General features: G+C 44.4%; 1 protein-coding gene across 1 annotated transcript; it reads right to left on the bottom strand.

Annotated features, from left to right (window-relative positions):
* Positions 1–36,432: 36,432 nt before the first annotated feature.
* On the bottom strand, positions 36,433–71,838 carry LOC139381451 (galactosylgalactosylxylosylprotein 3-beta-glucuronosyltransferase 2-like). Its single transcript, XM_071124990.1, has 4 exons — positions 70,725–71,838; positions 53,894–54,038; positions 42,450–42,598; positions 36,433–37,405 (listed from the first exon to the last, which is right to left on the bottom strand). Exons 1-4 carry the CDS (start codon positions 71,247–71,249, stop codon positions 37,319–37,321), a joined length of 906 nt encoding a protein of 301 aa, XP_070981091.1. The 5' UTR covers positions 71,250–71,838; the 3' UTR covers positions 36,433–37,318.
* Between the last annotated feature and the right edge of the window lie 251 nt (positions 71,839–72,089).

Here is a 72,089-nt window from a genome sequence, read left to right as displayed (position 1 = left end):
TTCTCTATCAGTTTTGCACATCGAGAGACTGAATTTTTTTCCCATTCCTCCTTGCAAAACAGCTCGAGCTCAGTGAGGTTGGATGGAGAGCATTTGTGAACAGCAGTTTTCAGTTCTTTCCACAGATTCTCGATTGGATTCAGGTCTGGACTTTGACTTGGCCATTCTAACACCTGGATATGTTTATTTTTGAACCATTCCATTGTAGATTTTGCTTTATGTTTTGGATCATTGTCTTGTTGGAAGACAAATCTCCGTCCCAGTCTCAGGTCTTTTGCAGACTCCATCAGGTTTTCTTCCAGAATGGTCCTGTATTTGGCTCCATCCATCTTCCCATCAATTTTAACCATCTTCCCTGTCCCTGCTGAAGAAAAGCAGGCCCAAACCATGATGCTGCCACCACCATGTTTGACAGTGGGGATGGTGTGTTCAGCTGTGTTGCTTTTACGCCAAACATAACGTTTTGCATTGTTGCCAAAAAGTTCAATTTTGGTTTCATCTGACCAGAGCACCTTCTTCCACATGTTTGGTGTGTCTCCCATGTGGCTTGTGGCAAACTTTAAACGACACTTTTTATGGATATCTTTAAGAAATGGCTTTCTTCTTGCCACTCTTCCATAAAGGCCAGATTTGTGCAATATACGACTGATTGTTGTCCTATGGACAGAGTCTCCCACCTCAGCTGTAGATCTCTGCAGTTCATCCAGAGTGATCATGGGCCTCTTGGCTGCATCTCTGATCAGTCTTCTCCTTGTATGAGCTGAAAGTTTAGAGGGACGGCCAGGTCTTGGTAGATTTGTAGTGGTCTGATACTCCTTCCATTTCAATATTAGCGCTTGCACAGTGCTCCTTGGGATGTTTAAAGCTTGGGAAATCTTTTTGTATCCAAATCCGGCTTTAAACTTCTTCACAACAGTATCTCGGACCTGCCTGGTGTGTTCCTTGTTCTTCATGATGCTCTCTGCGCTTTTGACGGACCTCTGAGACTATCACAGTGCAGGTGCATTTATACGGAGACTTGATTACACATAGGTGGATTGTATTTATCATCATTAGTCATTTAGGTCAACATTAGATCAGAGATCCTCACTGAACTTCTGGAGAGAGTTTGCTGCACTGAAAGTAAAGGGGCTGAATAATTTTGCACGCCCAATTTTTCAGTTTTTGATTTGTTAAAAAAGGTTTGAAATATCCAATAAATGTCGTTCCACTTCATGATTGTGTCCCACTTGTTGTTGATTCTTCACAAAAAAATACAGTTTTATATCTTTATGTTTGAAGCCTGAAATGTGGCAAAAGGTCGCAAAGTTCAAGGGGGCCGAATACTTTCGCAAGGCACTGTAACTTATTTGCCTCAGAGTGATCCTCCCTCAGCATCTGATTAGTTGGATAGCGTACTGACTGGGTTTAACTAGGATTATTAAGATTCTCTTCGCTATTGAAGGCTATATAGTTCTACATTTTGGAGAACAAATTCAACATGCACAGATAATTTCTCACCTGTTCTTTTCCATCTATCCATCACACCCCTCTCTCTCATTCATCCCTTTGCCCTTCCTTTTCTCTCTCCATCTGTACTCTCTTTTCCACTCTCTTTTCTCTATTACCCCCCTCCCCCCCACCTCCCCTGTATGTCCACTGCCTTTGGGCTGTAGGCCTAATTAGGCTCTAGCCATGATTCTGGCCATCTGCTGGCCTCTCTCTGTGTCAATTCTCATTGGCTGAACTCTGGCTGAGTGCAAAGTCAGTGTGACACCTGCAGTGAGTGTGTGCGTGTGATAGTGTGAGGGAAGAGGGGTGGTGAGGTAGTGTATTTTATTGGGAGGGGGAAGGGTACAGAGATGGAGAGGGGAAAACATGTACACACACTGCAGTACGTTTTGAGGTAATGGCAACAACAACAGTGGTGTGATTTCGGGTGACACACAGGTGTGTTGCCTTGTGCATTGACAGCCATGCACAAGGCAGTCCCTCTGTCTATCCTTTCCACTCACTTTTCTGCAGCTCTCTCATCGTGCCAAACAACAAGGCGTCTCCCTCCCATCGGAGCGGAAGCGTATGTTTTATTTTTTTCCAATCCATAAATAAATATCAAAGGAGAACTAGTGATGTTCCCTGCATCGAACGTGTGTGTGACAGCTACTGTAACAGTCTGGGGATTTTGGGGGTACTGTATCAGGGAGCGTGGGGCACAGCACATCTGGGCGGGGATGGGCTCTGAGAGGGAGATAGGATACAACACACACACAGAGACGTCACATACACATACTACACCATGTGCTATCTCTGGTTGATAGGATTTAGTTTGCGCAAATGGTTTGAATGGGGCTCAAAGCAGCAGTATCCTGAGACTAACAGCCTACCCCTCTTGCAGGCTCACTTACACACACACATGTACTGGCAGCCCAAACGAGCAGCATCCAGGTGACTAATAACTGCCTCATCCTCTTTACACACTCACACACAGAGACCGCGCTCTTCTCTCAGTGGGGGGACAGCGGGCCATGGATCGATAGCATAGCCACAGGGAGGCTAATCAATAGCCTGGATATACACTGCTGGAGAAGGAAGATCAGCTGAGACCGTTACCAGGGCAATTTTTAGCCTGAGCCCTAACAGGCCTACAACGTTCAGGCCCTACCCTACCCAGGCCCGGTTGCTTCTGCCAAATTCAAGGCCCGGCCCGAAATCAGAAATAACTTCCTCCATTAGAAAATCCATTAGATTCTCTCTGTCTGTCACTCGCTCCCTACGCGCTGCTCGCTCTGCATGCGCTCTGCTCATTGGGGCTCTGAGTTGGTGAGTATCCATAGCAACCAGTGGAGACTGCTGAGGGGAGGACGGCACATAATAACGGCTAGAATGGAGCGTAATGGCTGGAATGGAATTGTTTCAAACACATGAAAAACATTTTTGATACCATTCCATTTACTCCATTCCGGCTTTTATTATGAGCCGTCCTCTCCTCCGCAGCCTCCACTGATAGCAACAGCTACGCCTGGGCTGCTTTGCTCAATGAAGAGACATGAGACAACAGTTAGCTGTAAGCTACTTTTCGTCACTCTAAACCCCAACAAAACTCACAAAACATTATTGTTTTCGGTGTAATAATCTGTCCTGTCTTATATTTGATGAGGTTGGAGCACTTCTGACAATGTTATGATCTTAGTCAGTTAAGACTAATTGAGCAGCAGAGCACGAGCAAATGGCACAGCTTCAAAATGTTAGTGATCCCCGAGCTCTGCCCGTACCCTAGTTATTGATTTTATTTTATTTTTTAAAGCCCCTACCTGGCCCTAACCTGATGTTCCCTTTTTTGCGAGGCATTGATAAGCCTCCCTGGACTTTGTGGTTGAATCTGTTCAACTGAGGGACCTTACAGCTAACTGTATGCGAGTGGTGCAGAGATGAGGTAGTCGTTTCAAAATAATGTTAAACACTGTTATTGCACACAGAGTGTGTCCATGCAATTTATTATGTGACTTGTTAATTGTTACACCTGAGGTTATTTAGGCTTTCTATAACAAAAGGACTCGAGACATTTCAGCTTTTCCTTTTTTATTCATTTGTAAACACTTATCCACTTTGACATTATGTTTGTCTGCCAGTTACACAACATCTCAATGTAATTCATTTTGGAGTTTAGGCTGTAAAAACAACAAAATGTGGAAGAAGTCAAGGGGTGTGTAGACTTTCTGAAGGCACTGTACACACACACACACACACACACACACACACACACACACACACACACACACACACACACTGAGAGACGTCCCATACACATGCTACACCACATCTCTGGTCGATGGGAGTTGGTTTGAGAAAATGGTGTGAAAGCAGAAGTATCCTGTGAGGAACAGCTTAGCTCCTTGCTTGCCCTCTCACACAAACAGTGCTGGCCTAGCTTTTTGGGGGGCCCTAGGCACGATTTGTGGAGGCTATATCTCAAACGCTCTCAACCAGAGCACACTTTGGGAAAATACATTTCTACCTTCTGTCCTTTCTAAGTGTGTGTGAGCTTGAATGTGTGAGTTGTCCAACCACAGTCAGCTCAGCATTGAGCTCGTTTGGTCTTTCACCGTGACTGACTCAAACTGTGTTCCCTCTGTTCCTGCGATGCCAAGAGATAAGCATTTATAAAGCCTTTTGTGTAAAAACCCGAAATTAAAACTGTATCTCTCACAGACATGGAGCGAATGACCACGTATCGGCCCTTTGTGCGATTGCACACACAGCAACGCAATACACACAGACACACTCGAATTACACACAAACACAGCAGAGCCTCTAATTCAGGCTTATATGAAAGTATTCTGTGACCCCCCCTGTGCAGATGAGCTGGGATGGGGTGTAAAAAAAAAAACATAAATCGAATTACTTTATGCGAAGTGGCTGAGTGATGTTGTCTAATAAGAGCAAAATTGGTAAACAGGGCTGCGTTCGCTTGCGTTGAACAGTGCCCTGTGTGCCTATCACGGAGGTCTTTAATGTGGGAATCTGCAAAGAGATGGAGAGAGAGGTAGCTTTAGTGTGAGATCAGTCTAAACAACTCACCTCCAAGCCAAGCAGCTACACTTACAAGACACACACACACACAGTTATCTAAAGCCCAGCTTTATAGCCACTGTCTTGCAGTTTCCACATTTGCAAGCTTTCTGCATTGTTGGTGTGGAACTGTACAGATATCAGTGGCAGGCTGTCACACAACACACACACACACACACACACACACACACACACACACACACACACACACACACACACACACACACACACACACACACGTGTTGACTCATGTTTCTGAATGGTCCCCTCATCAGCTCTGTGCGTCTGTGTGTACAAAGAGTGTGTGTGTGTGTGTGTGTGTGCGTGTGTGTGTGTGTGTGTTTGTGCATGTGTGCGTGTGTGTGACTGTCAGATTAATTTAGCTCTGGAAGAGACACTTCTGTGTGGCAGCTTAGGATCTTCCCTCTGTGACAAAACCTCTTAGAGAGTGCTGTGTGTGTGTGTGTGTGTGTGTGTGTGTGTGTGTTGAGCCTGTCAGAGACTGTTAAAGTCTGTCAGGCTGCAGCAGTTCTGAACCATTCACCACAGTAATGCTCCGTCACCCCCAAACACCACCACACACATACATCAAACAACCAACACTCCCAGCCCAGAGAAACATTGCAGATGCCCTGGGCTTGATGAATAATGCTTGTGTTGTGGTTCAGGTGTGTTCCAGAACAGGTTTCTAGTCAGTCCATGATTTGGAGAGCTGTTTTGTGTTTCGACTTAAGCTTCAATGTTATGTACAGTGTTGCTATGGAGCTGTGTGTACTACTTTTGATGGAGTCTTATTTTTCCTTACATTGATGCTTCAGTGTCGGTCCTCTCCTATTTCATAATGCCCTTCGTTGTCTTTTAGTTTTACTAAAGAGCATTTTAAAGTCGTAAAGTCTTTCACTCTCTCTTTCTCTCCGTCTCTCCTTCATTCCGGGGCTGACACACCACTCCAGACAGTGGCAGCTTTATCAATCTCTTTTGTAGTGTTAATAAGGCAGCTGTCGGGCTGGCTGGTGACATCTCTGTGTGACAGACAGCTAGTGGGGCCAGACTCACAGAACTGTTTGTTTTTCTCCAGCTTTAAGCTTTTTTTCCCAAGATGAGTTGCACAGTATCAGGGAACTGTGTATATGACTTCTTCCTCCCTGTTGATCTCTGTGATGTTAGTGTGTAGGGGGGTTTGGTAGACTTGGTTGGTTTGTTTAATCCCTATAGTGCATGAAGGTTTGCTGGTCTTTGCGGGCTGTAGTAGGCCATATTGATTTGTGATGGTATTTTTCTGGGTTGGGTTTAGAGGTCAACCGATTATGATTTTTCAATGCTGATACTGACACCGATTATTGGAAGACCAAAAAAAGCCGATACCGATTAATTGGCAGATTTATATATATATATATATATATATATATTTGTAATAATGACAATTACAACAATACTGAATGAACAATGAACACTTTTATTTTAACTTAATATTATACATCAATGAAATTAATTTAGTCTGAAATAAATAATGAAACATGTTCAATATGGTTTAAATAATGCAAAAACAAAGTGTTGGAGAAGTAAGTAAAAGTGCAATATGTAAAAAAGCTAACGTTTAAGTTCCTTGCTCAGAACATGAGAGCATATGAAAGCTGGTGGTTTCTATAAACATGAGTCTTCAATACTCCCAGGTAAGACGTTTTAGATTGTAGTTATTATTGGCCTATTTCTCTCTATACCATTTGTATTTCATATACCTTTGACTATTGGGTGTTCTAACAGGTACTTTAGTATTGCCAGCCTATTCTCGGGAGTTGATAGGCTTGAAGTCATAAACAGCGCAATGCTTGAAGCATTGCGAAGAGCTGCTGGCAAACACAGTAAAGTGATGTTTGAATGAATGCTTACTCGCCTGCTGCTGCCTACCACCGCTCAGTCAGACTGCTCTATCATAGACTAAATTATAATATAATAACACACAGAAATACGAGCCTTAGGTCATTAATATGGTCAAATCCGGAAACTATCATTTCGAAAACAAAACGTTTATTCTTTCAGTGAAATACGGAACCGTTCCGTATCTAACGGGTGGCATCCCTATGTCTAAATATTGCTGTTACATTGCTGTTACATTGCTGTTACATTGCTGTTACATTGCTGTTACATTGTACAACCTTTAATGTTATGTCATAATTATGGAAAATTCTGGCAAATTAAATCGTAACGAGCCAGGCGGCCCAAAGTGTTGTATATACCCTGACTCTGTGTGCAATGAACGCAAGAGAAGTGACACAATTTCCCTAGTTTAATATTGCCTGCTAACATGAATTTCTTCTAACTACATATGCAGGTTTTAATATATATACTTCTGTGTATTGATTTTAAGAAAGGCATTGATGTTTATGGTTAGGTACATTCGTGCAACAATTGTGCTTTTTCGCAAATGCGCTTGTTAAATCACCTGTTTGGCGAAGTAGGCTGTGATTTAATGATAAATTAACCGCATCGATTATATGCAACGCAGGACAAGCTAGATTAACTAGTAGTATCATCAACCATGTGTAGTTAACTAGTGATTATGTTAATATTGATTGTTTTTCATAAGATAAGTTTAATGCTAGCTAGCACCTTACCTTGGCTCGTTGCTGCACTTGCATAACAGGTAGTCAGCCTGCCTCGCAGTCTTCTCATGGAGTGCAATGTAATCGGCCATGATCGGTGTCCAAAAATGCCGATTACCAATGTTTCTGAAAACTTGAAATCGTCCCTAATTAATCGGCCATTCCGATTAATCGGTCGACCTCTAGTTGGGTTAGTTTGTGCTGATCTTTGCAGCATTTCAGCCTCGTCTGATTTTTACCTTTGTGTGGGCTGTTTAGGCTACTTTGTGTGGGCCGTTTAGGCTACTTTGTGTTGGCGTTTAGGCTACTTTGTGTGGGCCGTTTAGGCTACTTTGTGTTGGTGTTTAGGCTACTTTGTGTGGGCCGTTTAGGCTACTTTGTGTTGGTGTTTAGGCTACTTTGTGTGGGCCGTTTAGGCTACTTTGTGTTGGTGTTTAGGCTACTTTGTGTGGGCGTTTACAGCTTTCAACTGTCCTCTACTTGGTATGCAGTTCTGTGCTGCTCTGCTGTAGATGTAAAGGTGATGGTAATGGACATGGAAGGCAGTGTGCAGCTGGTGTTCCTTCCCAGCAGGATGGTGACAGATTAGAATGCTCACTTTGTTTGCCCGGTGTTGCTGAAGTTGTATTGATCTCTGGGCTCACATCAAATTAGGTTTCCACTGTCAACAACAAATAGGCCTCGCCTGACAGCCAAATTGCCAATCACAACCTAGAGCCAGTTCTTACATCCGTTCACAATTTAGAGTCTGCCCTGATAACCAGTCAATAAAGCTAGAGCCAGTCCTTACATCCAATCACAATCTAGAGCCAGCCATGAGATCCGGTCACCAACTAGTCAACGATGATGCCAATTACAATCAGTTAGTCCCGATTCCTAGAGATGTAAACTGTTATGTAAGAGGGCATGTGCCAATGTGTGTCTGTTTTTTCAGAATGACTACTCTAGGCCTTTGTGTAGCGCAACTGTGTAACCATAACTGTGTGCCTGATGAACACGGAATGATAATGGTGCACAGTAATTCTGCTCAACCCTTTACAACAATATATAACTGTCCAACCATATGGAATCCTGTAAATGTGTTTCTTAGTGCTGTGTTCTACATATCTTTGATTGTGTGCTGACTCTGCTCTCTCTTTGATCTTTGAGTCTTCACAGAAGAAGGTGGAGCTTCAGACAGAATCCAAAGTCAGTCCCAAGAGGAGCCCCGAGTCAGCCCTCGACCTTCTCGGCCTGGGTAAGGCATGACCAACATATCCCAGAACCTAGAAATGGATACTCCAAATGCCCGACTTGCTCTCTCGCTCTGTCTGTCTGTCTCTGTCTTTCTCTCTCTCTCTCTCTGGAACTTGAGGTTATAGTAATTTGGCGCATATCAGACTCAAAAGAAACACGTGGCTTTTCTGCTACTTTACTATTACCACAACACTTCATTATTATCAGTAGCATACACTTTTCTTTTACATAGATATGCTTCTTAATGAAACAAGCCATTAAACTTCACTTCTTTCATGACATTTCATATTACTCATAACTATTCATCCACAAATGAAGAAATGCCAGGTTGGAGAGGATCTATCGCAGGATCTTTTTTCGGATTGACACAACATTATCGCTTGACGAGGTCAAAATGAAGATATATGCCTACCTTGTCCTTGTCTGTTGGTTTTTCTGCAAATAAAAATTAGCATAGAATCCTATTTCGACGCACAAGTCAATTCACATGAAGTCTGTTTTTTTTAGAAGTATTAGCATAACGTCACAAACGCTGCTGCGTTCATCGATGGCAATAGTATTGAATAGTATTGGTATGGTGTCAAATCCGATAAAAAAGTCAAATGGGCGCAAGATGGCGCAAGCGAGCAAGATGAAACATCATTGAGTGAGAGAGAGCAGGTCCCGTGGCGCAGGCTTGCGTGGTGCGCACAAATTAAACGTGAGAGCTTGCGAGCGTGGCTTTGATCGAGCAGAACTGCATTTCCGCATGCAGTAAATGACTTACGACATCTCAAAAATTACTGCACTCTCACAAATACACCACGGCCTGACTCCCTCTCACACCAATTCCCCAGTTCGCTCTACAAAATCCATTTTGCTCTCACAAATGCTTACTATAATTTTATAACAAGGGGAGATTCTAGCCAAGGAACATGGTTGCAGTCTTCTGAAATGCAATTGGTCAGGCCTTTGGACAAATCACAGCTTGACTGCTCCATAACCAGATTTTTGACCATAGATATATGAAAGGTAAACGATGGCTGACAATAATAAACAGGTAAGTTCTATAGTTTATTAGTAGATAAACTAGCTAACTAATTAGCCAGCTAGTCAACTATGACTTCAATTTCAGTACTGAAATAAGTAGTTATTTGTTCTTCTGTTATTAAAGCAGGCTATTCGTGAGACAAGCTAGGTTAATGTCAGCTAGCTACAGTTGAAGTCGGAAGCTTACATACAACTTAGCCAAATACATTTAAACTCAGTTTTTCACAATTCCTGACATTAAATCCTAATAAAAGTTGTCTTAGGTCAGTTAGTGTCACAACTTCTACCGAAGTCGATGTCTCTCCTTGTTCGGGCGGTGCTCGGTGATCAACGTTACCGGTCTTCTAGCCATCATTGATCTATGTTTCATTTTCCATTGGTTTTGTCTGGTCTTCTTACACACCTGGTTCCAATCCCATTCATTATATGTTCATCATGTCCTTGTCAGAGATTGTTTATTGTTATATTCATGTTTTATGGATTGGTGTGCGACGTGGTTCTTGTACCCACATTTATTTTATTATGGACTTTGGTTTTGGAGTTTGTGTTTTAAGTTATTGAAATACTCCATTTATACCAAGTTTGATTCTCCTGCGCTTGACTTCCCTGCCACCTACATACACAACGTGACAGTTAGGATCAACACTTTATTTTAAGAATGTGAAATGTCAGAATAATAGTAGAGAGAATGATTTATTTAAGCTTTTATGTCTTTCATCACATTCCCAGTGGGTCAAAAGTTTACATATACTCAATTAGTATTTGGTAGAATTGCCTTTAAATTGTTTTACTTGGGTCAATCTTTTCGGGTAGCCTTCCACAAGCTTCCCACAATACTTTTGGTGAATTTTGGCCCATTCCTCCTAACAGAGCTTGTGTAACTGAGGCAGGTTTGTAGGCCTCCTTGCTTGCACACACTTTTTTAGTTCTGCCCATACATTTTCTATAGGATTGAGGTCAGGGCTTTGTGATGGCCAGTCCAATACCTTGACTAAGCTATTTTGCCACAACTTTGGAAGTATGCTTGGGGTCATTGTCCATTTGGAAGACCCATTTGCGACCAAGCTTTCACTTTCTGACTGATGCCTTGAGATGTTGCTTCAATATATCCACATAATTTTCCTCCCTCATCATGCCATCTATTTTGAGAAGTGCACCAGTCCCTCCTGCAGCAAAGCACCCCCACAACATGATGCTGCCACCCCCGTGCTTCACTGTTGGGATGGTGTTCTCTGGCTTGCAAGCCTCCCCCTTTTCCCTCCAAACATAACGATGGTCATTATCGCCAAACAGTTATATTTTTGTTTCATCAGACCAGAGGAGATTTCTACAAAAAGTACGATCTTTGTCCACATGTGCAGTTGCAAACCACAGTCTGGCTTGTTTATGTCGGTTTTGGAGCAGTGGCTTCTTCCTTGCTGAGCTGCCTTTCAGGTTATGTCGATATAGAGTTGAATTCAGAAGTTTACATACACTTAGGTTGGAGTCATTAAAACTCATTTTTCAACCACTCCACAAATTTATTGTTAACAAACTTTTGGCAAGTTGGTTAGAATATCTACTGTGTGCATGACACAAGTAATTTTTCCAACAATTGTTTACAGACAGATCATTTAACTTATAAGTCACTGCATCACAATTCCAGTGGGTCAGAAGTTTACATACACTAAGTTGACTGTGCCTTTAAACAGCTTGGAAAATTCAAGAAAATTATGCCATGGCTTTAGAAGCTTCTGATAGGCTAATTGAAGTAATTTGAGTCAATTGGAAGTATACCTGTAGATGTATTTCAAGGCCTACCTTCAGACTCAGTGCCTCTTTGCTTGACATCATGGGAAAATCAAAAGAAATCAGCCAAGACCTCAGAAACAAAATTCTAGACCTCCACAAGTCTGATCCATGCAGTCCACTGTTACTAATATGTGGTGGTGAAGTTGTTCTCTGCTCAGCTGACAGAGACGGGTGATACAGAATTCCTTAATGTCTCCTCTATGCACAACACTCTTGGGACTTCCGGTAGGTAACCATGACATCCACCAATTACCCCTGTAATGTAATCATTAGTGGTACTGAGAGTTCCTCTCATTCCTCTCATTTCTCACTGAGAGTTCCTCTAATTTGTCACATAGAGAGGATGATGACCAGCTGCTAACTGCTAACTTTATTGGTGAGAAAGATGGTTCTATACTGAATTTTTATGATAGTTATTAACCACGTTTCCATCTACAGTTTTTACGCGAGTAAAGTCATACCGTATAAAAAAATTACGACAGCTTTGATGGAAACAGGAAGTTTTGTTGCAATTTTATAAATGCAGACAGATCATTTCTTTGTTCTACATGGTGGGATCTTTTTGAGTCTGTAAAATGAGTTATGCGAGAAATGGCAGCGGAAATACCTTTATACTCAAATGTTGATATAATAACTAGTGATGCACCGATTCCTTGCCAAAAAAAAACGATACTGATTACCGATATCAGTCACTGGCTTAATCAATAAGTGCATCGATGACGTCGTCCCCACAGGGACTATACGTACATACCCCAACCAGATGCCATGGATTACAGGCAACATTCGCACTGAGCTAAGGGTAGAGCTGCTGCTTTCAAGGAGCGGGACTCTAACCCGGAAGCTTATAGGAAATCCTGCGATGCCCTCCGATGAACCATCAAACAGGCAAAGCGTCAATACAGGACTAAGATCGAATCGTACTACACCGGCTCCGATGCTCATCGGATGTGCCAGGGCTTGCAAACTATTACAGACTACAAAGGGAAGCACAGCCGAGAGCTACCCAGTGACACTAGCCTACTAGACGAGCTAAATAACTTCTATGCTCGGGTCGAGGCAAGTAACACTGAAACATGCATGAGCGCATCAACTGTTCCGGATGACTGTGTGATCACGCTCTCCGCAGCCAATGTGAGTAAGACCTTTAAACAGGTAAACATTCACAAGGCCGCTGAGCCAGACAGATTACCAGGACTTGTACTCCGACCATGCACTGACCAACTGGCAAGTGTCTTCACTGACATTTTGAACCTCTCCTTGTCTGAGTCTGTAATGCCAACATGTTTCAAGCAGACCACCATAGTCCCTGTGCCCAAGAACACTAAGGTAACCTGCCTAAATGACTACCGAGCTGTAGCACTCACGTCTGTAGCCATGAAATTATTTGACAGGCTGGTCATGGCTCACATCAACACCATTTTCCCAAAAACACTAGACCCACTCCAATTTGCATACCTCACCAACAGATCCACAGATAATGCAATCCCTATTGCGCTCCACACTGCCCTTTCCCACCTGGACAAAAGGAACACCTATGTGAGAATGCTATTCTTTGACTACAGCTCAGCGTTCAACATCATGGTGCCCTCAAACTCATCACTAAGCTAAGGACCCTGGGACTAAACACCTCCCTCTGCAACTGGAACCTAGACTTCCTGACGGGCCGCCCCCAGGTGGTAAGAGTAGGTAACAACACATCCACCACGCTGAATCTCAACACGTGACCCTCTGGGGTGTGTGCTCAGTCCCCTCCTGTACTCCCTGTTCACTCATGACTGCACGACCAGCCATAACTCCAACACCATCATTAAGTTTGCTGATGACACAACATGGGTCGGTCAGAGGTCAACAAGCGCAACATAGCTTCAGCATATAAATCAGCTAGAAAGATGTGTCGCATCGAGTAATTGTCTCTGGCCCCCTCCCAGTTAGGGGGAGTGATGAGCTCTACAGCAGAGTCTCACTACTCAATCGCTGGTTGAAAACTGTTTTCTGCCCCTCCCAAAATACTGTATATCATTTGTAGATAATTGGCCCTCTTTCTGGGACTCACCCACAAACAAGACCAAGCCTGGCCTGCTGAGGAGTGACGGACTCCATCCTAGCTGGAGGGGTGCTTATCTTATCTACTAACATAAAGGGCTCTAACTCCTCTAGCTCTACAATGAAATAGGGTGCAGGCCAGGCAGCAGGCTGTTAGCCAGCCTGCCAGCTTAGTGGAGTCTGCCACTAGCACAGTCAGTGTAGTCAGTTCAGCTATCCCCATTGAGACCGTGTCTGTGCCTCGACCTAGGTTGGGCAAAACTAAACATGGCGGTGTTCGCCTTAGCAATCTCACTAGGAGAAAGACCACCTCCATTCCTGTCATTATTGAAAGAGATCGTGACACCTCACATCTCAAAATAGGGCTACTTAATGTTAGATCCCTTACTTCAAAGGCAGTTATAGTCAATGAACTAATCACTGATCATAATCTTGATGTGATTGGCCTGACTGAAACATGGCTTAAGCCTGTGTTAAATGAGGCCTCCCCTACTGGTTACACTAGTGACCATATCCCCCGTGCATCCCGCAAAGGCGGAGTTGTTGCTAACATTTACGATAGCAAATTTAAATAAAAAAAAAAAGAATACTTTTTCGTCTTTTGAGCTTCTAGTACTGAAATCTATGCAGCCTACTCAATCACTTTTTATAGCTACTGTTTACAGGCCTCCTGGGCCACATAGAGCATTCCTCATTGAGTTCCCTGAATTCCTATCGGACCTTGTAGTCATAGCAGATAATATTCACATTTTTAGTGACTTTAATATTCACATGGAAAAGTCCACAGACCCACTCCAAAAGACTTTCGGAGCCATCATCGACTCAGTGGGTTTTGTCCAACATGTCTCTGGACCTACTCACTGTCACAGTCATACTCTGGACCTAGTTTTGTCCTATGGAATACATATTGTGGATCTTAATGTTTTTCCTCATAATCCTGGACTATCGGACCACCATTTTATTACGTTTGCAATTGCAACCAATAATCTGCTCAGACCCCAACCAAGGAGCATCAAAAGTCATGCTATAAATTCACAGACAACACAAAGATTCCTTGATGCCCTTCCAGATTCCCTCTGCCTACCCAATGACGTCAGAGGACAAAAATCAGTTAACCACCTAACTGAAAAACTCTATTTAACCTTGCGCAATACCCTAGATGCAGTTGCAACCCTAAAAACTAAAAACATTTCTCAAAAGAATCTAGCTCCCTGGTATACAGCAAATACCCGAGCTCTGAAGCAAGCTTCCAGAGAATTGGAACGGAAATGGCGCCACACCAAACTGGAAGTCTTCCGACTAGCTTGGATCGTAGAGCCCTCACTGCTGCTCGATCATCCTATTTTACCAACTTAATTGAGGAAAATAAGAACAATCCTACATTTATTTTTGATACTGTCGCAAAGCAGCATTCTCCAAGTGAGGATGGCTTTCACTTCAGCAGTAATAAATGAATGTACTTCTTTGAGGAAAATATCATGATTATTAGAAAGCAAATTACGGACTCCTCTTTAAATCTATGTATTCCTTCAAAGCTCAGTTGTCATGAGTCTGCACAATTCTGCCAGGACCTAGGATCAAGAGAGACACTCAAGTGTTTTAGTACTATATCAGCCTATAGGGAGGAGGTCAGAGACCTGGTCATGTGGTGCAAGGACAACAACCTCTCCCTCAACGTGATCAAGACAAAGGAGATGATTGAGGACTACAGGAAAAAGAGGACCGAGCACGCCCCCAGTCTCATCGACGGGGCTTTAGTGGAGCAGGTTGAGAGCTTGGCATCCACATCAACAACAAACTAACATGGTCCATGCATGATTCCTAAATCATTGCTAACAATAATGAAAATGACTGCAGTTTCTACTGGTCATTGTTTTCAGGCTGGTTGTATTGGTGCTAGCTAGCTACCCCAGAAGATGCGTTTGAACAAATTATGCTTTATTACCAATGAGGTATTGTAAACACATGGTTTGTGGCCTGATGTTTGCTTGTATGCAGTCTTTTTTGTACAGCTTTGACAGTGCTACTGTATATTTTTTGACGAGCAAAGACCCAACTGGCATTTCGTAGTATGTATGTCGTGAAGCTAATAGCAGTAACGCTATTACTGTGTAACTCCGGTAGGGCCACATCCGAAAAATAGCGTACTTGGTAGTGTGTACCGGTGCTTGACCAGTCAGCAAAAGCCAACATCACACACGACAGAGAACGGTTCATTGCCAAGGGCAATGAATTCCATTATCTTGGCTTTAATGGATTTTGCCTTTGAGTTGTCTCGCTGAAAATTACTGTTCGATCCACACAGCTGACATTGTGTGCTAGGTTAGGATAGCTGTGTTGCACGTGTTGTGCAAAATTTGATGTGGTATCATTACGTCATGTAGCTATGTTATATAGGTATGCACGATAGCTTTGACATCGGTTTTTAACATCGCCGTTAAACTAGACATCGGGCTGATACCGATGTTGCCATATTTAGCTATTATCTGCCGATTCCGATATGTTCACCGATATATCATGCATCCCTATTAATAGCTACCATATCGAAGTAAACTTGGAGTCACGGAACTAAATGGTGTGTGGTCCTCCCACTATGACTCTGGAGCCCATGCAGTTTATTAAACTACAGATGAAATATGAAATAAGTTATGATGAACTTCACAGGGTGGTGAAAGTGCAAGGTATGAGCTTGATGCTCCTTTCCAATAAATGTCCAATAAATTATTCTGGTGGCGTGATGATCGATGCTTGACTGCCATTTGACAATAAAAATATTCTCGCTCTTACCCATTATAATCTCATCATGTAGACTAACCTACCTGCAGAGCGCACATGCCAAGTCCAGAGAAGGCACATTTTCTATTTAAAGCAACAGTTTATAACAAAACTATTGGTAGTATTGAAAATACAATGGAAACACATTGAACATTATATTTTTATTCCACGGTAACAGAGTAGTGCTGAGACTGTCACCACTTCTTACAAGGTCGATGCCTCTCCTTGTTCAGGCGGCGTTCGGCGGTCGACGTCGCCGGTCTTCTAGCCATCGTCGATCCATTTTTAATTTTCCATTTGTTTTGTCTCGTTTTCCCACACACCTGGTTCTCATTTCCCTCATTATGTGTTGGGTATTTAACCCTCTGTTTCCCCCATGTCTTTGTGTGTTATTGTTTATCTGTTTTCATGTATGTGCACGTTAGGCTGGTTGCGCTAGGTTATGTTCAACCCGTATTTGTATTTCGTGTTCGTTTGTGCCGTGTGCTTTTGGTTCGCCAAATAAAAGGCTCCGTTTTGCTACCAAATATCTGCTCTCCTGTGCCTGACTTCCCACAGCCCTTCACGCATACCTTGACAGAGACTCAAAATGTTCAATTTAAAAGATATGTCAAAGAAACCAATGATTGCAAATTGTTAAAAGTAGTCATTGTGCATAGATAATATGTTTTGTTTCACTTTGACATCATTGGTTTTAGTTTGACATACATTTTAAAGTGAAACATCTGGCTCAGTGGAATTGCCCTAAAGCTCAGCTCAGTCCACTCCCACATTGTGTGTTATCACTCATTTGGCTAAATTATTGTCCATAGTTGCCTCTTTTGACACAGCCACAGCAGTCTTAAAATGGACTGTTACCTTGAATGTAATATTAAGATACTGAAACATTTAAACTCAAATTGACTCTGTCTGTGACATTTCCAGACATCTTATGTCCTCTCTCAGGAAAAAGGTCAGTGTGTGTAGAGAGAACACGTTTGACCAGGTGGAGTCAGGCTTCTACTTCATCGCCCTGGACCACTACACCAACGAGGCCGAGGATGCCAAGTTTGGACCAGTTAGTCACCAACTCATCTTATGCCTTACACAACTCGTCTTTAGTGTGTCCGCTCTGCTGCACCTGGGAGCTAAAAGTATGGCACCTCACTCCCAACAGTCATGTATGCTTGAACATACTTATATGCTCGTTTAAGTGTATCTTAAAGTGGAAATCAGTAGTTGAACAATAACGAAGCCTCCTCCCCGCCCCTGTTTAGGTAAAAAGCTGAGGGACACTCCAATTCATAGACAGTGCTATAGATGCAACGACTGACCATCACACTTCCTTCTAAAATCCCATTGGATGGTGGGGAGTTAAGCAGAGATGAATTGGGACAGAGCTCATGTCATTGTTTTAGGTGGGAACTTATGTTGAATGGTACATTTATTCTGTTTGCACTTTATCTTTGTTCTACTTGTACTCTTTCCACAGATGGCTCTGGCTTTCTGATAACATCTGATCTGCTGAGACTCCTTATGGTGTCTGCTATGACTGTCTGCTTTTGTTTTACAGACAAACTTTGCTGGCTAACAAGTAATAAGCTAGCTAACTTCAGCGGGTAGATTCCACTCAACTCACAGTATAAATAGTATACCCATTAGAACTTATTTCCGAAATAATTAGACTAAACTGCTTGGCTTCCCCGAGTAGCTAGTTAAACAGATGGCTCTGCAGTGCAAACAGAAGGCTAGTAATAGCCAATCACAAAACTAGACTGGCCAATGTCAGGAATTTGTTAGTTCGTTCACTCCAGTGTAAGTGGTCAATCTAAGGTTTCTAGACACGCACCCATCTTTAAGACCGCCCCCCCATCAGCCTGAAATCCAAACCCAAAGGTGCCACATGAGAGAGAGAACAATTTGAGAAATTGAGAATGAAAACTTAACAATGACAAGTGACTATTGCTGGTGGACAATTGAATGCATTAAAATATTTGTTTTACATGTTTGAATCACGTTTCGTTGCTTACAGTTATATATGTACTGTTTAAGAAATGTTTATTTTTGATCTGTGACAATGATGTTCTACTCACTCAGTCACACTTGCAAGCTCAAGTTTAATTTGTGCTCTCGACTGGCCTGGGGATTCGCGAGACCCATCCTCTGCTCGCATGACCATATGTCTTCTCTCTTGACTCTGTTTGCTCCCGTAATGATGTTTCATCTTTCGTGCGCGCTCCATCTAGTGCTCGTTCGACTTTTGAATCAGATTTGACACCATCATTGGCATATATTCTTCAAAGAGAGGACGCTGTAATGAGAGAAGTGATTTAGCCTAAGCTACTGAAAATAAGCCTTTTACAAGATGAAATCAGCGTTTGATTCTTATTAAAGAGAAGGAGTCCAGAACGGCTACTTTAGGAAACTGAATGAACATTTACACTGAGTGTACAAAACATTAAGGACACCTGCTCTTTCCATGATATCGACTGTCCAGCTGAATCCAGGTGAAAGCTATGATGCTTTATTGATGTTACCTGTTAAATCCACTTCAATCAGTGTAGATGAAATGTATGTATTTACTTAACCTTTATTTAACTAGGCAAGTCAGTTAGGGACAAATTCTTATGTTCAATGACGGCCTACCCCAGCCGAACCCCGGCCGAACCCGTTGATTGGTCGAAAATTAAGAGAAGACTCCCTGTCAAATTAGGCCGTGCTCGATTGGTCAACTGCTGTTAAATAATGAATGTATAGTCAGACACATCCAACCTTTTTTTTTAAAGAAAACTGTTATTTATTTACTAGCAAGCTATGAAAACACACATTGTATAAAAGAAAGTACGCGCATCAAGTGCCATAGCCTATAAGCTAGAGTTCTACACACCCATGCATCTAGTAGTTTTGCTGCTGGAGCATCAAATCACAGTTGGAAAGAGGAGATGTAGAAAGTTAAATAGACAAACTAAGTTAGCAAAACAATTGCTTATAATCATTAGTAAATATGCACGCAATTAGGTAAAGCTTATCTACATGTAAATAAAAACATTTACACATTTATTTATTTTTTTCTGTATGCCTTAATAAATGGTTTTGACAGTTATTATATTTTCATGACGGTCTTCATCCATAACGGTCAGTTATTCAATTACACAGCCCGAGTCTCGCTGTCTCTCTCTTTCTCCGTGTCTCGCTGTGTGTGTGTCGGGGGGGGGGGGGGGGGGGAGTATGACAGAGTGTAAGAGGCGTGTAGAGGCGCGAGAGGTGTCAGGTTGTTTAAACTGATGTGGCCAAGGGAGTGGGGTGGAGGATTGGGTCTGTCTGAAAGGACCCTCAAATGAAACCATGTGTCTTCCTAATGGAGCCCTGTACGTTTCCATGGCTCCCCCAGCCTTCGCTCCTAGAGTGGCCATCCCATAATAGATGGTCAGATGAAGCCGGCTGACTGAGATGATGGCCAACCTTTCACCATAATAACGAAGGGAGGCTATTGTCAAGGGGAGAAGAGAAATTGAAAAGCCTGGGGCGCTGTCTCTCATTTCATCGCCCTCTCCCTCTCTCTGGTCAAACTCCCCATCATGCACTCACGACTCATCCCTCTCTTTCTTTTTCTCTCTCTCTCTCTAAATGATTTCCCTTGTTCTGTCTCTCTCAAGGGGCTAAATTTTGTTCACACATAAAAGGGATCAATTATGGGTGTTCTATTAGTGTTACAGTGCCTATATTTATTTTCTCAACCATCTACGCACAATACCACATAAAGACAAAGTAAAAACATGTTTTTAGACATAATATCTCATATAAATAAGTATTCACACCCCTGAGTCAATACTTTGTGGAGGTACCTTTGGCAGTGATTACAGCTGTGAGTCTTTCTGGGTAAGTCTCTTAAGAGCTTTACACATCTGGATTGTGCAACATTTGCCCATTATTCTTTAAAAACATGTTCATACTCTTTTCAAATTGGTTGTTGATTTTCCAGTAGATTTAAGACAAAACTGTAACTCGGCCAGGAACATTCACTGTCTTCTTGGTAAGCAAATCCAGTGTAGATTTGGCCTTGTGTTTTAGGTTAATGTCCTACTGAAAGGTGAATTCATCTCCCAGTGTCTGGTGGAACGCAGACTAAACTAGGTTTTCTACAAGGATTTTGCCTGTGCTTAGCACCATTACGTTATTTTTTTTATCCTGAAAAACTGCCGTCCGTAACGATTACAAGCATACCCATAACATGATGCACCCACCACTATGCTTGAAAATATGGAGAGTTGTACTCAGTAATCTGTTGTATTGGATTCTCCCCAAACATAACACTTTGTATTCAGGACAAAAAGCTAATTGCTTTGCCACATTTGTTGCTGTATTATTTTAGCGTCTTATTGCGAACAGGATGGATGTTTTGGAATGTGTTTGTACAGGCTTCCTTCTCCCTCTGTCAAATAGGTCAGTACTGTGGAGTAACTACGTTATTGTCGATCCATCCTCAGTTTTCTCCTATCACAGACATTAAACACTAACCGTTTTAATGTCACCATTGGCCTCATGGTGAAATCCCTGGGCGGCTTCCTTCCACTCCGGCAACTGAGTTAGGAAGGATGCCTGTATCTTTTGTAGTGACTGGGTGTATTGATACACCATCCAAAGTGTAATTAATAACTTCACCAAGCTCAAAGGGATATTCAATGGCTGCTTTTTGAATGTTTACCCATCTACCAAAAGGTGCCCTTCATTGCGAGGCACTGGAAAACCTCCCTGGTGTTTGTGGTTAAATCTGAGTTTGAAATGCACTGCTTGACTGAGGGACCTTATAGATAATTGTATGTGTGGTGTACAGAGATAAGTTAGTCATTCAAAAATCATGTTAAACACTATTATTGCTGTTTAAAATCATGGAACTTATTATGTGATTTGTTCAGCACATTTTTACTCCTGAACATATGTAGGCTTGTCATATTCAAAGGGGTTGAATACTTATTGACTCAAGACATTTCAGCTTTTCATTTTTTATTATTTTGTAAAATCTTCGGGGAAAAAAACAGAATTCCACTTTTACATTATGGGGTTATTGTATGTAGGGGTCCCTGGTTCAAATGTTTAAGATGAGTGCCTCGATCTGTGGGAGCCCAAACCGATCCAAATGAAGCATGCATAGGTCAGAAAACCTTATCGAACGTTATGAATCTCGGGTTCACTGTTCTTTTACTCATATTTTTTCCTTCTGAAAATACCTCTTATCTGTTGTGACTTAATTGAAGAGTCCTCTCCTTCACCCCGGTAGCATATCGAACTTTTATGCATGTAGCTGTGAATGACTGTCAGATAAGTGTGCACAGTGGGGGAGATACAGCTGCGCCAATGAGAGGTGGGTCTGCCCGTTATTCTAATAGGCTATTCGTACGTCTGGCACCTTCAGCATGTTAAATGGCTTTCGCAATGTCAAATCATAGGCTTTATCAGTAGAGTGACAACCATTGTAATTTGCTGGGTTTCCTAATGCACTGTAGAAAATTGTGTTTTACCTGAGTTGTGTAGCCTACTGGAGTGGACGCAACTGCTGATTGGGGTTTTCAATCATTACGATTTTATTTAGGCTGTTCAGGTACTCCATAAGACATCATTTTGCTTTAAACAGTTAGTGCATTTGGTCATTTTTACATGAACAGGTTTGGACCCTAATTTCATAAAGGACAGCAATAATTTCCGTATTTATTGGCCAGAGCAGGAGAAGCTATCTGTAACATTCCAAACAGTCTAAAACAACAACATTTCGAGACTGGAGTCAAATCCAAAGCCGCATTATGTTAATTGGCTAAATTACATGCTGATTTCTAAATATAACAAGTTAATCAGTGGGTGATTTCAGATAAAAGGTGATAGTGGGGCGGTAGATCCTCAGTCTGTCCAATGGCTCTGCTCAGAGAGGCCCAGCTCCTATCACCAGCAGGCATGAATTTAAAATAGGAAATGAATATTCATGCAAAAATGTTAGTGTATCACATAAATTCGTCTTCCGAATCAAAATTAAACTCACTGATTCATGTCTAACCTAAAGGTTGTAACGGTTTTCTTGATGCGAAGGAGAGTCGGACCAAAATGCAGCGTGTGGTTTACGATCCATGTTTATTAATAATACGAAACACGAATCTCCAATACAATACTACAAAACAAAACGTAACGAAAACCTAAACAGCCTATCTGGTGAAAAAACACATAGACAGGAACAATCACCCACAAACACACAGTGAAACCCAGGCTACCTAAATATGGTTCCCAATCAGAGACAATGACGAACACCTGCCTCTGATTGAGAACCATATCAGGCCGAACATAGAACTGGACAAACTAGACATGTAACATAGAATGCCCACTCAGATCACACCCTGACCAACCAAAACATAGAAAATACAAAGTAAACTATGGTCAGGGCGTGACAGTACCCCCCCCCCCAAGGTGCGGACTCCGGCCGCAAAACCTGAACCTATAGGGGAGGGTCTGGGTGGGCATCTGTCCGCGGTGGCGGCTCTGGCGCTGGACGTGGACCCCACTCCATGACAGTTTTAATCCCCCTCCTAAACGTCCCTAAATAGGTTACCCACCACAATGATAACATGGGACAGAGGGACAGCTCGGGACAGAGGTAACTCGGGACAGATGGGTAGCTCAGCACTGAGAGGAAGCTCAGCACTGAGAAGAAGCTCAGCACTGAGAGGAAGCCCAGGCAGGTAGTAGAAACTACCAGAACCTGGCTGGCTGGCGGTTTCGGGAGAATCTGGTCGACTGGCGGATCTGGGAGAATCTGGTCGACTGGCGGATCTGGGAGAATCTGGTCGACTGGCGGATCTGGGAGAATCTGGTCGACTGGCGGATCTGGGAGAATCTGGTCGACTGGCGGATCTGGGAGAATCTGGTCGACTGGCGGATCTGGGAGAATCTGGTCGACTGGCGGATCTGGGAGAATCTGGTCGACTGGCGGATCTGGGAGAATCTGGTCGACTGGCGGATCTGGGAGAATCTGGTCGACTGGCGGATCTGGGAGAATCTGGTCGACTGGCGGATCTGGGAGAATCTGGTCGACTGGCGGATCTGGGAGAATCTGGTCGACTGGCGGATCTGGGAGAATCTGGTCGACTGGCGGATCTGAGAGAGTCTGGACGACTGGCAGATCTGAGAGAGTCTGGTCGACTGGCAGATCTGGAAGAGTCTGGTCGACTGGCAGATCTGGAAGAGTCTGGTCGACTGGCAGATCTGGAAGAGTCTGGTCGACTGGCAGATCTGGAAGAGTCTGGTCGACTGGCAGATCTGGAAGAGTCTGGTCGACTGGCAGATCTGGAAGAGTCTGGTCGACTGGCAGATCTGGAAGAGTCTGGACGACTGGCAGATCTGGAAGAGTCTGGACGACTGGCAGATCTGGAAGAGTCTGGACGACTGGCAGATCTGGAAGAGTCTGGACGACTGGCAGATCTGGAAGAGTCTGGTCGACTGGCAGATCTGGAAGAGTCTGGTCGACTGGCAGATCTGGAAGAGTCTGGTCGACTGGCAGATCTGGAAGAGTCTGGTCGACTGGCAGATCTGGAAGAGTCTGGACGACTGGCAGATCTGGAAGAGTCTGGACGACTGGCAGATCTGGAAGAGTCTGGTCGACTGGCAGCTCTGGCTGCTCCATGCTGACTGGCTGCTCCATGATGACTGGTAGCTCTGGCTGCTCCATGCTGACTGGCTGCTCCATGCTGACTGGCAGCTCTGGCTGCTCCATGCTGACTGGCTGCTCCATGCTGACTGGCAGCTCTGGCTGCTCCATGCTGACTGGCTGCTCTGGCTGCTCCATGCTGACTGGCTGCTCCATGCTGACTGGCTGCTCCATGCTGACTGGCGGCCCTGGCTGCTCCATGCTGACTGGCGGCCCTGGCTGCTCCTTGCAGACTGGCAGCTCCATGCAGACTGGCAGCTCTATGCAGACTGGCAGCTCCATGCAGACTGGCAGCTCCTTGCAGACTGGCAGCTCCTTGCAGACTGGCAGCTCCTTGCTAACTGGCAGCTCTATGCTAACTGGCAGCTCTATGCTAACTGGCAGCTCCATGCTGACTGGCAGCTCTGGCTGCTCCATGCTGACTGGCTGCTCTGGCTGCTCCATGCTGACTGGCTGCTCCATGCTGACTGGCTGCTCCATGCTGACTGGCGGCCCTGGCTGCTCCATGCTGACTGGCGGCCCTGGCTGCTCCATGCTGACTGGCGGCCCTGGCTGCTCCATGCTGACTGGCGGCCCTGGCTGCTCCATGCTAACTGGCAGCTCTGGCGGCTCCTTGCAGACTGGCAGCTCTGGCGGCTCCTTGCAGACTGGCAGCTTTGGCGGCATCCTGCAGACAGGCAGCTCTGGCGGCTCCTTGCAGACTGGCAGCTCCATGCAGACTGGCAGCTCTATGCAGACTGGCAGCTCCATGCAGACTGGCAGCTCCTTGCAGACTGGCAGCTCCTTGCAGACTGGCAGCTCCTTGCTAACTGGCAGCTCTATGCTAACTGGCAGCTCTATGCTAACTGGCAGCTCTATGCTAACTGGCAGCTCTATGCTAACTGGCAGCTCTATGTTAACTGGCAGTTCTGAACAGGCGGGAGACTCCGGCAGCGCTGTAGAGAAGGAAGGCTCTAACAGCGCTAAACAGGCGAGGCGCACTGTAGGCCTGATGCGTGGTGCTGGCACTGGTGGTACTGGGCCGAGGACACGCACAGGAAGCCTGGTGCGGGGAGCTGCTACCGGAGGGCTGGGGTGTGGAGGTGGTACTGGAAAAACCGGACCGTGCAGGCGCACTGGAGCTCTTGAGCACCGAGCCTGCCCAACCTTACCTGGTTGAATGCTCACGGTCGCCCTGCCAGTGCGGCGAGGTGGAATAGCCCGCACTGGGCTATGCAGGCGAACCGGAGACACCGAGCGCAAGGCTGGTGCCATGTAAGCCGGCCCAAGGAGACGCACTGGGGACCAGCTGCGTAGAGCCGGCTTCATGGCATTAGGCTCGACGCTCAATCTAGCCCGGCAGACACGCGGAGCTGGAATATACCGCACCGGGCTATGCACCCGCACTGGAGACACCGTGCGCACCGCTGCATAACACGGTGCCTGTCCGGTCTCTCTAGCCCCCCGGTAAGCACAGGGAGTCTGCTCAGGTCTCCTACCTGGCATAGCCATACTCCCTGTTAGCCCCCCCCCAAGAAATTTTTGGGGCTGCCTCTCAGGCTTCCATCCGCTACGTCGTGCTGCCTCCTCATATCTGCGCCTCTCAGCTTTCGCCGCCTCCAGTTCTTCTTTGGGGCGGCGATATTCTCCTGGCTGAGCCCAGGGTCCTCTTCCTTCTAATTCGTCCTCCCATGTCCATACCTCCTCTTTGGGCTGCTCCTGTTGCCTCTTCTCCTGCTGCACATTAGTGCGGCTACACTCCCCTGGTTTAGCCCAGGGTCCTCTCCCATCGAGGATTTCCTCCCATGTCCAGAAATCCTTATTGCGCTTCTCCTCGCGCTGCTCCTGCCTGTTGACACGCTGCTTGGTCCGTTGGTGGTGGGTGATTCTGTAACGGTTTTCTTGATGCGAAGGAGAGTCGGACCAAAATGCAGCGTGTGGTTTACGATCCATGTTTATTAATAATACGAAACACGAATCTCCAATACAATACTACAAAACAAAACGTAACGAAAACCTAAACAGCCTATCTGGTGAAAAAACACATAGACAGGAACAATCACCCACAAACACACAGTGAAACCCAGGCTACCTAAATATGGTTCCCAATCAGAGACAATGACGAACACCTGCCTCTGATTGAGAACCATATCAGGCCGAACATAGAACTGGACAAACTAGACATGTAACATAGAATGCCCACTCAGATCACACCCTGACCAACCAAAACATAGAAAATACAAAGTAAACTATGGTCAGGGCGTGACAAAGGTCTCATTCCTGTGTCTCATCGGAGCCCATGCATCTAGATGCATATCGAGTCGTTCATGAACGGAGAGATGCACATCCCTACATAATCCACATCACATACATATACTGTATATCCTCCTCATGACTTGTCTTTGGAATTCTGATTAATAATGTATCCACAAATTCAAATCCATTTGCACTTCGGGAAGTGAAATCACTGAGGATTCATTTGATTAAAATGCATATCCAACAGAACGGAATGGTAAAATGGTATGATAGTTATTATTTATCTTAGTTGACTGTTTTGAGGTGGCATTGTCGAGAGAGATGACTGCGCTTTTTCGTTGCACATTGAGGTTCTGAACCCCATCTCTGAAAACATCCTCCTACATCTTGAGGAGGGAAGGGGTGTAGGCAGCACACATCATGGATAACCAGGAGTCACACACACACAGAGATAGGATTTTACACACAATCAATACTTCCTACAGGTCAATGTTTAATCTTTCTCAGATGCACCTGCAGGCAGAGCTGCAACCAGTTCGGCTGCTGCACCCATCAGCGATGAGGACATCTTTGGTCCAATGGTGTCCAACACTCTGCCGTCCTCCGACAACACTCAGGTACCACCTCTCCCTCCAGAGCATGTGTCAAACTCTTCCCGTGGAAGGCCGAGCGTCTGCAGGATTTCACTCCTCCCTTGTACTTCATTGATGAGTTGAGGTCACTGATCGGTAAGGAACTCTCCTCAACTAGTTGTTTAGGTCTTAATTGGACACAAATTGAAAGGAGAAAGCAAAAACAAGAAGGCACTGGGCCCACCATGGAATTAGTTTGAGACCCCTACTCCACAATCCCATGTCTCACAATCTTCTTTCTCACCTCTCTCCCCATCAACCTCCCAGTGTTGTCTGCCTATGCCATCTCCCCTATGGACACGGTTGCTGTGTTCGGTGAAGACTGCAGCACTGGGCTTTGTTTTCCTCTGCAGTAAGAACACACACACACACCTCTGTATTCATTCATACACACACACACTGACCCTAGTTCAAACACCCCTCACACACACACACACACACACACACACACACACACACACACACACACACACACAGTGTGCAGTCTCCCAGTCCATGTCCTCAGAGAGCTGGAGCGAGGTTGGAGTGCATCGTTAACATTTCACAGTGTAAACAAAGGCAGTGTGTTCCAGCTCACCAGCTCCCCAGCCATAGCTAACACTGTCGGTTACAGGCCTGTCAGAAGAAAGGACACACCTCAATAATGTCTGTACATTACCACGGGGGAGGAGAGAGAAGAGGATGAGAGGGGAACGGAGAGGGATGGAGAAGAGGGAGATTGGGATGGAGTGCAGGAACAGAGAGAGAGAGTATAGTCTCAACGTCGTACAGAGACTGGAAGAGACGAGCTGGCATTCTCAGCTGTCTCACCAGTCCGAGAACAGATGTGGAAAAAAGCGAGAGGGGGAAAACAGTTGTTTAAATTAAACATTTGTCAATGAGGTGTGTTTGAGAGGTGCCACAGTTATTTCCCCACCCTTACCTTCGTCCCCATCCCACTCCCCTATTCTCTTGGCCCCTCCCCTGCTGACACACAGAACATGGATATCCCCTCTTTCGTTGCATGGCTCGCAGCACACGCATGCCACCTGGGAGCCCTGGCAACCCGCTACACGTACCTCCAACTACCACTGCTAGCCTGGTACCAACCCCCTGCTTTCTCTCTCTCAGCCTCTCCCTTCATACTTAAAACCCCTCTCCTCCCTCCATCCCTCACTCATCCCCACTACCCTCCATCCTCTCCACCATCTGCCCTCCCTCCCTCCCTCCCTCCCTCCCTCCCTCCCTCCCTCCCTCCCTCCCTCCCTCCCTCCCTCCCTCACTCATCCCCACTACCCTCCATTCTCTCTACCATCTGCTCTCCCTCCCTCCCTCCCTCCCTCCCTCCCTCCCTCCCTCCCTCCCTCCCTCCCTCACTCATCCCCACTACCCTCCATCCTCTCCACCATCTGCCCTCCCTCCCTCCCTCCCTCCTCCTTCAGGGCTCCCTGCTTCCCCCCTCCCCTTCGTTTCCCATCCCTGTCTCCCCCTCCCTGCCTTCATACCGTGCATCTAGGACACACTCAATACATTTGCACTGCTTGCATGTGGGATGAATTCGGACACACAAAGAAAGAATACACATGAATACACACATCACTTTCCTACTGGCTGCCCATTATTATTTTGTGCTACTGTTTTGAGCTGTGGCTGTGCACACACACACACACACACACACACACACACACAAACTCACACACACTCACACACACTCACACACACACATAAGACACCACTGAGCAGCTTTCCCTCAACTATACAACAGGATTTCGGGTATGCTCTGCTATCTCTGAATATGTCAATTATAAAAATACGATTAGAGCTCTTCATGATCTGGGATTTGTGTTATCCCCAGCTTTTCAACCAAGCATGCCTTTTTTCTCTCTGAATATTCTGGAAAAAAAGAGGCTGAGAGATGGAGTGGGAAGAGAAATATTGATGGAGATGGAGAGAAATAGAGAGGGGGTTCTCCCACTTCGGGTATTAGTCTTTCAATCTGTTCTCTCTTTTTTTCTCTCTTTCTTCCCTGGCCAGTAAAAGAACACCCCCACCCCTCCATATATGCATAGGCATTATCACACACACGCACGCACGCACGCACACACACACACACACACACACACACACACACACACACACACACACACACACACAAAACCTTCTGTCTGTCGGACACATTGCTCAGTAGGATTGTTGACTGCAGATGGTGTATCAGAGGGGGATTGTGTGTGCCTACATGCCTGAGTGTGTATGCATTCTGCCAGATTCAGGCTGGCTGGAACACACGCTGCTAGTGTTTGTGGGTCTGAGTGTAGAAGTGTATGAATACTGACACAGTGGGAAATGGCTGTTGGATGGAAATGCCACTTCTAATTCACAGCTTTGTGGGGATTCAACAGAGGGGAATATAATATGGATACTGGAACACCGTGTGCTAGAGTGGGAGCCCAGCTATGCACAGATCTGTGTGTGTGTTGTTGTGTACCTGACTGTGCCCACTAGAAGGACAGTCCCTGCTTTTTCTTCCTCTTTTACCTATTTATTCCCTCCACATTGACCAGACACCCCCCACCCTTCCTACTCCCACTTCGCTAATGATCCAGAAGGTAGTCAGGCAGACACACAGCTCCAACATTAGTAAAAACGCTCCTCATTGGGCCACATGCAAATGCCTGGGTATTTATAGAAAATTGATTCATATTTCAACACTCCAGAGCCGCCTGCTAGTCACCTCAATCGGTCTCTGCCTTAATACAGTGCAAATGCACCTTACTTGTGTGTGTGTGTGTGTGTGTGTGTGTGTGTGTGTGTGTGTGTGTGTGTGTGTGTGTGTGTGTGTGTGTGTGTGTGTGTGTGTGTGTGTGCACAGACAGTAGAGGGTCATGCTCATGGATGTTTAAGTCCCTGCTCCAATTACACATCATGTGCTTAATCACCTGCTTGTGTCTGCATCAGCTGTCTGTCTCAGTCTGTGTGTTTGTACAAGGGCATGTGTACAGGTGTGTGAGTAGGAGTCACTGCTCGTCTACTTCGCTCTGTTCATTCCCTCTGTGTTCTCCAGTCAAAGGGGCTGCAGAGAGATGGGAGACCAGCACTGCCTGCTAAGCAGCCAAATGCCACAACACACAAAGCCCTTCCTGTGGCGCGTGTGTGTGTGTGTGTGTGTGTGTGTGTGTGTGTGTGTGTGTGTGTGTGTGTGTGTGTGTGAAGCTCGGCAATCACACACAACTTCCATCCTGTCTCACCTTATCTTATTCATCAGCTCACTCCGTTTTTCTGCTTTCTCTCTCCTCTCTTTCCCTCCTCTCATTTCACCTGTCCTCTCCCCTCTCTTCCTCTCGGCAGCCTCTACCTTGGCCCTCCCTGCCTACAGACATGCTCCTTTTCATATTTGCCCTCCCCATCCATTAGACTTAATGGGTGTTGGAATTGCAAAGGTATGTTTCTGTTTAAAAGTTGTTGTTTTTTTTATAAAGGGTGTGTGTCTTCTCATGCTCATCCTCTCTTCATCTCTCTCTCTTGCGCCAGTCTAATTAATATCATCCATCTCACTTAAGGTGACAACACCTCTTCTTGGCACACATACACACATACAGAATATATGTCTCCAATTGTCTCAGGGCTTAAAAATAATTATTTAACCTGTCTCCTCCCCTTCATCTACACTGACTGAAGTGGATTTAACATTGGATTTAAGAAGTGACATCAATTAAGGGATCAAAACTTTCACCTGGATTCACCTGCTCAGTCTGTTATGGAAAGAGCAGGTGTTCCTAATACTTTGTACACTCAGTGTTTATCAATTTTTTGGTCGAGATTGCTCAAGAATTTGGTTGGGAATATTGTCTCAGAATTTCAAGCAAATTTAAGTCAGGACTGAGACTGGCCCATTCAGGAACACTCAGCACCTCTTGGAAAGCTATTGTGGCGTGTCTTTGAAATGAACATTGTGTAATTGTCACACTGTATTTATTTTGACCCGGGGTTAGGTTGAAGCGGGTTTTCCTCTCTTACCTGGCCTTTGCTCCTTTCACGTTTTATTTTGGTCTGGACAAACTCCCCCATCCCTGCCATTGACGAGCATAACATGATGCTGCCACCACAATACTTGAAAGTACAGAGGGTTTCATTCTGTTTCGTGTTCTATTGGATTTGACCCAAACCTTTTTTAAATGTAGGCCAAAAAATGCATTTCTTTGTCGTGTTCTCAAATTCACTCTGGAGTGCCAGAGAGCACTCAGATTGCGCTCTGGGCATTTGTAAATTCAGAGTGCTGTCAGATTGTCTGTTCGTAAATTCAGAGTGTTTCACACTTGGAGCATTCAGAGCGCACACTGGACGCTCTAGCCAAGGAGTAGGGTTGATCCGAGCGTTCTGACCTCAACGGCAGTCAAGCACCCAAGGTAACTGGCTAAAGTTAGCAAGCTTGCTAGCTACTTCCAGATAAAAATGAGAGAAGACCTCACCCTGACCATTTTACTTGACCGAGCATAGCTGGTTAGGCTGTTTTCATGTTATCCAGAGCGTTGGTGACTGCAACTGTGCTGCTGAGCTGCTGAGAGTCCTCTGAATTTACGAACGTGCCCTCACTTAACGTCCTTGTTGCAAACAGAATGGATGGTTTAGAGTGGCCATTTTAGCACAGGCTTCATTCTTTTCACTTTGTCATACAAGCCAGTGACGTGGAATGAATGCAATGTTGTTGATCCTCTGTATTTTCAAGTATTGTTGTGGCAGAATCATTTTATGGGTATGTTTGCAACCGGCAGGGACCAGGGTGTTTGTCGGAATCAAAAGAAATGTGAAAGGAACAAAGCCCAGGTAAAATGACAGAGGAAATCCACTGTTGTCTTCTGAAAACCTAACCCTGGGGTAGAGTGGTATTTTTCAGTGGAACAATTACACACATTTTAATGCCAAAGACAGACACACCAGAATGGCTTTCCAAGAGGCGTTGTGTTCCTGCAGGAGATTAATGAGAGATGATAAATCACTGTGCTCCCACTGACAACACACACATATACACACACACACACCAAACACCGACACACACACACACACACAGACACTCTGCCTTTGTCAAGTACGTGATATGATTGGTCGTGTGTGTACTGTAATGGGTTCAGGGCAAGCTGTTGGGCTTTAACCTTTGATGGGTTAAAGCCCAAAGTGCTCTGGAGTCATAAGGCTCGTCTGTGCTACACACACACACACACACACACACACACACACACACACACACACACACACACACGCACGCGCACGTCTCACACAAGCCTGATAGTTCTGCTGCTGCAGGGGCATGAAGCAGGGTTTCGTTAGGAAGATGTGGCACCAGACATTGGACCGGCATAATTTTTATTTACCAGACTCATATGCATTGGGGAGTTACCTAATTAGGGTGTCCACCCAGAGTGCGCAGAATGACAGACATCACATTTAGAAAATGGTCATTAATATGAACAGGACATGCAAGTGGAGGATGCCACCATGTCCTTCTTATTGAATTCTGATGTGCACTTTGAACATGAACTGTCCACATTCACTTTTCCTCAGCCAACAAGACGAACAGCTAAATCACTAGCCTACATAAATCTACTATAGTAGAAAAGTTTAGGCTACCTGTTCTATTCATCAGCTTGTCAAGAAAGAAATGGCTTATTCCAAACAGACTCTGGGACAGCTGTGGGACGATAGAGCCCAAATTCATACAACCAGTAGGCCTGGGCTGCATAAAATAAAATAAAAATGATAAAAAGCTATGAGTCTGATGCAAAAGACCAGAATGCTTAGCTTAAAATGTCAACTATTTCTTCACGTTATAAGCGCAGCAATGTGCACAATGCGGTAGGCTACGCGTGAATGTTCATTCCATAATGCAATTAGCGGGAAAACACCATTGTCAAAAGGACACTGCACATGCCAGCGGTTTCATGTGACATACAGTACCAGTCAAGTTAGGACACACCTCCTCATTCCAGGGTTTTTCTATTTTTTTTTACTATTTTCTACATTGTAGAATACAAGTGAAGACATCAAAACTATGGAGAACATATATGGAATCATGTAGTACCCCAAAAAAGTGTTTTAACCAAATCAAAACATATTTTATAGTTGAGGTTCTTCAAAGTAGCCACCTTTTGCCTTGATGACAGCTTTGCACACTCTTGGCATTCTCTCAACCAGCTTCATGAGGTAGTCAACTGGAATGCATTTCAATTAACAGGTGTGCCTTGTTAAAAGTTCATTTGTGGAATTTCTTTCCTTCTTAATGTATTTGAGCCAATCAGTTATGTTGTGACCTGGTAGGGGTGGTATACAGAAGATAGGCCTATTTGGCAAAATACCCATGTCCATATTTTGGCAATAACAGCTCAAATAAGCGAAGAGAAATCACAGTCCACCATTACTTTAAGACGTGAAGGTCAGTCAATCCGGAAGATTTCAAGAACTTTGAAGGTTTCTTCCAGTGCAGTCGCAGAAACCATCCAGCGCTGTGATGAAACTGGCTCTCATGAGCACCGCTACAGGAAAGACAGACCCATAGTTACCTCTGCTGTAGAGGATAAGTTCATTAGTGTTAACTGCACCTCAGATTGCATCCCAAATAAATGCTTCACAGAGTTCAAGTAACAGACACATCTCAACATAAACTGTTCAGAGGAGACTGCATGAATTTGGCCTTCCTGGTTGAATTGCTGCAAAGAAACCACTACCAAACGATACCAAAAAATAAGAAGAGACTTGCTTGGGCAGAGAAACACGAACAATGGACATTAGGCTGGTGGAAATCTGTCCTTTGGTCTGATGAGTCGAAATGTTTTATTTTTGTTCCAAACGCCGTGATTTTGTGACACGCAGAGTTGGTGAATGGATGATCTCGGCATTTGTGGTTCCCACTGTGGAGGAGATGGTGTGGGGGTGCTTTGCTGGTGGCACTGTCTGTGATTTATTTAGAATTCAAGGCACACTTACCCAGCATGGCTACCACAGCATTCTGCAGCGATATGCCATCCCATCTGGTTTGCGCTTAGGGGACTATCATTAATATCATTAACTAGCCTACCTGGTTAAATAAAGGTGAAATAAATAAAATAAATGTTTTTCAACGGGACAATGACCCAAAGCACACCTCCAGGCTATTTGACCATGGAGATTGATGGAGTGCTGCATCAGATGACCTGGCCTCCACAATCACCCGACCTTACCCCAATTGAGATGGTTTGGGATGAGTTGGACCGGGAGTGAAGGAAAAGCAGCCAACAGGTGCTCAGCATATGTGGGAACTCCTGCAAGACTGTTGGAAAAGCATTCCAAGTGAAGCTGGATGCGAGAATGCCAAAAGTGTGCAAAGCTGTCATCAAGGCAAAGGGTGGCTACCTTGAAAAATCTACAATATATTTTGATTTGTTTTACACTTTCTTGGTTTCTACATGATTACATATTTGTTAATTCATAGTTTTGATGTCTTCATTATTATGAAGTCAAAATAAAGAAAAACCCTTGAATGACTAGATGTGTCCAAACGTTTGACTGGTACTGTAGATGAAAATATCTGTTAGAAATGTAGATCTAATAGGCTACTTTGAAGCAAGGTAATATATGACTCCTAATATTTATTAAAACGTTCCAGTTTCAAACAATTAGTAAGTATATGTTTACAAAAAGGCATACTGTCTCCAGCACATTGCAAAGGGGTGTGTGATCCGCTGATGATGCCCGCCTTCTGTTCGCGTTTGATGCCACGTTCAAAACAACTGGGAATTGGGAGAGAAAAAAAAATCTCAGACGGAAAAATCACTTAAAGATCACTGACGTCATGATTTCAACTCGTATTTTTCCGTTTCCAGTTGTCTGCAGCAGGGGCAGCTTTTGCGTGAGCCTGATAGGTGTTCCACTCAAAGGCTCTGTATCTGTATGCTGTGTGCATGTGATAAATAAGATACACAACAACTATACTGTACACATGTGCCAATGTAGTTCCACCAAATTATGCTAATCAACCTAATAGACCGATAAGCATGACCAGTCAAATGTGTTTCCGTCGACTGGTATTTCCATCAATGAATAGGCTAGAAAGCATTATTTCACAATGGCATTTTTTTTTACTTCGGCTTTTCCCACCAAAAGAAAATAGCGGACAAAAGCGCTAATGGAAACCCCGGGCATGAAGGTGCATTTATAATGGTTTGGAAGTGGACAGGAGGCAAGAGAGGAGAGGGGGGAGGAGAGCAGAGGAGAGATAGGGAAGGGAGAATGAATGCGAGTGAAATAAAGGAAATGGAAAGAGAGATTGAGGGTCTACTCTCTGGTCCTTATATATGCAGTAAGGGAATCATGTATGCTGTGTTAAGCAGGTTGTTGCTGTCATTCTAGAGTTCTTTAACTGGGTTTGTACAACCCTCTAACCTTTCTGTTTTCTCTGCCCCCCCTCTCTCTCTCACACACTCACACACCTCCTACCATCTCTCTCTCTGATGACCCAGCAGATGTCGGGCATCGCCATGAGTGGTAGTGTGTCAGCGCCACCCAGCTTTGTCCAACCAGGTACTCCTGTAGGGGGTTGGGTGGGAACCCCCTCGTGCCAGACCCTCAGCACCCAGCTGTGGAAGTGAGGGAGGGGACAGGGGTAAAATGTGAACGGGAGGCAGAGCCCCCTTGTCCCCCCCAAATCCCCTCTTTTGCCCTCTTCCACCAACCCCAAAACAGGAAACAACACACAGATGGTAATCTATGGACTGCTCCACTGTCCTCCCTCCTTCCCTTTTATCATTCCCCCCTCCCCCACCTCTCTCTACCTCTCTCTGTGTGTTGAGGAGAGTCAAAGGGAAACGGGGCGGAGTCTCGTGAGAGGCTGCTGGTCTATCTCTGCACGTGACTTTTAATTGCATCTTCTTTTGACCTTTTTTTCATTTGGTAAAAAAACAAAAACACATTGGCGAAAGAGAATCAAGCGTCTCATAATAATAAGTATCATTACCAAAACCAATAGAGAGTAAAGAGATATTGAAATGGAGGATATGGCTATCATGTTGGTGACCCAATCGATCTCATCTGTGTATATTGTACTGTACCCTCCCCCTTCCTCCCCTCTGGGCAATCAGAGCCCCTGTAGCAAAGCATTGTATGATCCAGTACTGTATTGCTGTATGTGTGTCTGAGATAGAGGCCACCCACCTATCCCTCCCCGTCATGTTGTGTTCTACTGTCCCCTATCTTACTGTGGTGTTTGGTTGTGTGCAGTACAAGAAGACACAATGTTATGCATGATTCACACAATAGAGCGTGTTACGTGTTCACATTAGTTGCTAGAACCGTGCTGGACCGTGCCGGACATGACAATGTGAAAAGACTATATCTGAGCCAGCGCAGTATGGTTCGGCTCGGCCATATAGTGTGAATCAGACATTAGATTGAGGCAAACAAACCTGGAACACAGTCAGTGGGGCAAGGAGCTAACAAGGGATGGGTGGGGAAGGAGACCAGAATGGTATGAAGAAAGATATGATAACATTGACAACATAGAGCTCCAGATAATTCGGGAAGTGTGTTGACATTGGGAGCCTAATGGAGCTGTCAGAGATTGAAACAGTCGTCTCAACATCATGTGTACTTCCTGGTCTCTATTATGTCTTAATCTCTGTCTAATCCTGCTTTATGTCATTCAATATATTATATAGAGGGGAAATAGGAAATCCAAGTGAAGAAATACTATAGGACATGGGGGAATATGGGACAAACCTACAACAGAACAAACACACCCAATCCCAGACATACACACACAGAGATATTGTGTAGTGTGGTTCTAAGGTGGAGATTCTATCCCTCTGCCAAACAATAACGAAAGAGAACACACAAACACACATATATACACTCATCAGAACACACACATACACACAGCGCGTACTCCAGGTTTATTTCTAATGGTGTTTACATTTTCTGGTGCCTAGTACAGAGAAAACTAGTTTCCGTGCATTAAACAGTGAATAGCCATGAACTGTGTGACCATTTTTGTCCAATGACTCTTTTATTGTAAAGTTGTAGTTTATCTTTTGGTTATTTTCTTTTCTTTTTTCCTTCTTTTACAAGAGGGTTCATTTGGAATAGAAGTTGTACTCCTGGAGTTTGTTCTTGGTAGTCCAGTGTGTCAGACCCACAGACACTTGAGGCCAAGAAGACCAACATTAACGTCGGCAGTACACAACTGGTGGCTGTCCTGTCACCTTTGACCATAGAACATCAGATCACATTTTCTGGTCATTTCCCAATTATTCAACATGTTGAATGTCCACCGTTCATCGGCACCCAGCAAGTGATCTACTTCGCACTTCCTTTTACAGATAAACACACATACTGAACACAAATCTTGTTCCGTTTCATACAAACTGAACTTACATACTCAATGATCAGGCACAGATCGACAGACAGACACACACACACACACACACAAACACAGACAGACAGGTTTAGCCCACATACTTCAGAGGAAGTCCCCTCATAAGGGACTGGTCCAAATATTACAAGAGCAGAGTCCACTGGGAACGCACAGGTCACCCCAGTGCATTTTGGTCCACTTTGAGTTACAAATTAATCGGGGACCTCATTGAGTCAATCACAACATTCAGGCAGCAGTTCCCATCCATGCAATTGGTCTAAAGTGTCCATCGTAGTGTAGTTAAGGTTATGGTCAAGCAAGGTGCTATCGGTAGTGTAGTTCCATAAATTACTGGCAGTCTGTCCGACCAATGGGCTTGTTTATTCCTCTCTGGTTATCCCGCCCCTTAGACCTCGATGACCATACTGTCCTGTCGATGTTTGGGCTCGTTGCCCAGATTCACCTTCTCTGTACGAGTGTGCCACACCAACACCTGAGACAGAGGGGGAGAGAGGGTTAGAGTGCACACCAGTGAACTGATATAATTGGGTATGCAAAAGCAAGGGTTCCACTATTTTTTATTTTTTTATTTCACCTTTATTTAACCAGGTAGGCAAGTTGAGAACAAGTTCTCATTTATAATTGCGACCTGGCCAAGATAAAGCAAAGCAGTTCGACACATACGACACAGAGTTACACATGGAGTAAAATAAACATACAGACAATAATACAGTAGAAACAAGTCTATATACGATGTGAGCAAATGAGGTGAGATAAGGGAGGTAAAGGCAAAAAAAAGGCCATGGTGGCAAAGTAAATACAATATAGCAAGTAAAACACTGGAATGGTAGATTTGCAGTGGAAGAATGTGCAAAGTAGAAATAAAAATAATGGGGTGCAAAGGAGCAAAATAAATAAATAAATAAAATAAATAAATACAGTAGGGAAAGCGGTAATTGTTTGGGCTAAATTATAGGTGGGCTATGTACAGGTGCAGTAATCTGTGAGCTGCTCTGACAGCTGGTGCTTAAAGCTAGTGAGGGAGATAAGTGTTTCCAGTTTCAGAGATTTTTGTAATTCGTTCCAGTCATTGGCAGCAGAGAACTGGAAGGAGAGGCGGCCAAAGAAAGACTTGGTTTTGGGAGTGACCAGAGAGATATACCTGCTGGAGCGCGTGCTACAGGTGGGTGATGCTATGGTGACCAGCGAGCTGAGATAAGGGGGGACTTTACCTAGCAGCGTCTTGTAGATGACATGGAGCCAGTGGGTTTGGCGACGAGTATGAAGCGAGGGCCAGCCAATGAGAGCGTACAGGTCACAATGGTGGGTTGTATATGGGACTTTGGTGACAAAACGGATGGCACTGTGATAGACTGCATCCAATTTGTTGAGTAGGGTATTGGAGGCTATTTTGTAAATGACATCGCCGAAGTCGAGGATTGGTAGCATGGTCAGTTTTGGCAGCATGAGTGAAGGATGCTTTGTTTTTCAAAATAGGAAGCCAATTCTAGATTTAACTTTGGATTGGAGATGTTTGATGTGAGTCTGGAAGGAGAGTTTACAGTCTAACCAGACACCTAGGTATTTGTAGTTGTCCACGTATTCTAAGTCAGAGCCGTCCAGAGTAGTGATGTTGGACAGGCGGGCAGGTGCAGGCAGCGATCGGTTGAAGAGCATGCATTTAGTTTTACTTGTATTTAAGAGCAATTGGAGGCCACGGAAGGAGAGTTGTATGGCATTGAAGCCTGCCTGGAGGGTTGTTAACACAGTGTCCAAAGAAGGGCCAGAAGTATACAGAATGGTGTCGTCTGCGTAGAGGTGGATCAGAGACCCACCAGCAGCAAGAGCAAAATCATTGATGTATACAGAGAAGAGAGTCAGTCCAAGAATTGAACCCTGTGGCACCCCCATAGAGACTGCCAGAGGTCCGGACAGCAGACCTTCCGATTTGACACACTGAACTCTATCAGAGAAGTAGTTGGTGAACCAGGCGAGACAATAATTTAAGAAACCAAGGCTGTCGAGTCTGCTGATGAGGATGTGGTGATTGACAGAGTCGAAAGCCTTGGCCAGATCAATGATTACGGCTGCACAGTAATGTTTCTTATCAATGGTGGTTAAGATATCGTTTAGGACCTTGAGCGTGGCTGAGGTGCACCCATGACCAGCTCTGAAACCAGATTGCATAGCAGAGAAGGTATGGTGAGATTCGAAATGGTCAGTAATCTGTTTGTTGACTTGGCTTTCGAAGACCTTAGAAAGGCAGGGTAGAATAGATATAGGTCTGTAGCAGTTTGGGTCAAGAGTGTCCCCCCCTTTGAAGAGGGGGATGACCGCGGCTGCTTTCCAATCTTTGGGAATCTCAGACGACACGAAAGAGAGGTTGAATAGGCTAGTAATAGGGGTGGCAACAATTTCGGCAGATAATTTTAGAAAGAAAGGGTCCATATTGTCTAGACCGGCTGTTTGTAGGGGTCCAGATTTTGCAGCTCTTTCAGAACATCAGCTGACTGGATTTAGGATAAGGAGAAATGGGGAAGGCTTGAGCGAGTTGCTGTGGGGGGTGCAGTGCTGTTGACCGGGGTAGGGGTAGCCAGGTGGAAAGCATGGCCAGCCGTAGAAAAATTATTGTTGAAATTCTCAATTATAGTGGATTTATCAGTGGTGACAGTGTTTCCTATCGTCAGTGCAGTGGGCAGCTGGGAGGAGATGTTCTTATTCTCCATGGACTTTACAGTGTCCCAGAACTTTTTTGAGTTAGTGTTGCAGGAAGCAAATTTATGCTTGAAAAAGCTAGCCTTGGCTTTTCTAACTGCCTGTGTATAATGGTTTCTAGCTTCCCTGAAAAGCTGAATATCACAGGGGCATGGGATGGAGGTCTGTTTTTAGCCACCTTGTGCGTTTCCATAGGTAGCATTAGTGGGGTTCCGTGTGGTAGAGGGGATCAATCCAATTCGCAAAAAAAAACAAGAGATATAGTTATAGAGGCCCAAGAAAGAAAAAAAAAAGAAAAAAGAAATTGTCCGATAGGTCTATTCAGATAGCAGCCGATAGGACAGCTAACGATTAGCGGACCCCAGATGGGCGTTCAGGTAACATCGCGACGGAGGAGCCAGCTGGATAACTCCCTCGGGCAGATAACGTCGGTAGTCCAGTTGTGAAGGCCCGGTGGGGCTCCGCGTTGGCAGTAAAACGGGTCCGGATAGGTGATTGTAGCCCAAGAGTGACTGATGGAACTCTTCAGCTGGCTAGCTCCGGAATAATTGATGTTTGCTCCGGAATCGATGTAAGCCGATAGTCACACGGATAGCAGTGTGACTAGCTGCGAGATCCAGGTATAAATGTCCAGAGCTTGCGGTTGAAATCCGGGGACATGGAGAGAAAAATAGGTCCGGTATGTTCCGGTCCGAGCCGCGCCGTACAAAACTGCCGATAGATTTTCGAGCTAAAAGTCAGCTGATGACAACAAACCGTGGTTAGCTGAATACTAATGATTAGCCAGTAAAGAAGCTAACTAGCTTCTGGCTAGCTTCTGATTAGCTTCTGGTTAGCTTCAGGCTAGCTTCTGGCTAGCTTCTGGTTAGCTTCTATGGAGGATTACAGATGAGGTAAACAATACTTTCTTTTTTTAAATATAAATTGGTGAGGCGGGTTGCAGGAGAGTGTTTTGAAGATGAGTTTATGGAAAAGAAAAAATATATATAAAAAGGTATGCGAAGAAAGTTGTAAATATATATATATATATATACGGGACACGACAAGACGAGGACAAAAGACGTCTGACTGCTATGCCATCTTGGTGACACAAGCAGAGCCAACCCTGTGAAAAGGAATGGTGACTGTTCAAATGTTCAAGAAAAGGCTCTGTGACAGAGAAAGTGAGGGAGTGTGTCAGACTGAACAGACTGATAGTTCTACCTTGTACTTTAGTACATGTGAAAGTGTCTCACTTCTATTTCCAACCCAGTCGATGGTGGTCATTTGTGTGTTCACACACACATGCAGTGATTGATTGTTTGGTGTGTGATGCTATCCGTTCTCGTCTCCACATGTCATTTCCTGCACGCGGCTGCTAATTGTCCCGCTTTGCATATCTAACGAGACCAATGCTGCAGCCAGCGAAGCGGTGCAGAGGGTGGGGAGCAGCATGTGTGTGTCAACATTTCTACGCAGTTTGTGTGCATTCCATTGTTCTCCCGAACCCCACCCAATATTCTAGTCCTGTCTGTAGGGAGGAGTAGAATCTAGTTAGAACCCATGTGTAATAAGATGTTCTGGGAGAGGTTGGGGAGAATGGGGGGGGGGCTTGCTTGCGTGCAGTCCAGTCTGTTCACACCCAAAGAGTGGACAGAGCGCCCTGTGCCAGTGTGTCTAGTGATAAGTCTCCTCCTTCGGGATTTAGCCGTGAAGAGCACCCTTCTCCAGCATTCCTATGGCCATCGAAGGTGAACATTTGGCCAACGCCGAAATGCAGTCAGATCAAGACCCTGGTGAGGACGACGAGCACACAGATGAGCTTCCATGACAGTTTGTGCAGAAATTCCATTGTGCAAACCCACAGTTTAATCAGCTGTCGCGGTGGCTGGTCTCAGACGATCCTGCATGTGAAGAAGCCGGATGTGGAGGTCCTATGCTGGAGTGGTTACATCTGGTTTGCGCTTGTGAGGCCGGTTGGACGTACTGCCAAATTCTCTAAAACGACGTTGGAGAGGCGGCTTATGGTAGAGAAATTAACATACAATTATCTGGTAACAGCTCTGGTAGAAATTCCTGTAGTCAGCATGCCAATTGCGCGCTCCTTCAAAACTTGAGGCATTGTGTTGTGTGAAAAAAATTCACATTTTAAAGTGGCCTTTTATTGTCCCCAGCACAAGCTGCACCAGCGTAATGATCATGCTGTTTAATCAGCTTCTTGATATGCCAAACCTGTCAGGTGGATGGATTATCTTGAAAAAGTACAAATGCTCAATAACAGGGATTTAAACACATTTGTGACCAAAATTTGAAAGAAATTAGTTTTTTGTGCGTAAGGAACACTTCTGGGATCTTTTATTTCAGCTCGTGAAACCAACACTTTATATGTTGTTTATATTTTTGTTCAGGATATTTCCTCTCTGATTCTTAAGGTTAGCAAGTGAAGAATGTAAGCTTATCCCAGATCTGTAACTAAGGGCAACCTACTGTACATGGAGCCTGGCTGGTTTGTTATTGGGGATGATTTCACGTCCTGCTGGCAATGTAGCAATTGGTGATAAGTGATGATGTCATATCCTGCTAATGGTGTATATTAATACCAGCCTACTGCGGCCCCATTAACTTAATGGGCTGATAATGATGATGACTACTAGTGTCATGAGCTGCACAGGAGAGGAGGGAGAGGGTTAGCCTAAATGATGAGATGACACAGTCAGACAAGAGGCTATATTAGGAGATAGTGTTTCATCCCAGAAAGATTAACCAATGGAAACTGTCAGGGCAACTTTTTTTAACCTAATAAAACTGTTGCCACGGTAACAGTGATAGGCTAGACTACTCACCCTTGTGCAGTTGTTGGCTTTCGGCTCCAGGTCTCCCACCTTCGTGATCTGCTTCAGGAAGTCAGACTCTTGCATGCCGGGCTGGGACCCCCTGCGCTTAAACTGCGCCCTCGGGCTGCCCAGAACCACCTGGAGGTTTACTGCAAAACCTGGAGAAGAGGAAGAGGAGGGTTTAAGGCCTTCTATGATCATGGTCCGAGGATTATACAAAAATTCAGTCTCAACCATTACATGTCATTCTCACGTTGGATGTGCTATACTGTTAGGAGAGAGCAATTGAGAGGGGCAACGGGATCAATTAATTTCTTGCATCACTCCTTGACGTAATTACAGTGCCTTGCGAAAGTATTCGGCCCCCTTGAACTTTGTGACCTTTTGCCACATTTCAGGCTTCAAACATAAAGATTTAAAACTGTATTTTTTGTGAAGAATCAACAACAAGTGGGACACAATCATGAAGTGGAACGACATTTATTGGATATTTCAAACTTTTTTAACAAATCAAAAACTGACAAATTGGGCGTGCAAAATTATTCAGCCCCTTTACTTTCAGTGCAGCAAACTCTCTCCAGAAGTTCAGTGAGGATCTCTGAATGATCCAATGTTGACCTAAATGACTAATGATGATAAATACAATCCACCTGTGTGTAATCAAGTCTCCGTATAAATGCACCTGCACTGTGATAGTCTCAGAGGTCCGTTAAAAGCGCAGAGAGCATCATGAAGAACAAGGAACACACCAGGCAGGTCCGAGATACTGTTGTGAAGAAGTTTAAAGCCGGATTTGGATACAAAAAGATTTCCCAAGCTTTAAACATCCCAAGGAGCACTGTGCAAGCGATAATATTGAAATGGAAGGAGTGTGGCCTGAAATGCCTGAAATGTGGCAAAAGGTCGCAAAGTTCAAGGGGGGCGAATACTTTCGCAAGGCACTGTATATACAGATCATTGATAACCTTAAACTATTGGAACTGAGTCCCTATCCCACTATGGTGAACTGCATACTAGAGATCAGGTAAGACTGAGATCACATCACATTTGAGTGTGCGTGCACGTGTGTTTGTTGTTCATGACTATGCATTGAGAATGCCAAGCTTTGACACTGGAAGAGCCCGCTACAGTATCTCATATTACCCTCCTTATCTCAGTTACAATACACACGGAGTGTGGAAACCATTACGAACACCTTCCTAATATTGAGTTGCATTGAGTCCCTGAAAACAGCCTCAATTCGTCATAGCATGGACTACAAGGTGTCAAAAGCGTTCCACAGTGATGCTTACCACAGTTGTGTCAAGTTGGCTGGATGTCCTTTGGGTGGTGGACCATTCTTGATGTACACAGGAAACTGAAAAGTCCAGTAGCGTTGCAGTTCTTGACACGCTCAAGACGTTGCACTTGGAACCTACTACCATGCCCAATTCAAAGGCCATTAAATCTTTTGTCATGCCCTTCACCCTCTGAATGGCACACATACACAATCCATGTCTCAATTGTCTCAAGGCTTTAACATCCTTCTTTAACCGGTCTCCTCCCCTTCATCTATACCGATCAAAGTGGATTTAACAAGTGACATCAATAAGAGATCATAGCTTTGACCTGGATTCACCTGGCCAGCCTGTCATGGGGTTCCAGCAGGTGTTCCTAATGATTTGTACACTCAGTGAATATGCCATCCTACTGGGAATGTGGGTGTTCTAATGGCTGCATGGAACAGCGTATTATGTGTCCTTGCCTCCTCGTTTCCAGTGAGCACACTGTTTTCTAGGCCAAAACGCTACTCACATGGGTATGCTCCTTCTCCACTGAGACATTGTGAGATTGTTTGTGTGAGTGTTTGTGCGTGAGAGTGTGCATGCACGTTTATGTGCATGTGCGAGAGTGTGTTGTGTATTTCCTGTATTTTGAAGTCACCAGTTTAACACACAGATCCGCAGTGTCTGAGTCAGTCCAGTGAGATCTGCCTATTGGGTCAGTTCTAAATCAAATCAAATGTTATTTGTCACATACACATGGTTAGCAGATGTTAATGCGAGTGTAGCGAAATGCTTGTGTGTCACGTTCTGACCATCGTTCGTGTGTGTTTTCCTTGTTTTAGTGTTGGTCAGGACGTGAGCTGGGTGGGCATTCTATGTTGGATGTCTTGTTTGTCTATTTCTATGTCTGGCCTGATATGGTTCTCAGTCAGAGGCAGGTGTTAGTCATTGTCTCTGATTGGGAACCATATTTAGGTAGCCTGGGTTTCATTGTGTGTTTGTGGGTGATTGTCCTTATGTCCTTAGTGTCCGTATTCTGTGTTTATGTGCACGGGTATTAGGCTGTTTCGGTTTTCGTTACGTTTATTGTTTCGTAGTGTTTGTATTTAGATTCATGTTGCTTCAGTTTAATAAACATGGATCGCAATCTACACGCCGCATTTGGGTCCGACTCTCCTTCACACCTAAAAAAACGTAACATTGTGCTTCTAGTTCTGACCATGCAGCAATATCTAACAAGAAATCAAACAATTTCACAACAACTACCTTATACACACAAGTGTAAAGAAATTAATAAGAATATGTACAAATAAATATATGGATGACCGATGGCCGAACGGCATAGGCAAGATGCAGTAGATGGTATAGAGTACAGTGTATATACATATGAGATGAGTAATGTAGGGTATGTAAACATTATATAAAGTGGCACTGTTTAAAGTGACTAGTGATACATTTATTACATCAAATTTTTTATTATTAAAGTGGCTAGAGATTTGAGTCAGTATGTTGGCAGCAGCCACTCAATGTTATTGATGGCAGTTTAACAGTCTGATGGCCTTGAGAAAGAAGCTGTTTTTCAGTCTCTCGGTCCCAGCTTTGATGCACCTGTACTGACCTCGCGCTGTTGCGCCTTCTTCACCATGCTGTCTGTGTGGGTGGACCATTTCAGTTTGTCCTTGATGTGTACGCCGAGGAACTTAAAACTTTCCACCTTCTCCACTACTGTCCCGTCGATGTGGATAGAGGGGTGATCACCATGCTGTTTCCCGAAGTTCACAATCATCTCTTTTGTTTTGTTGATGTTGAGTGTGAGGTTATTTTCCTGACACCACACTCCGAGGGCCCTCACCTCCTCCCTGTAGGCCGTCTCGTCATTGTTGGTAATCAAGCCTACCACTGTAGTGTCGTCTGCAAACTTGATGATTGAGTTGGAGGCATGCATGGCCACGCAGTCATGGGTGAACAGGGAGTACAGGACAGGGCTGAGAACGCACCCTTGTGGGGCCCCAGTGTTGAGGATCAGCTGGGTGGAGATGTTGTTTCCTACCCTCACCACCAGCCCATCAGAAAGTCCAGGACCCAGTTGCACAGGGTGGGGTCGAGACCCAGGGTCTCGAGCTTAATGACAAGTTTGGAGGGTACTATGGTGTTAAATGTTGAGCTGTAGTCGATGAACAGCATTCTTACATAGTTATTCCTCCTGGCCAGATGTGTTAGGGCAGTGTGCAGTGTGATTGCGATTGTGTCGTCTATGGACCTATTGGGGCGGTAAGCAAATTGGAGCGGGTCTAGGGTTTCAGGTAAGGTGGAGGTGATATGATCCTTGACTAGTCTCTCAAAGCACTTCATGATGATGGAGGTGAGTGCTACGATAGTCGTTTAGCTCAGTTACCTTAGCTTTCTTGGGAACAGGAACAATGCTGGCCCTCTTGAAGCATGTGGGAACAGCAGACTGGGATAGTGATTGATTGAATATGTCTGTAAACACACCAGTCAGCTGGTCTGTGCAAGCCGACAGCCTTGCGAGGGTTAACGAGGGTTAACACGTTTAAATGTTAACTCATGTTGGGAATGGGGTGTGCTAATAGCTGCATGAAATAGCGTATGGGGGTCCTTGCCTCCTTGTTCTATCAGGCATATTACTGAGAATTAAGTGATACCACAATGAAAGCCCAGAAGCTGTAACAGGTATGATAGATGAATATGAAAGCCATTACAAGATTGACTCTTAATCTCTTAACCTGCAGCTAAAATGGTATGAAGATTAGTGCATCTGTTAGCAATGCCTGCCTGTTATCAATGCAGTTTCTGTCTCAATAGTTTCGTCCAGCTTCCTTTCCTTGCTTCATTTCCTTGTGTCCTTTTCTCTATGGTTCTGCTTCTGTGCATCATATGTAAAGTAGTGAAAGTCTACACACCCTTTGCACATAACATGATGCTGCCACCACAATACTTGAAAATACACAGGGTTTCACTCTGAGCTATGTTGTATTGGATTTGACCTGATCCTGTAGATTAAAATTGTTGCTGTTTTTTTTCTTGCAGTAGTACTTAACGTCCTTGTTACCAACACAAAAACAATGGATATAGAGTATGCTACCCTAAGAGTTGTGCAATGTTGAATAAAATCTTATTCAAAATGATTCACAGCTCTGATGGCTGCCAAATGTGCTTCCACCAAGTATTAACTCTGGGGTGTGAAGACATACTATTGGAAAATGTCACCGGAGGGGATGGCTGCAGTTTTACAGGCTCCTAACCAATTGTGCTATTTTATGTGTTTTTTACGCATTGTTTGTAACTTAATTTGTACATAATGTTCATGCTACCGTCTCTTATGCCCGAAAAGAGCTTCTGGATATCAGAACAAAGACTACTCACCTCGAACTGGACAAATCTCGGAAAAGGCACAAATCCCCGTCATTCACATTAAGAAAAGGAGATACCGGGGGTGCAGATCAGGGAACCTTGTGAGGATTAGTCGGCAAGTGGGTAACCTGCCTCTACCATCTGTTCTATTGGCTAACGTGCAATAACTGGAGAATAAACTGGATGAGCTCCGTTTGAGACTATCCTACTAACGGACATTAAAATCTGCAATATCTTATGTTTTACCAAGTCGTGGCTGAACGACGACACAAACTTTCCAGTTTTCGGAAATAATATTAAGGTTGTCTTGAGATGTTGCTCGTCTTGAGGTATTGCTCACACACAGAGATGCGTACAATGCTCTCCCTCGCCCTCCATTTGGCAAATCTTACCATAATTCTATCATCCTGATTCCTGCTTACAAGCAAAAACTAAAGCAGGTAGTACCAGTGACACGCTCAATATGGAAGTGGTCAGATGACGCGGATGCGTATTTTTCAAGCACAGACAGGAATATGTTCTGGGATTCATCCAATGGCATTGAGGAGTATATCACCTCAGTCCCCAGCTTCCTCAATAAGTGCATCGATGACGTCGCCCCCGCGGTGACCGTACGTACATAACCCAACCAGAAGCCATGGATCACAAGCAACATCTGCACCTCGCTAAAGGCTGGAGCTGCCGCTTTCAAGGAGCGGGATACTAATCGGATGCTAATAATAAATCCCGCTATGCCCTGAGACGAACCATCAAACAGGCAAAGCGTAAATAGAGGACTAAGATTGAATTCTACTACGCCGGCTCTGTTCCTGACGAATTTGTGTTCACACTATCCATAGCTGATGTGAGCAAGAAAAATTCACAATGCCGTGGGGCCAGACGGATTACCAGGACGTCTACTCAGAGCATGCGTTGACCAACTGACAAGTGTCTTCACTGACAATTTCAACCTCTCTCTGACCGAGTCTGTAATACCTACATATTTCAAGCAGACCACCATAGTCCCTGTGCTCAAGAAAGACTGTTGGAAAAGCATTCCTCATGTAGCTGGTTGAGAGAATGCCAAGAGGTTGTGCAAAGCTGTCACCAAGGCAAAAAGTGGTTACTTTGAAGAATCTCAAATAGAAAATATATTTTGATTTGTTTAACACTTTTTTGGTTACCCTGGAATGAGTAGGTGTGTCCAAACCTTTGACTGGTACTGTATGTGCGAATGCTGTTCATTGACTACAGCTCAGTGTTCAACACCATAGTGCCCATGAAGCTCATTAGTAAGCTAAGGACCCTGGGACTAAACACCTCCCTCTGCAACTGGGTCCTGGACTTCCTGACAGGCCACCCCCAGGTGGTAAGGGTAGGCAACAACACATCTGCCACGCTGATCCTCAACATGGGGGCCTCTCAGGGTTGCATTCTTAGTCCCCTCCTATACTCCCTGTTCACCCACGACTGCATGGCCAAGCACAACTCCAACACCATTATTAAGTTTGCTGAAGACACAACAGTGGTAGGCCTGATCACCGACAACAATGGGATAGCCTATAGGGAGGAGGTCAGAGACCTGGCAGTGTGGTGCCAGGACAACAACCTCTCCCTCAACGTGAGCAAAACAAAGGAGATTGTGGAATACAGGAAAAGGAGGGCCGAACACGCCCCCTTTCACATGGGAGCGGGTCGAGAGTTTCAAGTTCCTTGGTGTCCACATCACCAACAAACTATCATGGTCCAAACACACCAAGAAATGTTTAAAGAGGGCACGACAACGCCTTATCCTCATCAGGAAATTGAAAAGACTTGGCATGGGTCCCAAAATTCTCAAAAAGTTATACAGCTGAACCACTGAGAGCATCCTGACTGGTTGCATCACTGCCTGGTATGACAACTGCTCCGCATCCGACCGGAAGGCGCAACAGAGGGTAGTGCGTATGGCCCAGTACGGCACTGGGGCAAAGCTTCCTAACATCCAGGACTTATATACTAGGCGGTGTCAGAGGAAGGTCCCAAAAATTGTCAAAGACTCCAGTCACCCAAGTCATAGACTGTTCTCTCTGCTACTGCATGGCAAGCAGTACTGGAGCACCAAGTCTAGGTCCAAAAGGCTCCTTTACAGCTTCTACCCACAAGCCATAAGACTGCTGAACAATTCATCAAACGGCCACCCGGACTATTTGCATAGCCTCATTATTGTTTTTTTATTGTGTTACTTCTTTAATTTTTTACTTTAGTTTAGTTAGTAAATATTTTATTAACTACATTGTTGGTTAAGGGCTTGTCAGTAAACATTTCAGTGTATGCGACAATTAAAATTTGATTTGATACGCAATCAAGACATCTTTGTTTTGAAATGTTTTATTACTTACCAGGTAAAATAAGGGTAGAGATGTACAGAATTTTGTGTGTGTGTGTGTGCCTGCACCAGAAGAATACTAAACCATCTCCTCATTCTCTGGTCCAATTGTGGCCTATTAAATGGGATGGAGTAGAGATGGGACAGCTTAGTGGGCTCATTTGGCTGCCAACAATAGCCTCCAATACCACAATACAAGTTATTAAGGCAAAAGCTGCAATTTATTCACTGCTCAACACTGCCCATTCTACACTGGATGTATAGTGATTAAAGGGGGTTATTGTGCATGCGTATGCAAGTGTGAAAACACGTGGGTGTACGCGTGTATCTGTGTCTTTTGTGTGTATCACTTGTCTGGCTGTGACCATTTATGTGCACTCCTGAGTGTTAGTATGTGTGGTTAGTGGGACCATTCATGCCGCAGGGACCACTAGATGGGTTTGTTTTGTGCAGAGAGAAAGAGAGAGACAGGAGAAAGAGAGAGAGGGGGCTGAAGTGGTGAGCAGCATCACGGCGTCCCACTTTATTTTTAAATGTGCTTACAGAAGCTTGTCCCTGACTGACCCTTTCAGAGAGGGAACGAAAACAGTCTCCCACTCCCCAAACACAAAAGGCCATTCATTGTGTGGAGCAGTTTACACCACCAAGTTGGGATGCATTCCAAACTGAAAACGTTATGACTATAACTATTGTTTCCTGAAAGAGGGAGTGGGGTACAACACAGCTATCGGGAGTTTGTGCGCTACGGACCTCTATTGAAGAACATTAGAATCATGCCTGACAAGGCCAATGAACACAGGGCCTCACCGGAAGCCCCGCCTTCCACAGGTGATAAACACCAGGCACAAATTCATTCTTTCAATTCAGTACCACTCTTCACCAAGCCCAGAACTGGGCGGAACGGGTCCGAACAGCTGTTGTACCTCGTTTCCCTCCTTCAGAGAACAGTAGTTATAGTCATAACTGTACATTCCCTTTCAGTCTGACAACTCGGTACAACACAGCTATGGGGACATGAAATCACATCCTGGCCCGGCTTTCGCTGACACAATATGAAATGGCCTACCGGCAAACCATTCAGAGTTCCAACCCAATAGGAAATCCTCCTGTACCTGAGTGTTTCACAATCTGCGCGCTGCCTAATGACCCTCTCCTGCCCCAGCCATAAGGGCAGATTGACAGATTTTTCACCTTGCCTGCTCGGGTATTAGTACCAGCGACCTTTCGATTATTGGCCCAATGCTCTAACCCCTAGGTTACCTGCTGTCCTAGGCTACCTGCACCCAAATCCCGAATGGGCGCAATTGGTTTAGAAACCGGCGAAGACTGCATATACCTTTTAAAAACTGCACTGCCAGGGGATGAGCCCCTGGAGTGGCACCATCAATTCCCACATGACATGCTGAAATAACCCCTGTATGCTTGTAAAAAAAAAAACTTTATCATAGAGGTTATCATGCCCACCAGTCATAGGTACCGGTGACACTGCACCTTGTAAGCCAGCTGGAAAAAGGGACAGACAGCTCTGAAAAATGTACCCCATCTGTGATAACAGACAGGGCGATACATAATTGAATCCAATTCCCAGGAATGAAACGCATTGACCAGGAGACAGACAGCTCATTTTGGAGTTCATAAGAACCACAGCGACTGTGTGTGGGATAAAAGCATGATTTCCAACCACCTACCGAGTCCATAATCTGTATGAATAAGCACCTCAAAGGGACCAGTGAGCTAGAGGGAGGAATCAGCAATGAATCCAGTAATATGCCACCTGTGGGGAGAGGTGTGCTCTTTGGACAAAGAGCGCCTGGTACTGTATAGCCCGCCTGAAACCTGGCCCTTTTATGGGTATAGGAACTCCAGCAATGGCCGACAATGTACCCAGGTCGGCAATAGCCAAACACGGAGGCACTGTTGTCACAGTACCGTATGCTAGCCGACGTCACCCATACGGCTTCTTAGTCTTGCTATGCCAGAACCCAGCTATCTGCATTATCCCTGTGGGCTAGCACTTGCCAAGCCCGCTGCCAACAAGGAACTAGCCAAAGAACAATGAGTGGCTTCTTCCTTCGGTCTCAAATCTCTCCGAATGCAACACGGTTCATCTAGAATAACCAAGAGACTGAAAGTACCTTTCAGTATGCTAAACGTATGCTAAACGAGAGAGAGAGAGCACGCTACACAAACAATTCCACCATGGGAGGTAGGAATTGCCAGTGGCAGTACGCTAGCTCGACTTAAAAAGTCAGCTAACCTGGCTAGCACGCTATGCGGCGCTGTTTAGCTAGCCTGATCCCGTCCACATAAAATTGGATTATCAACCAAGTCTGGGAAGAGAGGTGAACGGTGCTTGACTGAGGCAGGCACAGGCACCAAGCAGGGAGTGTTCACTGACCCAGCTGCCCTCTCCCTTCAAGTCGTCTCACTTCGCACTTATTTGGAGACAGAGCGCACAGCAACTGGGTTGAGTAAGGGCAGTTTCTGCATGCCTCAGCCCAGGCAGACAAGGCATTTGATCTGGCCCCAATTCATCCCCGGGTCCCTTTACTCAGACCTAGCCGAGGTACGGGCACCTGTGAGAGGAAGCCATGAGAATTCCACACGTTTGCCAAGGGAACCTGTGCACACCATGGACTAGGGGAACAGTGCCAGCTGCTGGGCAAGCCACTGTTACTGACCCGAGCGGAGGCAGCCGTAGCAAGCACCACAACGAGACATACCAGGCAATAAAATGTGTGTTTCTATTAATATTATTTGGGCATGGTCTTGAACCTAAACCCGGCTTCTTAGCCTTCATTGTTTTACTGAGTTACAGTTTGTATAAGGATATCAGTCAATTTAAATAAATGAATTAGGCTCTAATCTATGGATTTCACATGACTGGGAATACAGATATGCATCTGTTGGTCACAGATACAGTACCTTTTAAAAATAGGTAGGTGCATGGATGAGGAAAACAGCCAGTATCTGGTGTGACCATCATTTGCCTCATGCAGCGAGACACATCTCCTTCGCATAGAGGTGATCAGGCTGTTGATTGTGGCCTGCGGAATATTGTCCGATTCATCTTCAATGCCTGAGCAAAGTTGCTGGAGATTGGCGGGAACTGAAACACGCTTGGAAGTACTGGGACATTTCCAGCTTCCAGGAATTGTGTGCAGATCCTTGCGACATGGGGCAGTGCATTATTATACTGAAAAAGGAGGTGATGGCGGCGGATGAATGTCACGATAATGGGCCTCAGGATCTCGTCACGGTACCTCTGTGCTTTCAAATTGCCATCAATAAAATATATTGTGTTTGTTGTTTGTAGCTTATGCCTGCCCATATCATAACCCACCGCCACAACGGGGCACTCTGTTCACAACATTGACATCAGCAAACCGCTCGCCCACACGCCATCTGCCCGGTACAGTTGAAACTGGGATTCATCAGTGAAGAGCAGACTTCTACCGGGTGCCAGTGGCCATAGAAGGTGAGTATTTGCCTACTGAAGTTGGTTACGACGCCAAAACTGCAGTCAGGTCAAGACCCTAATGAGGACGACGAGCACACAGATGACCTTCCATGACAGTTGACAATTTGTGCAGAAATTCTTCAGTTGTGCAAACCCACAGGTTTATCAGCTGTCTGGGTGACAGGTCTCAGACGATCTCGCATGTGAAGAAGCCGGATGTGGAGGTCCTGGGCTGGTATGGTTACACGTGGTCTGCGTTTGTGAGGCCGGTTGGTCGTACTGCCAAATTCTCTAAATCAACATGGGAGGCGGCTTACTGTAGGGAAATTAACATACAATTCTCTGGCAACAGCTCTGTTGGACATTCCTGCAGTCAGCATGCCAATTGCATGCTCCCTCAAAACTTGAGACATCTGTGGCATGTGTTGTATGACAAAACTGCACATTTTAGAGTTGCCTTTTATTGTCCTCAGCACAAGGTGCACTTGTGTATTGATCATGCTTTTTTAATCAGCTTCTTGATATGCCACACCTGTCAGGTGGATGGATTATCTTGGCAAAAGAGAAATGCTCACTAACAAGAATGTAAACAAATTTGTGTACACAATTTGAGATAAGTAGTCATTTTGTGAGCATGGAACATTTGTGGGATTTTCATTTCAGCTCATGAATGATGGGACCAACACTTTACATGTTGCGTTTATATTTTGGTTAGTATAGTTACCAACCTTTAACTCGCAACATCCAGAAGGATGACTACACCCTCCTTAAGTGGGACAATTAAGTTGGAGCAAAGCCTGATAAATTTAGTCTTCCAATGTAAAAAAAAAATACATGTGAGTCACGGTGTTCATTGGCAATGTCAGGCATGATTCTAATGTTCTTCAGTAGAGGTCGCTAGCGTACAAACTCCCAATAGCTGTGCTGTAAGAAGTTGGAACAACTGAAAGGGAACCACTGGTGTCTGTTCCTCTACCTTAGATGACTAACTACAGTAAATGCACTATACCTGCCATGTCGATAGCGAAGGGACGGTCGGGCCTCCAGCCAGTGTACCAGCCCACCACTTTGCCCTTCTCCACTATGGGACGCTCGTACCGGCGCCCACTGACCAGCCCAACTGGCCACACTGACACACCCCGTGTTGAACGCATCTAGAGAAACAGAGTGGTAGAGAGGGTTAGACACACAAACACAAACACACAGAAGCCCCATGGGCCTCACAGACAGACACACTGATCCGAAAACACAGGAGAGGTCAAAGCAATAGGATTATTGGTGTGAATTTTCTCCAGGCTTGTCCAGCTCTTTCATATCAGTGTAGATGGAGGATAGCAGACAAGAAGGCTGTTTTAGACTTTTGAGATCTGTCCATATGTAGAACTGCCTGCCCCCCTAAAAAAAAGATACATCTGTGAAGTTGATCAACAACCACATTTATTTTGTGGAAAACAAAAAATATTCATTTTTTTGTATTATTTTCACTGAAAAATATAATTTTCCAAGAAAAATGTGTACCCACACACTGAAGGCTGCAAACGGCTGTGTACGCTGATAGAGTGATAAAAATACAACAAATGAAACATTTAAGTACGTTTTATGCAACATCTTTTTGAGTGCAGACCCATCACACCCTTTTGCTTATCTGAAATGATGGGTTTTACACACCAACCAAACTTCTGGGAGAGCACTATGGTCCCCTTTTGATTAGCTTTTGTGGAAAAGCAGATATGTTTGGTGAAATGTGAAAAGAGGAAAATAAGCTTGGCTAGACGGCTTTCTTCTCTGGATTCTACACTAAATGAAATAGCAGAGTAGAACAAGACCTGGGTACATTTTCACTGTGAATGAATTCACACACAGACGGGAGCAGTGTAGACCCAGACTCTGTGTGTGTGTGTGTGTGTGTGTGTGTGTGTGTACAGTTACTACTGTTAAGTCCAAAATAATTGGCATCCTTGATAAAGATGGGCAAAAAAGAGTATAAAACAAATAATACATATACTGAGCCATATTGTATGCTCAAAAACAAGTAATTATTTTTTTTTATCCCAAAAAGATAGTGGTCAAAAGTATTGGCACCCCTGTTTTCAATACCTTTCAGTAACTCACCTTGCCAGGATAACGGCACAGAGCCTTTTTCTAAAAATAATTATGAGATTGGAGAACATTGGGAGGGATCTCGATCATTCCTCCATAAAAAATCTTTCCAGATCCTTGATGTCTTTCGTCTGCGCTTCTGGACTGCCCTTTTCAATTCAAACCACATGTTTTTAATGGGGTTCAAGTCCAGAGACTGAAATTACCATTGCAATGTTGATTTTGTGTTCTTAAATCTCCTAAAAGATTCTAGTCTCAGTGCCGTTATCTTCCAAGGTGAGGTCTTTTTTTGAGAAAAAATTATTACTTGTCAAACAAAACACACTTTCATGTCTTGCCATAGATTTTCCAGTAAATCAAAAGTGTAACTCGGCCACTCAGGAACATTCTTCTTGGTAAGAAATTCCAGAGTAGATTTGGCCATGTGTTTACGGTTATTGTCCTTTTGAAAGGTGAATTCATCTCCAAGATTTTGCCTTTGCATAGCTCCATTCTGTTTATTTTTTTTCAAGAAAAACCCCAGTCCTTAAGGATTACAATCATACCCATAACATGATGCAGCCACCACTATGCTTGCAAATATGGAGCGTGGTACTCACCAAAGTGCTGTATTGGGTTTGCCCCAAACATAACACTTTGTATTCAGGAAAAAGTTAACTGCTTTACCACATTTTTTGCAGTATTACTTTAGTACCTTGTTTCAAACAGTATGCATGTTTTGGAATATTTTTATTCTGTACAGGCTTCTTTCTTTTCACTCAGACAATTAGGTTAGTATTGTGGAGTAACTACAATGTTGTTGAACCATCCTAAGTTTTCTCCTTTCACAGGAAATAAATTCTGTAACTTTTACAACATTGGCCTCGTGGAAGGGCCTAAGGCACTGCAGTCTATAGCACTGCATCACAGTGCTAGCTGTGTCACTACAGATCCTGGTTTGATACCAGGCTCTATCACAGCCGGCCACGACCAGGAAACCCATGAGGCGGTGGGACCAGCGTCGTCCGAGTTAGGGGAGGATTTGGCTGGCTCCTGTGGCGGGCCAGGCGCAATGCACGCTGACATGGTCACCAGATATATGGTGTTTCCTCCAACACATTGGTGCGTCTGGCTTCCGGGTTAAGCGAGCATTGTGTCAAAAAGCAGTGCGGCTTGGCGGGGTTGTGTTACGGAGGACGCACGGCTTTCGATCTTCGCCTCTCCCGAGTGCGTACTGGAGTTGCAGCGATGGGACCAGACTGTAACTACCAATTGGATATCCCGAAATTGGGGGGAAAAAAGCAAAACCCCAAAATATATATTATATTTAAAAAAATTGGAATCATGGTGACATCCCTGAGCGATTTCCTTCCTCTCCGGCAACTGAGTTAGGAAGGACACCTGTATCTTGTAGTGACTGGGTGTATAGATACACCATCCAAAGTGTAATTAATAAGTTCACCATGCACAAAGAGATATTGAATGTCTGCTTTTTTAGTCCAACTACCAATAGATGCCCTTCTTTGCGAGCCCTTGGAAAACCTCCCTGGTCTTTGTGGTTGAATCTGTGTTTGAAATTCACTGCTTGACTGAGGGACCTTACAGATGTGTCGGTTACAGAGATGAGGTAGTGATTCAAAACATATGTTAGTCACCATTATTGCACAGAGTTAGTCAATGTAACTAATTATCTGCCTTGTGTCGTGGCCATGACACTTGTTAAGCACATTTTTACACTTTCAGTTATTTCGGCTTGACATAACAAATGGATTGAATACTTATTGACTCGACATTTCAGCTTTTCATATTTAATTCATTTGTAAGAATTTCCAAAAATCATAATTTCACTTTGACGTTATGGTGTGTAGGCCAGTAACAAAAAAATATAAATTTACTCCATTTCACTGTAACACAATAAAATATGGAAAATTCAAGGGGTGTGAATACTTTCTGAAGTCACTGTAATATGCTTGCTTGTGTGTGCATATCTACCCTTGTGTGTGTGTGTACTATTTCATTCCTTATTCCAGCCCCACTACGGATCCCATTCTAGTGCAATTCTCTTTTCAGAACATCAAACCACCTGGAGGAAGTCACATGTAAGGGGCAAATCATACAAGGCAATATTTGATTACATAGCGACAATGTCGCTGTGTGATTCTTCATACAAACGGTCAGGGCAGGGCCTACATCTTTCGTGTCTCCTCTCTCACTCTCAGCACTCAACAGACTGTTGGGAAGGCTCTCTCTCTCTCTCTCTCTTCCTTCTTCTCCTCCTTTACCCCTGAGCGATGGACACATCTTTGAAGCCCTCTCTTCTAACGCTGTGGCCCTTGACCTTGCGCGACTCTAAACCCCCCCCCCCCCCCCCCCCCCCCCTTTCTGTTTCCGCTATGACTTTTGTGGATGAATCATATAGATGACACTAGGGAGCAGCAAAAGAAATGAGTGGACATTCATTTGGTTCTAATTCGGTTTTGTCCAGCTTCTGTGGCCCATTTGGATATGCATAATTCCTCCAATTAATTGAGACTAAGGGATGGTTCAGGTGTTTAAAATGCATCCTTAAAAATGCAAAAATGCAATTTTTGAATTACAAATGTACTTCTTGCCCTACCCACAAGGCACTCCTTTAAGTCTGACATGATTGGATAGTTGTGAGCAATATAGTGGAAATTCCACCCAGCCTTTCAGTAGGAAACGTCTATCATAGTGTTGCTTCGCTCGGATACTTTCAGATCTACAGGAGTGCCTACGGGGGTAGCAGTCATATGTTAATCTGAGAGCATAGCATTGTGACGAGAGCAGCGGGAAGAAACAACTGTGGTTTCATTTATCCAATCACATACAGATCAGTGATGACTTCAAGGAAGGTAGGAAAGAAGGATGAATGTTCAATTGAACCAGCGCCTCAATACGAAAAGCATAGGGAGACTTGGGAACCATGAAGAGCGACTAAACGCTCCAGCCTCTGCAGCCATAGACCCAGACTGTCAAAACCAACATCAACCTCTAACACCTGAGTTTGTCAATACCCTTCAGACAGAATCCATCTGCAGAGAATTCTAGCTATAAAAGTGGAAAAGTGAATATTCAAAAAATATTGTTCTTGTGAGCCATAACATCCACTGGCTCTTTGATAGCGATTTGGGACATGGAGGAAACCAGAACCCATTCAATTGGAGTGAGACACTGTGGCTGAGTTCCTGGTCTCTATCTGAAAGGGAAGTACTGTCCAGAGGCATCATCTGACTGAGTGGTAGAGACTAGAGCCAGGGGAATAGGGGGGAATACAGAAGCTTACCATTTGACATGCAGCCATATCATCTATCTAATATTGAGTAGCAACTTAGTCAGTGTATGCCTAGGCTGCCTTTGTTTACGCCATATTATTAACAGAGGTAATATATGAAGTGTATGCATATACAATTGGACTTTAAATGATGCAGTATAAATCCATTATAAATGTGTTTCTCCCCCAGAGAAGAAGCTGTCATTTCATTGTGTGCTCAAATGCTCTTTCGGATTTTAATCAAGCCTTCTCCATGTGTCATTAATATGCATAGCGGGAGCAATGAGAGAGCGAGAGGGAGAAAAAAAATAATGAATCAAATTAGAGGGGAGAAAATTAAGAGGTTATGAAATTGTGATGCAATGATGCATGATGTGTTTGTGTGGGGGATTGTTTCTGTCTCTATCCTTTCAAACCAGCTGGGGGTGGATTGGGTTCAGGGTTGAAGGGTAGACAATGCCAGCATTTAGACAGACTCACACTGCTCCTGAGGGAATAGACAAGGACAGGGACGAGGAGGGGGGGTAGGACATGACAGGGATGTGAGAAAAGGAGGACAGAGAAGAGGGGGAGAGTGGAAAAGGCAAGAAGGAAGGAAATGGGAGAGGACAGGATGGAGGAATACATCTAATCACATGTTATTTGTCACATGCTTCGTAAACAACAGGTGTAGACGAACAGTGAAATGCTTACTTACGGGCCTTTCCCAACAATGCAAAGAGACAAATGGAAAAATAATAGAAAAAAAGAATAACACGAGGACTAAATACACAATGAGTAATGATAACTTAGCTATATACAATATACATATGTTCATATGTTCATGTGAGTAAGGGTAAAGTGACTAGGTACAGGATGGATAACACAGGTGAAAAAAGGGTCAATGCAAATAGTCTGGGTAGCTATTTGGTTAACTATTTAGCAGTCTTATGGCTTATGGGTAGAAGCTGTTCAGGATCCTGTTGGTTCCAGGCTTGGTCAAATCGAATCAAATTGCATTGGTCACATACACATGGTTAGCAGATGTTATTGCGAGTGTAGCGAAATGTTTGTGCTTCTAGTTCCGACAGTGCAGCAATATCTAACGTGTAATCTATCAATTCTTCAATAACTACCTAATACATACACATCTAAGTAAATTAATGGAATAAGAATATATAAGTACATGGATGAGCAATGACAGAGCTGCATTGACAAGATGCAATAGATGGTATAAAATACATATATACATATGAGATGAGGGATGCAAGATGTGTAAACATTATTCAAGTGGCATTATTAAAGTGACTAGTGATTCATTTATTCAAGTGGCCAATTAATTCAAGTCTGTATGTAAGCAGCAGCCTCTCTGTGTTAGTGAAGGCTGTTTAATAGTCTGTTGGCCTTGAGATAGAAGCTGTTTTTCAGTCTCTCGGTCCCAGCTTTCATACACTTGTACTGACTTCGCCTTCTGGATGGTAGCGGGGTGAATAGGAGGTGGCTCGCGTGGTTGTTGTCTTTGATTATCTTTTTGGCCTTCCTGTGACATCGGGTGCTGTAGGTGTCCTGGAGGGCAGGTAGTTTGCCCCTGGTAATGTGTTGTGCAGACCACATCACATTTTAGTACCGCACCAGCCTCTGGAGAGCCTTATGGTTGTGGGCAGTGCAGTTGCCATACCAGGCTATGAAACAGCCCAACAGGATGTTATCAATTGTGCATCTGTAAATGTTTGTGAGGGTTTTAGGTGACAAGCAAAAATTCTGTTGGGCCTTCTTCACCACACTGTCTGTGTGGGTGGACCATTTCAATTTGTCCGTGATGTGTTCCTCTGTCCAGGTGGGAGAGGACAGTGTGGAGTACAATAAAGATCGCATCATCTGTGGATCTGGTTGGGCGGTATGCAAATTTGAGTGGGTCCAGGGTGTCTGGGATGATGGTGTTCATGTGAGCAATGACCAGCAGTTTAAAGCTTTTCATGGCTACAGATGTGAGTGCTACATGTAATACATTTAGCAGCACTCTTATATAGAGTGATTAATAAGATAGCTAGGAGGGACAACCATACATCAAAGGCATTGAACGTACATTTTTCTTCAATAACCTAGCAACCAGTAGAGTCAGAGCTATAACAGGTTGGGGTGGGGGGGTGGCTTCAAGGGGAAGCTGGTTCCACCACTGGGGTATCAGGACAGAGAAGAGCTTGGACTGGGCTGAGCAGAAGCTGCCCAGTCCAGGGGTGGGAAGGCCAAGAGACCAGAGGTGGCAGAACGGAGTGCTCGGGTTGGGGTGAAAGGTTTGAGCATAGCCTGAAGGTAGGGTGGGGCAGTTCCTCTTGCTGTTCCGTAGATAAGTACCATGTTGTAGTGGATGCGAGCTTTGACTGGAAGCCAGCAGAGTGTGCGGAAGAGTGGGGTGATGAGACAACTTGGAAGGTTGAAAACCAGGCGGGCTGCTGGTTTCTGGCTAAGTTGCATGGAATTGATGGCACAAGCGGGGAGCCCAGCCAACAGCGAGTTGCAGTAGTCCAGACAGGAGATGACAAGTGCCTGGATTAGGACCTGCACCGCTTCCTGTGTGAGGTAGGTTCATACTCTACCAATGTTGTAGAGTATGAACCTGCAGGAGCTGCTTTGATGTTTGCAGAGAACGACAGGGTTAGGGTTACGCCAAGGTTCTTTGCACTCTGGGAGGGCGACACTGTGGAGTTGTCAACCGTGATGGAGAGGTCATTGAGCTGGCAGGCCTTCCCCTGGATGAAGTTCTGCGTTCATCAACCCTCTCACCTCCACCTTTCTCACCCCTCTATCGTCTTCACTACAATACCCTTCTCTTTCTCCCTTCTCCCCTCCATCCACTCAGCCACGGACAATTTCTCTCTGTGAGATTCTCTCCTTTCTGCTTTAGCTCCCAGAGAGAAGAAAACTATCCAGTATGTAATTATGATAATTGGTCACATCGGTTTGATGGAATTGGATTTTGCTCTTCTGTTCTGTCTTGCGGTTCCTTTGTGCCCTCTCTATGTGCCTACTGTACACTCCGAAACTATGGCCCTTGATTTAACTTGTCCTGACGATGTGTCAGTGTATTTCAAGTCCAATTCTTGTCACGTATGTATGCCAATCTTCACACCAATTAATAGTCTTCTCATTTCAGCAAGTCGTTTATACCCATGTTGAGGCGGGAGAGATCAAATTGTGTCATCTTCCTTTCAGCCATCGGTAAGCCAAATGGCCTGCCATTTCCTTCAAGCCTTTAAGTGAACAGGTTTATTTGACAAGCTGTCTGGTTGCAGTAGTTTTCAAGTCAGACCAATACATATTTCTGACTGACAGACTATGTTTAACTAAACACTTGGGAGACATTCAGTATTGACTACAATGCTGCAGTTCTAGCGCTACAGCTAGCTCACGACTCCCTACAGCCCGAGGGCAAAATGCAAACTCACCGAAAGTAGCCGTCTGGCCTGGCTGTGAGTGGGGAGAGGAGAGAGGTAGGCTAGGCTATGATGTGGACGACTCTGTTTGCTGACACCCCATTTTGAGGCAGCAAAGCTGGCAGAATGTCTCGCACACATAATGATTTGCACCGAGCCGTGACTTGTTAATGCTTGAGAACAGAGAAAACATCCAATAATCTGTCTTTATGCAAATTGTTTCTGGATGGTTTCCTCTTCAACTCAGACATAATACATAAGAGAGAAATAACAGAATCTCTTTCAGGTGTTGTTTCATCGCGTCTAGCACGATCAAATACCTCTTCTAAAATCAGTAAGTCTATAGTGACATCACTCACTCACTTAGTATTAATTGAATGGTGTTGGTATTGTGAGAGAATTGAATAGGATGATATTAAGTATGCATTTATAGGCTATTCATAATGTTTTTTGCTCATTGACTACAAATTCAGTTCTAATGTGGTCTATCTCAGTATTATTTATTTTGGACACAAAACTGCTATATGAAAAAATGTGCCTATGTTTGACAGCGGCACCATCTGTGCAATGCATAAAATCAACTGCATAACAGGTTTGACAGGTTATTACCACTATATGTCAGGTTATTAACACTATATGACAGGTCATTACCAAATTACGACAGATTATTACCATGGAGAGGAGTTCTGTAATGTCCTGGTTGAGGTGGGGCGAGCAGGCTGACTATCAGCCAATCAAATAACTGATATTTACACAGGCCTATCGTTGGAGCTGCGGCTAGACATTGCGATTAGGCACAGATTAAGGCTCTTTATCTCCCCAAATCGTAACTTAAGACAAACTTTCCCAAACTTGTTGGGGCCGGGGACCCCTTTTTTTGATAGCACTTTCATTAGGGACCCGTTCAAAATCATAACACAGCTCCGACCTTTAGAGTGCGATAAAAAATAGCATACAAGGAGTTTTACTATGACTGCTGCAGGACATGACCGGACAAGATGGTGCCAACAGAGAGGGCCGCCTCACTTCTAGTCCTTAGGAACCTTTGCAGTATTTAGTTTTTTTAATGTATTATTTATTACATTGTTGGCCCAGAAAACCTTGTGTTATTACATACAGCCGGGGAGAACTACTGGATATCAGAGTGACATCAACTAAACAGCATTGCGACCAGGAATACAACTTTTACGAAGCGGATCCTTTGTCCGAAACACCCAGGGCACCTGAACTGATTCCAGAGGCTGACCCAAAACAACGTCCGACCTTCTGGTCAGACTTCGGAAGCGCGCACCCCACCCACCACTTCCGAGTATATTACTCGCTAATGTCCAGTCTCTAGATGACAAGGTAGATGAAATTAGGGCAAGGGTTGCTTTCCAGAGAGACATCAGGGATTGTAACATACTCTGTTTGATGGAAACATGGGTCTCTCGTGATATGCTGTCGGAGTCGGTAGAGCCACTGGGATTCTTTGTGCGTTGCGCCGACAGAAATAAACATATCTCTGGGAAGAAGAAGGGTGAGGGTGTATGTTTCATGATTAACCACTCATGGTGTAATTGTAACAACATACAGGAACTCAAGTCCTTTTGTTCACCTGACCAAGAATTCCTTACAATCAATTGCAGACCGTATTATCTCCCAAGAGAATTCTCATTGGTTATTGTCACTGCCGCGTATATCCCCCCTCAAACCGATACCACAACGGCCCTCAAGGAACTTCACTGGACTTTATGCAAACTGGAAACCATATATCCTGAGGCAGCATTTATTGTAGCTGGGGTTTTAACAAAGCAAATTTTAGAACAAGACCAACTAAATTCTATCAGCATATTGATTGATTGCAGTACTCGTGCTGGCAAAACTCTGGATCACTGCTACTCTAACTTCTGCGATGCATACAAGGCAATCCCCCGCCCTCCCTTCGGCATATCTGACCACCACTCCAATATGCTCCTCCCTTCCTATAGGCAGAAACTCAAACAGGATGTACCTGTGACAAGGACTATTCAAAGCTGGTCTGACCAATCGGAATCAATGCTTCAAAATTGTTTGGTCACGTGGACTGGGACATGTTCCGGATAGCCTCAGATAATAATACGTATTTATTTGTTGATTCGGTGAGTGAGTTTCTTAGGAAGTGCCTAGGAGATGTTGTACCTATTGTGACTATTAAAAACAACCCTAACAAGAAACTGTGGATAGATGGCAGCATTTGCACAAAACTGAAAGTGCGAACCACCGCATTTAACCATGGAAAGTTGACTGGGAATATGGCTGAATACAAACAGTGTAGTTATTCCCTCCGCAAGGTAATCAAACAAGCGAAATGTCAGTATAGAGGCAAAGTGGAGTCGCAATTTAACGGCTCAGGCATGGGATATATATGGCAGGGACTACAGACAATCATGGACTACCAAATGAAAACCAGCCACGTCACGGACACCGACGTCATGCATCCAAACAAACTAAACGCCTTCTTTAACAGCTTTGAGGATAATATAGTGCCACCGACACGGCCCTCTACCAAGGACTGTGGGCTCTCCTTCTCCATGGCTAATGTGAGTAAGACATTTAAGCGTGTTAACTCTCGCAAGGCTGCCAGCCCAGACGGCATCCCTAGCCGCATCCTAGCTAGCATGCGCAGACCATCTGGCGTGTGTGTTTACGGACATATTCAATCGCTACCTATCCCAGTCTGCTGTCAACACATGCGTCAAGATGGCCACCATTGTTCCTGTATCCAAGAAGGCAAAAGTAACTGAACTAAATGACTATCGCCCCCGTAGGACTCACCTCGGTCATTATATAGTGCTTTGAGGGACTAGTCAAAGATCATATCACCTCCACCTTGCCTGTCACCCTAGACCCACTTCAGTTTGCATATGCCCCAATAGGTCCACAGACGATGCAATCGCCATCACACAGCACACATCCCTATCCCACCTGGACAAGTGGAATACCTACAGTTGAAGTCAGAAGTTTACATACACCTTAGCCAAATGCATTTAAACTCAGTTTATCTCAATTCCTGACATTCAATTCTAGTAAAAATTCCCTGTCTTAGGTCAGTTAGGATCACCACTTTATTTTAAGAATGTGAAATGTGAGAATAATAGTGGAGAGAATAATTTATTTCAGATTGTATTTCTTTCATCACATTCCCAGTGGGTCAGAAGGTTATATACACTTACTTCGTTTTTTGGTAGCATTGCCTTTAAATTGTTTAACTTGAGTCAAAAATTTCGGATAACTTTCCACAAGCTACCCACAATAAGTTGTGTGAATTTTGGCCCAGTACTCCTGACAGAGCTGGTGTAACTGAGTCAGGTTTGTAGGCCTCCTTGCTCGCACACACTTTTCAGTTCTGCCCACAAATTTTCTATAAGATTGAGGTAAGAGCTTTGTGATGGCCACTCCAATACCTTGATTTTGATGTCCTTAAGCCATTTTGCCACAACTTTGGAAGTATGCTTGGGGTCATTGTCCATTTGGAAGACCCATTTGCGACTAAGCTTTAACTTCCTGACTGATGTCTTGAGATGTTGCTTCAATATATCCACATAATTTCCCTTCCTCATGAAGCAATCTATTTTGTGAAATGCACCAGTCCCTTCTGCAGCAAAGCACCCCCACAACATGATGCTGCCACCCCCGTGCTTCACGGTTGAGATAGTGTTCCTCAGCTTTCAAGCCTCACCCCTTTTCCTCCAAACATAATGATGGTCATTTTGGCCAAACAGTTCTATTTTTGTTTCATCAGACCAGAGGAGATTTCTCCAAAAAGTACCATCTTTGTCCCCATGTGCAGTTGCAATCCGTAGTCTGGCTTTTTTTTATGGTGGTTTTGGAGCAGAGGCTTCTTCCTTGCTGAGCAGCCTTTCAGGCTATGTCGATATAGGACTCGTTTTACTGTAGATATAGATACTTTTGTCACTGTTTCCACCAACATCTTCACAAGGTCCTTTCCTGTTGTTCTGGGATTGATTTGCACTTTTCGCAGTAAAGTACGTTCATCTCTAGGAAACCGAACGTGTCTCCTTCCTGAGTGCTGTGATGGCTGCGTGGTCCCATAATGTTTATACTTGCGTATTATTTTTTTTGTACAGATGAACGTGGTACGTTCAAGCATTTGGAAATTGCTCCCAAGTATGAATCAGACTTGTGGAGGTCTACAATTTTTTTCTGAGGTCTAGCTAATTTGTTTTGATTTTATCATGATGTCAAGCAAAGAGGTACTAAGTTTGAAGGTAGGCCTTGAAATACATCCACAGGTACACCTACGATTGACTCAAATAATGTCAAGTAGCCTATCAGAAGCTTCTAAAGCCATGACATTTTCTGGAATTTCCAAGCTGTTTAAAGGCTTTGTGTATGTACATTTCTAACACATTTGAATTGTAAGTGAAATAATCTGTCTGTAAACAATTGTTGGAAAATTAGATGTCCTAACCGACTTGCCAAATCTATAGTTTGTTAATATGAAAATTGTGGAGTGGTTGAAAAACAAGTTTTAATGACTCCAACCTAAGTGTATGTAAACTTCCAACTTCAACTGTATGTAAGAATGCTCAGAATTCAACACCATAGTACCCTCAAAGCTCATCATTAAGCTTGAGGCCCTGGGTCTCAACCCCGCCCTGTGCAATTGGGTCCTGGACTTCCTGACGGGCCACCCACAGATGGTGAACACATCTCCACTTCGCTGATCCTCAAAACTGGGTCCCCACAAGGGTGTGTGCTCAGCCCCCTCTTGTACTCCCTGTTCACCTATGACTGCGTGGCCATGCACGCCTCCAACGCAATCATCAAGTTTGCAGATGGCACAACAGTAGTAGTCTTGATTACCAAAACAAACTAGACAGATAATAGGGAGGAGGTGATGGCATTCGTAATGTGCTGTTAGGAAAGCAACCTCTCACTTAACGTCACGAAAATAAAATAGGTTATCGTGGACTTAATGAAAGAGCCGAGGGGGCATCGATGGAACAGCAGTGGAGAAGGTGGAAAGTTTTAAGTTACTCTGCGTACACATCACAGACAAACTGAAATGTTCCACCCACACAGACAGTGTGGTGAGGAATGTGCAACAGCGCTCAGGAGGCTGAAGAAATTTGACTTGTCACCTACAGTGAGGGAAAAAAGTATTTGATCCCCTGCTGATTTTGTACGTTTTCCCACTGACAAAGAAATTATCAGTCTATAATTTTAATGGTAGGTTTATTTGAATAGTGAGAGAAAGAATAACAACAATGAGGGAAATGAGGGAAATAAGTATTTGACCCCTTTGCAAAATATAACTTAGTACTTGGTGGCAAAACCCTTGTTGGCAATCACAGAGGTCTGCTGTTTCTTGTAGTTGGCCACCCAGGTTTGCACACATCTCAGGAGGGATTCTGTCCCACTCCTCTTTGCAGATCTTCTCCAAGTCATTAAGGTTTTGAGGCTGACGTTTGGCAACTCGAACCTTCAGCTCCCTCCACAGAGTTTCTATGGGATTAAGGTCTGGAGACTGGCTAGGCCACTCCAGAACCTTAATGTGCTTCTTCTTGAGCCACTCCTTTGCCTTGGTCGTGTGTTTTGGGTCATTGTCATGCTGGAATACCCATCCACGACCCATTTTCAATGCCCTGGCTGAGGGAAGGAGGTTCTCACCCAAGATTTGACGGTACATGGCCCCGTCCATCGTCCCATTGATGCGGTGAAGTTGTCCTGTCTCCTTAGCAGAAAAACACCCCCAAAGCATAAAGTTTCCACCTCCATGTTTGACGGTGGGGATGGTGTTCTTGGGGTCATAGGCAGCATTCCTCCTCCTCCAAACACGGCGAGTTGAGTTGATGCCAAAGAGCTCCATTTTGGTCTCATCTGACCACAACACTTTCACCCAGTTGTCCTCTGAATCATTCAGATGTTCATTGGCAAACTTCAGATGGGCATGTATATGTGTTTTCTTGAGCAGGGGGACTTTGCGGGCGCTGCAGGATTTCAGACCTTCACGGCATAGTGTGTTACCAATTGTTTTCTTGGTGACTATGGTCCCAGCTGCCTTGAGATCATTGACAAGATCCTCCCATGTAGTTCTGGGCTGATTCCTCACCGTTCTCATGATCATTGCAACTCCAACGAGGTGAGATCTTGCATGGAGCCCCAGGCCGAGGGAGATTGACAGTTCTTTTGTGTTTCTTCCATTTGCGAATAATCACATCAACTGTTGTCACCTTCTCACCAAGCTGCTTGCCGATGGTTTTATAGCCCATTCCAGCCTTGTGTAGGTCTACAATCTTGTCCCTGACATCCTTGGAGAGCTCTTTGGTCTTGGCCATGGTGGAGAGTTTAGAATCTCATTGATTGATTGCTCTGTGGACAGGTGTCTTTTATACAGGTAACAAACTGAGAATAGGAGCACTCCTTTTAAGAGTGTGCTCCTAATCTCAGCTCATTGCTTGTATAAAAGACACCTGGGAGCCTGAAATCTTTCTGATTGAGAGGGGGTCAAATACTTATTTTCCCTCATTAAAATGGAAATCAATTGATAACATTTTTGACATGCGTTTTTCTGGATTTTATTGTTGCTATTCTGTCTCTCACTGTTCAAATAAACCTACCATTAAAATTATAGACTGATCATGTCTTTGTCAGTGGGCAAACTTACAAAATCAGCAGGGGATCAAATACTTTTTTTCCCTCACTGTAAATCCCTCACAAACTTTTACAGATGCACAATTGAGAGCTTCCTGTCTAGCTACACCACCCCCTGGTATGGCACCTGCACCGCCCATAACCTCATGGCTCTCAGAGGGTGGTGTCGTCTGCACAACGCATCAACGGGGCAATCTACTTGCCGTCCAGGACACCAACAACACCTGATGTCACAGGAAGATCAAAAAGATCCTCAAAGACAACAACCATCGTGCCTGTTCACCTGTTCACCCCGCTACCATCCAGAAGGTGAGGTCAGGACAGGTGCATCAAAGCTGGGACCGAGAGACTGAACAATAGCTTCTATCTCAATGCCATCAGACTGTTAAACAACCATCACTAACATAGAGAGGCTGCTGCCTACATACAGACATGAAATCATTAGCCACTTTAATAAATGGATCACTAGTCACTTTAATAATGCCACTTGAATAATGTTTACATGTCCTGCATTACTCATCTCATATGCATATATTGTATTTCATACCATCTATTGCATCTTGCCTATGCCGCTCTGACATTGCTCATCCATATACTTATAAGTATATATTCTTATTCCATTCCTTTACTTAGATTTCTTTGTATTAGGTAGTTGTTGTGGAATTTTTAGATTTCTTGTTAGATATTGCTGCACTGTCGGAACTAAAAGCATAAGCATTTCGCTACACTCGCAATAACATCTGCTAACCAGGTGTATATGACCCCCAAAAATGTATTTGATTTGACTAACCAAGTCTTGGGGCCCCCTCTTCAAATCCAATCATTTCTTTCTAGTTTTCAAGGTAATTTCCTGAAATTCTATACATTTTCCTATGGGGCATAGAGTCAATTTAGCAGTTTCAAATCTTAAATTACAGTGCATTTGTCACACCCTGATCTGTTTCACCTGTCTTATGCTTGTCTCCTCCCCCCTCCAGGCTTCGGACCTTTTTCCCCATTATCTCCTGTGCATTTATACCTGTGTTTTCTGTTTTTCTTGTTGCCAGTTCTTCTTGTCTCGTCAAGCCTACCGGTGTTTTTTCCCGTACTCCTGTTTTTCTCTCTTGTCCCTGTTTTCTAGTTTTCCCGTTTTTTACCATTCTTCCTGCCCTGACCCTGAGCCTGCCTGCCGTTCTGTACCTTTCGGACTCCAGCTGGAATACTGACATCTGCCTGCCCCTTGTTTTTGTAATAAACATTTGTTACTTCGAACTGTCAGCATCTGAGTCTTATCCTGAGGTCTGATAGCATTTAGGTTAAAAACCTAAGGCCACCCTCTTGACAGTGAAGAGAAAACATTTATGTTTTAAAGTACATTTCCTGCAATTGCGTCGAAATTGTTGCAGTTTTAAAGCAAGTTTGCCGTAATACTACATATCTTCCATAGGGCGGAGAGAAGATTTAACAATTTTCAAATTAATTTCATGCAATTTCTTTTAAAAATCAGTGGGGAGTAGAGAAAAAAGTGCAGTTTTAAAGAAAATATCCTGAAATTCTACACATTTTGCCATGGGGCGGAGAGAATATTTAGCAATTGTATAACTAATTTCATGCATTTCTAGAACATTTTCCGTGGGGCGGAGGGAATAATCTTCAGTTTTACAGCTAATTTCCTGCAATTCTACACATTATGTCATGGGGCGTAGAGAAAATGTTGCAGTTTTAAAGCAAGTTTGCTGTAATACTACACATTTTCATGGTGCGGAGAGAAGATTTAGCAATTTTCTAATTCATTTCATGCAACAACAAAAAAAAGTTAATCAGTGGGGTGTAGAGAAAAATGTGCAGTTTTACAGCTAATTTCCTACAATTCTACATTTTTTTGCCATAGGGTGGACACAATGTTTGCAGTTTTTAATGTGATATCTATGATCAATGGCGCCACCCCCCAGTCGGTTATTCGACCATAATTACGACAAATTTAGATAGCAGGCTGCTAGGCTAACTTACCAATCTAAAACGTTTTAGCTGACATGGGCTAATTGAGTGACTGTCAGTGACTGACATAACATGCGAAAAACTGCTGATGCACAACCACATTTTTAAATCAATGAGAGATGAGCCCCTGCTGTCGATTAGGTTATTCGAAGAGAAAATTATTTAGAAGATCACAGAGCCAACTTGCTCAAAACAACTTTTAGGCAAATTAACTCTGGGTTGAGTTATGTGCAGGTTTTTGTTCTATCCAGAATCAGTGTCTGGACACAGTGAACCTCAAGGACCAGAGATGACCCTTGAATATATCCCAGGCTTATTTCAATACTTTGCCTGATTGCACAGATAGGCTACATGGCATGTGATGTCATTCACACAAACAACAAAGTTTTCTAGTACAATAGTTTTCAGATAGCCTATCTGTCATTAATGTGCTTTATTACCTCTTCAAACAGTTCCAGACTGTATGTGTTGTCATCATCTGCGAAGAATACTACCCCCACGTCCTTCCGAGAGCGATGTGACCGTAGCCACGATAGAGCCGTGTTCCTTTGCTCAGTAGCACGAGGCATCCCGGTCCGTTTGAACCGGCGGGGCGTAAAGATGTTCAAGTGTGTGTATGGCATCCCGGAGTGGGAGAGAAAGCGCGCCACCAGCTCTGTGCGCACGCTCGAGTCCTCCACTACGATCCAGTGGAAGCGAGGAACCTGGCAGAAGGTGTTAGCGAGCCGGGTAAGTTCAGCTTTCTGGACTGGCCGATTGTAGGTCGGAGTGATGGCGTATATTACTGGGAGAGCGGAGCGATTGGCCCGAGGAAGTCTGGTTCTGTCAAGCCGCTGTGCGCCCCCGGCGCGGCCCAGGACTGGACTTCGCACGGGTGTCCTCTTGGTGTCAATATCGATCATGATGATGACGATGAGGACCCAGGGCAGGAGAATGAAGAAGCGGCTGTAGAAGAGCGATTTCATTTTGCCGAAGTTAGGTGATAAACGGGCGGTGCACTCACTCTATCTCACTCACTCCATCACATCCATGCATCCCACCACGATCGTGCAACAACAATTTGCACTCTCCAAAGCTATTTTAAGAGACCACGTAAGACCCATTTTTTAGAAATTAAGACTTTGTTTATCTCCAATAAACAAATAAATATCAAAATTCATCCCGTTTAGGGTTATGAAAACATAGTCACGTCCGCGTCCCGTAGGGACTGTTTGCTGATGAGTCTCCTCCCAGATGAAAGTGGAGAAGTGCCTCATATCCCTCGAACGAGAGCGACGAAACGAACCCCTCAAAAAACAACATTTAATCCCAAACGCAATCTTCACATGCCTTCAACCCACAACAGTTTCGATAAACCAGAAATAGCTTTTCGCAGATATCCACCGGCCGCTACTCCCGTAGTGTCTGGGAGAAAGGGACATCATTCCCGGGATGAATGCGGCTTAACTCGGTGTCTGATGGGCAGTGGGGAGAAGCAGGTGCGGGAGCGTCAGTGCAGAGAGAGGAGAGACAGCGATGAGAGGGGACGGGAAAGATTGGAATGGACAGGGAGAGAAAGAGAGGAGGAGGGGAGAGAGAAAGGGAGACTTTGTTATGCTGCTAGAGAAGCACGTCAGTGTCCGCTGAGGATGGAGATAAACTCACCCTACAGACAGACAGAGAGAGAGAGATAGAAAGAGAGAGAGAGAGAGAGAAGCACCATCTTTTGATAAAACGTTTGCTTTCGTTCTAAATGATAATCGGAACTTTGATTTGCACTGCAAGTTGTCCACACCAGACCAATTGAGCTGGCAGAATTCAATGAA

This window comes from Oncorhynchus clarkii, chromosome 23, assembly GCF_045791955.1.
Source record: "Oncorhynchus clarkii lewisi isolate Uvic-CL-2024 chromosome 23, UVic_Ocla_1.0, whole genome shotgun sequence".
Classification (NCBI taxonomy): Eukaryota; Metazoa; Chordata; class Actinopteri; order Salmoniformes; family Salmonidae; genus Oncorhynchus; species Oncorhynchus clarkii.
The sequence above is the reverse complement of the archived record's forward strand: the minus strand, read 5'-3'. Positions and strand labels throughout refer to the sequence as shown.

What these genes read in the sequence shown, in the direction of transcription:
- LOC139381451 (XM_071124990.1), bottom strand. Translation starts at nt 71,249, where the DNA reads ATGAAATCGCTCTTCTACAGCCGCTTCTTCATTCTCCTGCCCTGGGTC. An exon ending in GTCTGGAACTGTTTGAAGAG is followed by an intron (nt 54,039 to 70,724) that starts GTAATAAAGCAC and finishes CTGTTTCTCTAG; the next exon opens with ATGCGTTCAACACGGGGTGT. An exon ending in AAGCCAACAACTGCACAAGG is followed by an intron (nt 37,406 to 42,449) that starts GTGAGTAGTCTA and finishes CCTCTGTCTCAG; the next exon opens with GTGTTGGTGTGGCACACTCG.